At 37.7% G+C, this 60000-nt stretch overlaps 1 protein-coding gene across 1 annotated transcript; it reads left to right on the forward strand.

Moving 5' to 3' along the window:
• The first annotated feature begins 9951 nt into the window (after nucleotides 1-9951).
• Nucleotides 9952-33033, forward strand: LOC113109120 (histone acetyltransferase type B catalytic subunit-like). The gene is made up of 11 exons (XM_026272685.1): nucleotides 9952-10047; nucleotides 10513-10584; nucleotides 11284-11359; nucleotides 11450-11570; nucleotides 18208-18387; nucleotides 19100-19221; nucleotides 20805-20909; nucleotides 21866-21972; nucleotides 26802-26953; nucleotides 28766-28882; nucleotides 32511-33033. Exons 1-11 carry the CDS (start codon nucleotides 10041-10043, stop codon nucleotides 32676-32678), a joined length of 1227 nt encoding a protein of 408 aa, XP_026128470.1. The 5' UTR covers nucleotides 9952-10040; the 3' UTR covers nucleotides 32679-33033.
• The last annotated feature ends 26967 nt before the right edge of the window (nucleotides 33034-60000 follow it).

Consider the following 60000-nt stretch of genomic DNA (forward strand, 5'->3'; position numbering starts at 1 on the left):
TCAGAATCAGAATGAGATTTATTGCCAGATATGTTTACACATACGAGGAATTTGTTTTCGTGACAGAAGCTCCACAGTACAACAGAATGACAGCGACAGCATAAAACACATAATAAAAGAATAAAAAATACAAAAAATACATAAATAAGTAGATAGTGAATGACAATATACAAATTGACAATTGTAGGATGGTATATTACAAAATGCAGTTATGTATGTACATGTATATTATGTGCAAAATTTAAGTGTATAGTAAGTATGTGTGTTAGATAAATAAAGTGTACGTGTATATAAATATAAAGTGTAGTGTGTTCCACAGTTATTATCAGCTGTTCAAAAAAAAAAATCATTTTAATACAAGTCCTACACTCTAATGTTCAGCTAATGTAAATGTGTTTCATGTAAATAAGTTAACACATGTTCATTTATTTGCAACTAACATGCAATTACTGAGGGTCACTGAGGAATCAACTGTGCACAATGCAGAATCCCGTGCATGTGTGTTTAAAACATTTTGTCAGGCTGACTCACACAGTTCTTCCGTTTTATGGGGATCACAGATGTGGAGATCCTGACTGGCAGTTGCTGGAAGCTGTGCTGGTGTGTTCTGTGAGAGTTTGCATGTGTTTAATGAAAACCACATCAGGTGTAGCCTGATCCTGCGCTTTGAGCCCTGGAGAGGAGGCAGGTGCTTCCGGAGCGCCGGGCCGTGATTCAATCAGCCGCAGGAGATGGGGGCCGCTGCCGGAGTCAGTGCTGCTGTCAGGACTGATCAGATATTACCAGAGCAGAGCCTCTGATCTCCACAACTCCACACGCAAGCAGAAACTGCAGCCGGAGCCGCTGAGAGGACAGAAACAGATCCAGAGAGTGTGTTTATAACTCAGCTGCTGCTCTGCTGGTTTTATTAGATGCATGAGAGTCCAAAGATGTTGAGGGCCACTCTGTTAAAAGGACATTCCCCATGACGTAAACAGAGGTTCCCTTGTGAAAAAGAAGTGGGTTTAATTGTACTGAATATGCACTTGTACTTCAAAACTTGAATGCACTTAAAAAATAAAAACTGTAATATAACGTTAATGAAATAAACTCGAGTGCAGTTAAATTTTCAGAGAGACATTTTCATGGCACACTTAAGTACACTTTAAAAGGTGCACTTTGTAATAATCTCAAATTAAAAATACATTTCAGATCATTATTGTGCAGTAATCTTTTATTGGGCTTTAGAAAAGTACTTCTTTTGATTCATATTCTGATATAGTTTTCGTTTATTCTGATGTGTTAACCAACGTAATAAAGAACACAGATTTGAGTATAATTTTTAGTATAATTTAAAGTATAATTTTAACTGTGGGGTGCAATCAATATTTCATTTAAAGCCAATGTAATTTAAATGTACTGCAAATTTATTTACAACTTTGTGATTACATATATGTAATTGCAAATATGTTTGTCCATATATTTTAGTGCACCATAAATGCTCATCAGTACGTTCAGCCCTTATATTGCAAAGACAAATTACATGGGAAGTCAATGTGGATCAAAAAGCACAATAATTGCATTTAATATAGATGATTAAATTATAATACATTTTATGTAAACGCAATTAACATGCAGTTAGATCTCCGGAAACATTCAATTCAGTTTACAATTAAAAATATATATTATTTGCGTCTTTTTTCACAAAGGTTATGTAGCTACTTTTTCATTTAGCAGCACCAAAATTGCTACACCTTCTTGTCAAATGCACAAACAGCTAGCTCTTGGACTGAAGTCATCTTCTGCAGCCACTTCCTTTAGTTTCCAGTCAATATTTACGTGGTTAAACGGTCTTCGTTCTTGTGTACGTTGGCGTACCGTTTGCTTGTTAAAGGCTCCAAATTCCAAAACAAGCAACAGAACATCAATATTTCACTCCATTTACACAGACTCGTGCCAATACCGTCATTTTTGACAAATGTTCGGTCTGCCATTGCCATTAAAGTGCTCATCCCTAAATCACTCCAAAGGCAGGAATGGAAAAGAGCAAAAATCTGAGAGTATTTTTCACTCAGCAGCCCGTCTGGAGGCACTAATAGCAGTGGGAAATGAAACGCTCCACACGAATAAACATTTGTGTGCTCTGTAAACTCTTCTGAGGGAACTGCGAGGAAAATCACTCCTTTGTATCATTGTTCTCCGAGCGATCAGACGGCTGCTTTATTTTCTCTGAGCTAAAGCTGCTTTTCAGTCCTTTTTATTCTGCCTGAGAAAAGACCAAAGACATTGATTCCGACTTCTCGACAAAATCAGTACATTCTCGCTCTGAACCGGATCGATAATTTTGAACTCTTTTATAGATTCGACTGATGACAAAAAGTGTACACTAGAGTTTTCTCTGGGTTCAGTCTTCACCTGTCATTCAGATGAAAACTGCCTCTTTATTCACAATGCTTTCGAAATTAAAATGACTTTAGAAGAAAAGGTCTTTTGTGTTTTAGACTTTGTCACAAAACTTTTCTTCATGCTGTGAGGTAGACATTTGTGAGCCATGCTTAATTCTCTTTTCCTGAGCATTCCATAAAGTGATGTATTTCCAGATGAAACAGAATATTAATAACCGGATTTGCTGATTTGATTGTGTAAGTTTGCACTGGATTTTGGAGGTCTACTCCCTCAGAAACACCAGCTGCACTCACTTTTAAACTGAGATGTGAAGGGTGAAGGTCAAGTTTACTCTCAAGAACATTTTCACAAATCCCAATTGTGATGGTTCTTACCATGACCTTTATTACATTAACATAAATCTGCATTATAACCATAACGTGGCCATTGGTTCATATTACCCTGGGCTCTTTGCAGTCTTGATGACATCAGATGAAATTTGATTTGTTTCAGAAGTAGACTTAGTTTTAAGAATCCGATGGAAGATTATGCAGACAAGCATTAATTTTTTTATTAAATACAAAATTTTTTTAACAATGTTTATGAAAAACATCAAGAATGTGTACTTTAAAGGAGATTTAGGGCTGTTTTACACAATATGCAGTAGTCAAACTGGATTTCAAGATAGGTTAATTGTTCCCGATCTATTAAATTTGAAGAAAGTGGATGAATCAGATACAGTGCACATGCTGTCCATAAAACACAATTTTAGTTTGCAGTTCTGTCATGCTCTAGTGTGGTTTGAATCTAATGCTACCGTATAATCTCAGTTATAGAAGCCAAATAAAACACAAAATTTGGTTTATTAATTCACTTGAGTTTTGTATTCAATGGGGGCCAAACAAATACAGATGTGTTACCTATTAAATTTGTTCATATAATATAATATTATTATTTAGATCACATTTAGACATCTCATATTTAAATATGATTTATCCACTTATTTTACACCTGGCAGCACAAATGCATCCCTGTCTGATTGCGTTCATCTTGCTGTACTTGCTTCAAATGCAAATGTAGGACGATTCATTTTCTGGTGTCTCATTGTAATCAGGTACATCAGATGATTTGAATATTGGGAAATATTGAATTAAGTTGTCACATGAGCTGTATTATGAATGTTTTTTTTTTTTTTTGCAGTTTATATCGTCAGTATATTTGTTGCAAATGATTTGTAAAACTGTATTTTAAGAACTTGTTTGTTTTGTTTTCAATTCTCACAAACATCTGGGTGGGACGGGTGTCATTACACACTCTTTTTTCTGTTTTATGTTGTGATTGTTATTCATGTATTACAATTTCAAAATGCATGGGAATTAATCTTCTTTAATTCAATTAATTCAAGCTTCTTTGTGATGAACAATAAAGTGACATTCACTTGCAGAACGCAAGTTTCTAGAGGCACATAAGTCTGAAGTAATAAATTTAGGTAAATGGGTGCAGAGCCAGTGGTGGTTTTGTAGACAAACATCAATGCCTTGAATTTTATGCGAACAGCTATTGGAAGCCAGTGCAAATAGATAAACAGGGGTGTGACGTGTATTATTTTAGGTTCATTAAACAAATATTTTGCTGACGCGTTTTGGATTAATTGTAAAGGTATAGAACTGGCTGTTCAAGAGAGCATTGCAATAATCCAGCCTGGACAGAACAAGAGCTTGAACAAGGAGTTGTGCAACATGTTCCAAAAGAAAGGGCTTGATCTTCTTGATGTTGAATAAATCAAATCTGCAGGACCGGACAGTTTTAGCAATGTGGTCTGAGAAAGTCATCTCCAAGGTTTCTGGCTGTTTTTGAAGCAGTTACAGTTGATGTGCCTAACTTAATGGTGAAATTGTGTTGAAACGATGAGTTTGATGGAACCACAAGCAGTTAAAGGAGTTAAAGGTGATGGTCCTTCATCCAGCAAGAAATGTCTGTTAGACAAGCTGAGATGCGAATAGCTACCGTCGGATCATCAGGATGGAATGAGAGGTAGAGTTGAGTGTCATCAGCATAGCAGTGGTATGAAAAGCTATATTTCTGAATGACAGAACCTAGTGATGCCATGTAGACAGAGAAGAGAAGGGGTCCAAGAACTGAGCCCTGAGGCACCCCAGTAGTTAGATGTTGACTTGGACACCTCACTTCTCAAACCACTGGAGTGTAGTTCCTGAGATGCCCTTTGCTACTAGGGTTCACAGGAGGATCTGGTGGTTTACCATGTCAAAAGCAGTGGAAAGATCAAGCAAGATAAGTATTGAAGATTGGGAAGCCGCCCTTGCTAGTCTTAAAATCTCTCCTTAAGTAGACTTACATGGGCTTTTACCTACTGTACTAAATAGTACATTATCTACAAGTATTATTTTTTTATATGCCTTTAAGATTTGAATCATACTAAGTGCACATTCAAAACAATTAAGTACACTTCTTTTTCACATGGGGAACATGTAAGATAAAAGCTGCGAGTCATCTTGCAGGATAAACTGAAACTGATGTCTTTAAATGAAAAGGTATCTGTATGCACCACTCTGTGTTTGTGGGACAGTAGTGGATCATGTTGGTTAGTGTGATTGTATAAACCTGTGGTTCCTCTGCTAGGACGTGAGGAGAACTGACTTCATACATCCACATCACCAAAACACCAGCTGATTCAAGACACTGCACCTCTAAAGGATAATGACTTCAAAGAAGCTCATATAAAAGATTTCTGAGTCGACTCTAGGCAAAAGAGGAGCCACTGTCCAGTTTTTATGAAGTGAAGTGGATTGAGCAGGGGTCGTATCCTCCAGGCCCTTAGTTCACTCCATTCACACGGGGCGTCAGGTTCAACGCCTCTTGTTTACTTTTAATGGAGTGATTAAAGCATTGCTGAAATTAATTGTGGGTCCATCATGTCCCGTTGGATCCGTTGCTCAAGGGAGAAGTGGAAAACGTTTCAGGCTTCAGTCAATCAGATCACCTTATGCAAATACCCTGGTGCAGACGCTACCCAATGGCGTTCATGCAACACCAAAGAAACTAATGTGACTGGCTGTTGTCACTATGACAGTCGGGTCAGTACAAAGCTTCAGAAATGCCCTGCATCAAGTCTCAACGCGACTCCCCATATGTACCATTAGGGCTTCAACAACTGAGAGCAAGGTAGTTTTGATTGAATGTCCACTTCTGAAACCAGACTGGTTGCTGTCCAGGAGGTACATGGTAGAGACTTGGTTGAACACAACTCGTTCAAGTGTTTTTGCAAAGAAAAGAAAGGAAACTGGTCTGTAGTTCTCTAAATGAGATATTTAAATACTGAAAGAACTGCATCTATTTTCTGGGCAATAACAGTGAAAGATAGTGGAAACGTTCAATGAACAGAGAACAACAGGGAAGGTTGTGTGTAGCTCTCACATTGTAATCATATTTATATTTTCAGTGTGAGAAAGACTTGAATCATCATTTAGCTGGAAGTGATCCAAGCAGTGACATGTGTCCATCACCACCAGTACACAAACATATCTCCAGTCACACCTAATGCTTCCAGAGGAAACATTAATTCCAAACAATTTATTTAACAGCTTCGTTATACACTTCACATAATTAAGCACAAGTTCAGCTTGATAAGCCTAAAGTACTTAATCGCTAAACCAAGCACGTAGTCAGCTCTGTGGTGAAATTCAGCTCTTGCTAGCAGTGGTTCCTTCGCACATTAAAGCAGTCTTAATTTCAAAGAGCTACTTAATTATTTCATGTGACAAGGGGGGTATTAAAATCATAACTCCATCAATTATAGATCTGATCATTTACGGGTGAGGTTAACTATGCAGTGATGTGTGTTGAGAGAGAAGCTTTTAAAATGGAACTGGGTTAAATTGAACAGAGAGCAACGAACAGTGACGAGTGCGCTAACAATGCAATTCAACAATACTTACGTGATAGTTATTTTCTATGATATTACAATACAGAGCAAACTATAACCCTATAAAGCACATAATAATAATAATAACACACACATGTACTAAGCTTGGAAATATGTCACACACTGATACTGTAGCATACATATGTGTAATTAATGCTGTCATTAGCCTAAGAGACACCAGAAGACACAAGTTAAATGTCAGAGGTTAGGCAGACCAACACATCAGAGTAAACAAACCGCTAAGAGAGCAAGTGGTTTCCAATCACATCCAAATATTAATTCAGATTTGTATTCAATTTATTTGTTTAGTTACACAGCAAAATATTTTTATATTTCAAACATTAGATTCTAAATCTTTATATACAAGTGCATCTCAATAAATTACAATGCCATGGACAAGTGCATATAGTTCAGTAATTCAACTCAAATTGTGAAACTCCTGTATTAAATAAATTCAATGCACACAGACTAAGTAGGAAGATAGATGCAAACTAAATTCAGTTCTGGTGTTGAGCAACTCTAAAAAGAGGACAATAGCAAACAGAATGTTTTTCAGTTAAAATACTAGTCATCCAGCTTACGAATTGATGACCGTCAGATAAGTATTTGCACCATACTAATGTAAACCCATTGATGCCAACATCATTTTCTAGTCTATTCAGAAGAATATTGAATCACCCATTACCAGATAATTTGTAACTTTAAGTCTTTGGTTCTTTTAATTGTGATGATTTTGGATCACATTTAACAAAAACCCACCAATTCACTCTCAACAGATTAGAAAATGGTGACATGCCAATCAGCTAATAAACTCAAAACACCTGCAAAGGTTTCGTGAGCCATCAAAATGTTCTCTCAGTTTGGTTCACTAGACAACACAATCATGAGGAAGACTGCTGATCTGACAGTTGTCCAGAAGACAATCATTGACACCCTTCACAAGGAGGGTAAGACACTAACATTCATTGCCAGTGAAGCTGGCTGTTCACAGAGTGCTGTATCCAAGCATGTTAACAGAAAGCTGGGGTCAAGGCATCAAGAGCCACCACACACAGACTTGTGAAGGAATTTTGCTACAGTTATCGTATTCCTTTTGTTAAGCCAATCCTGAACCACACACTATGGTCAGAGGCATCTTACCTGGGCTAAGGAGAAGAAGAACTGGACTGTTGCCTAGTGGTACAAAGTCCTCTTTTCAGGTGAGAGCAAGTTTTGTATTTAATTTGGAAAGCAAGGTCCTAGAGTCTGGAGGAAGGGTGGAGAAGCTCATAGCCCAAGTTGATTGAAGTCCAGTGTTAAGGTTCCACACTCTGTAATGATTTGGGGAGCAATGTCATCTGCTGGTGTTGCTCCATTGTGTTTTTTGGAAACCAAAGTCACTGCACCTGTTTACCATGAAATCTTGGAGCACTTCATGCTTCCTTCTGCTGACCAGATTTTTTACGATGCTGATTTCATTTTCCAGCAGGATTTGGCACCTGCCCACACTGCCAAAAGCACCAAAAGTTGGTTAAATGACCATGGTGTTGGTGTGCTTGACTGGCCAGCAAACTCACCAGACCTGAACCCCAGAGAGAATCTATGGGCTATTTTGTCAAGAGGAAGATGAGAAACAAGAGACCAAACAATGCAGATGAGCTGAAGACCACTGTCAAAGAAACCTGGGCTTCCAGACCACCTCCAGTGCCACCAACTGATCACCTCAATGCCACGCCGAACTGAGACAGTAATTAAAGCAAAAGCATCACCTACCAAGTATTGAGAACATGTACAGTAAATCAACATACTTTCTAGAAGGACAACAGTTAACTAATTTTTTTTTCGTCTTATGAAGTATTATAATATGTTGAGAGTGAATTGGTGGGTTTTTGTTAAATTTGAGCCAAAATATTTTAGATTTTCACAATTTGAGTTGAATTACTGAAATACATTAACTTTTCCACAACATTCGAATTTATTGAGATGCATCTGTATGTATGTATGTATATATATATATTCGACTCAATAATTTTGTATTATACGTAAATTCAAGAAAGTGCAGAACTCAAATGCAACAGATGACACAATATTTGCCAACACTTTAACTTGTACTTCTAAATATTTAAACCTGATACATTCTTTTTGTTAGCATTTTCAAGAAAAAAAAAAAAAAAAAAAAACGCGCTGATAAAGGTATTACATTATTTTTCTAGTTTATAACATTGATTCACAAATAAACCAACAATACAAAAAGAGGGAATGAAAACTGATGGAGCAAAATATAAATGGAAGGCTTGTTGCATATGAGCACAAAAATGCTTGAAATTGCTGTAAATTCATATATTTTAAGTTGAGAAAGATGTAATGGAGGTTCAGAGATGACCAGTGCTTCCTCCTCCTCAGATCAGGAGCAGAAGTGAGTTTTCCCGGGAAACCACCTCACCGATCACAAATCAGTCGACATGTTTAACTCTTCTCTGGTTCTTAGAGGTCATGAACGTGCCTTCAGTAAACCATAATCCAGTACTGTTAGAGAATCAGTCAGGATCATACAGAGCTCAGAATCACCATGGCAGGGATAATGACACTGAATATCCCAGGGTCAGTCTGCACAGCCGCTCCATCCTCCACTCCAGAAAGGTCATGTGTTTTATTGAGCTCCCACACTGTCTTCCCTGTTTGGGGGAAATTTTCCCTGTGTATCCAATCTATGAGTCAACTGACATAATGGCCCACTTCATAAAGACCCAATTCAGTGTTTGACAACATAGTACATCTTACCTGATCTCTCTCTCTCTCTCTCTCTCTCTCTCTCTCTCTCTCTCTCTTTCTCTCGTAGAGCTATTTTATGATCATATAAGACCAATTTGGTCAGATTATAGGGACTACCCCGGTTATTTGGTGGCTACTTGCTACTTTTCTGGAAACTTTTCTTCAGTGATTATATCTGACATAAAATCTTATATAGCAACTACAATTTATTCCCAAAGACAGCTTATTTTGGTAAACATACTCAGGATTTTATTCACCATACTGAAATTACTGTTTTAGGACTGTTTAGATTGATTAAATTAAATTAAATTAAATTAAATTAAATTAAATTAAATTAAATTAAATTAAATTAAATTAAATTAATCTAATTTAAACGTTTGAACCCTTCTCTGTTTCTTATTATGTAAACACATAATGTTATTTTATTTAAATGGCAAAGTATTCAGGCTTTTGAAAAAGGTAGAATTTATGTAATGCCTATAGTTTATGTTTATATTTAAAATATTTAATATAATACATATTATTTAAATATAGCCTACTAAATAAATATTTTTAATCATAATAAACATTGTATTAGCCTATACTATATATTAGCCTATTAAAGCGACAATTTGAATGGGTTAATTGGCATGAACACTTTCTAAATGATCCTAAAACAGGCTTAATTAATTAGATTTATTTGTTAATTTACATGCAACTTTAAGGCGCTAGTTTCGCCATTTTTGATCACGTGGTTCTTAATTATGTAATTTTTTTTTTTTTTTTTTTTACTTTTTTTGTACAAAAAATCATCCTCCACCTTGATATCTTTAATAATGATTAGGTAACGCAATACCCAGTACTCGCTGTCAAATCTGGTGCTGCTTCGATGAGAAAAACAACGCCGTGAGATTTCCTCCAATGGCGTTAACGAACGGAAGCACGTGGGTAAACAGGAAGTACTCTCGGCATTTGGCGGGTTGAGCAGAGAAGACGCGCAAAAATGGCGGGTGAGTGTGAAACCCCTCTAAAATAGCGGCTCAATGTTTATTGCTGCTGCTGTTGAGAAGTGTGTGTGTGTTTGTGTAATGTTAGAGCTCGAGCGGTGCATGGTGCTGATGTCTGCGAGCAGATAGATCAGAGAAGAGAGACTGTAGAGTTTTAGCCGCGGCTAAATGCTAATCATCACACCGACGAGCAGCACGTTTGTTTACATTCTGTGAGCTGTCAGTGTGACGAGCATTAGATATGTTCATGTCTGTGTATCTGAAATAATTAAGAGTAATTTAGATATTTGCCAAATAACCGTAAAGATACATATGTGCTAAAAGATGTATTTATGGCTAGATAGTGATAAACTCGCATTCACTTTGGTCCAAAACAGATGCTGCTATTTAGCATTTTAGTACATTTTTGTCAGTGCTTGTGAGTTGTGACAGATATGATAGATGTGTTTCTCTGTGTCTTTCTTCCAGCTGTAAATGACATGGAGAAGAAGCTTGCGGAGTATAAATGTGACACCAATGAAGCTGTGTGTCTGAAATTAGGTAAATCATCACTTAAAAAGAAAAGTGCCTAACATTGTAAATAAAGCAGTAGACTGAGTCTTTTGTTGTATGATCATTAGTTTATATTCAGAATTCTTTTATCCTGCTGAACAATAGAAATCAGCATGAAGTGAAGTGTTTTTATTTATTTTATGATTTCTAGTGCTGTGAAACGATTAATAGCATCCATAATAAAAGTTTTAGTTTACATAATATATATGTGTGTGTGTTGTGTTTCTTTATTATGTATATATAAATACACATGCATGTAAGTTATACATTTAAGAAAAAATATGTCATGTTCATATTTTAAATATGATTATATATGAATATAAATATACATGGAAATATTTTCAAAATAAATACCTTATGTGTGTGTATTTATTTATGAATAATACATATACACAGTACACACACATGTAAACTAAATATTTTATTTTGGATGCAATTAATCATTTGACAGCACTAATTATTATATATTATATTGGTCGCAGTTGTAAACGATTCGTCAACAGATGTTATTCCAAATCTGAAAAATGTTTGTCTTTGTCATCTTACATCCGATATGAGCTTGTTTTTCTACTGATGTCAATCTGATGCTTGTGAATGGATAATAATTAGGTTCCATGTAAAATGTAGTGCCCACCTTCTGCTCAGTCTCTAATAGACTACTTAATATGATGATTTTGTCTGACGTAGTGCGGTTCCCGGAGGATATAGATGATGAAAGCACAACATTTCACCCCGAGTACACTCATCAGCTGTATGGAGATGAGTATGTATCAAATGATATATGTTACAGTTGTAACTGTGTTTTCACTATTTTGACCCATTTCTTCGATCCTTGTTCTTTGTGTTTGCACAGTGAAGTGGCGTTTGGCTACAAAGGTCTTCAGATCCAGCTGTACTACAGCGCAGGGAACCTGAGCACCCTGTTTAAAGTCAAGTACACGGCCAGGGTCACAGACACCTTTGACTGTGTGGAGGTACAACTCCTTCATTTGTTGACTGTGGACATGCACAGCTTTCATATGCACACCGTCCAGTGAAAATATTCAAATCAATTCAAGTTTATTTGTATAGCGCTTTTTACGATACAAATAATTGCAAAGCAACTTTACAAAAAATGTATTTTCTACAATATTTAGTAGAAGCTTTTAAGTGGTGCTCAGATGAACACTATTAACAGCAATTATCATATGATGCAATCACACTTGTAGCAGTATTTGTTAGTTCTGTTGTTGATTGAGGGTTAGCATCATCTGAGGTCCTCTGAGGGTCAGCATCATCTCTTCTCAGGTGTTCTGGATCCAGACTGGAGCTTGTGTTAATGTAAATCCCGTGGTAAAACAGAGAAACAAATAGAGACATCATTAGCATAGCTGCTGATCCAACAAAGTAAAACTGATTAGTTTAACCAAAGCTGAAGAATAATAATGTGCATTTGATCAGATGCAACTACACTCACAATTTAAGAGCTGCATTATTCGAATGCTTGATGAAAGAGATGTGTGTTTAATCTAGTTTAAACAGAGAGAGTGTGTCTGAACCCCGAACATTATCAGGAAGGCTATTCCAGAGTTTGGGAGCCAAATGTGAAAAAGCTCTACCTCCTTTAGTGGACTTTGCTCTCCTAGGAACTACCGAAAGTCCAGCGTTTTGAGACCTTAGGGAGCGTGATGGGTTGTAGCGTGGTATAAGGCTAGTTAGGTACGCAGGAGCTAAACCATTTAGGGCCTTATAGGTAAGTAATGATAATTTGTAACTGATACGGAACTTAATAGGTAGCCAGTGCAGAGTCTGTAAAATTGGCTTTAGCTTGTTTACTGAAGAAGCAGGACAACCACCTAGAAGTGCATTACAATAGTCCAGTCTATTGTACAGTCCAATATACATTTGCATCACGTCATGAACAAGATCTACACAGGTGAAGAGCAGCATGTAGTGTCATAACAGAGAGGAATGCTGTCAGAGAGTCGGCTGACTAAAGTATCAGCCAGTTATACATCGCACTCCTTACATGCACACCATGTGGCTTTCTAACATACGCAGGACTCAACAGTAAGCACAGGGAGGAGCCAGTCAACGCAGACTTGATACAAACTCTAATTCTGATAATTTACACATGTCAAGTCGATAATGTTATCCTGCTGGCTAACATAGATTTCATGTACAGATTTATATAGGTATTTTTTTTAAATAGTGAGAATGATTTGTGGTAGTCTTTAATTAATTACAGCTGATTATTATGATATAATTGTAGGCCAGTCAATAATGCTTTGCATTGTTTTTGTTATTTAGAAGTTATTACAAATTAAAAATTATTTTACAGTACAAAAACAGTCCGTAGTGCTGCTTGATATTGCAAAAAAAAGTTTATTTCAGTAATCATAAAAACTCTGGTTTGTTGCACGAATGGTTTTGCAGTTTAGTATATTTAATATTTCAAGTTGCGACAGTTAGTAGAAACAGATATTTTTTTCTATATTGTGATGTACATCAGGGTTGTTGAAGTTATTTGCATCTAAAAAAAATAAAATAATTAAAATAAATATTACCAGAAATAAAATAGTAAAACATTTTTTTTTATTTTTTGCTTGTAGTTGCTTAGGCAGAATTCTTCATTTTGATTTATTTACACCAAAGTAACTACATATGAAATACAAATAAACGAAAACAATATACAAATGCTAAAAAAGGTAAATGAATGAATTAGGGGCTTTTGATTAAAAAAAATGACATGCATTAATGAATAGTTTACAGACCATTAAAATACATTTAGAAAATGGAAAATGATGCTGAAAAGGAAAGCTATAATTGTGATTATTGTTGTTATTATAATTAGACCCGGCATGTAACTATATTCTGTTGGCCCATTATAATTTTTTGCCGTTGGACGCAAGCTTAGGCTTGTCCTCTGTGGTCTTTCAGAAAACACCTCACACCTGTCAAGTCTGGAGTGCTTGTGCTGCCGTAATCCAGCAAAAGGCTCTCTTTAGGTTTTTTTTTAACAGTATTGGCATGGGGGTCATCTTTTATTAGCATTAGCATTAGCTTTAGCAGTGCAGTGAGTTGTTTGCATGTTAATGACACGATAGGTCTGCCAGGTCAAGCTAAACTCATTTACAGAGAGGGAGTCATTTGATGAATTCGTTTAAACATGAGAAATGCTGTCCAAATGTTGCACAAAACCTGTTGTGGATTCATTTTCTAGTGCTTCTTAATTAGATTTAAAATGTTGTCACAAATCCATCATGCCTTCAAACCCATATGACTTTTTCTTGTGTCCGATAACGAAGGAGAAATGTTCTGGCTGCCGCTTTGTTGTAGGAACAGACCAAAATTTATGTTTTGACACATTGGTGTCATTTTATGGCAAAAAAACATTTGTTTTTATTTGATGTCATTGCTTATTTCATCTTAATTCAACCACAAGGGGGGGGAAATGTATTTGATTTATGTTCTTCACACAAATCTATCATATGACTTAGCAGTGATTCCCAGTCCTTTTCACTCCAGGTCCACAGAAATATTTGAAAGCCTGACACTCCTAGTTTCTGGAAATAAAATTTCAGGGTATGAAATCATTCAAAATCTGGATATTCAACACTTTTTAACCAAAAAAATGTTCCAGTCATTTGTAAAAAAAAAAAAAAAAAAAAAAAATTCTTAAAGGTCCCATGACATGGATTATTTCCTTTTCTTTAAATGCTTTTTAATGTGTCCTTAGGTGTATTTATATTGTTAGTATGATTTTTACATTTAAAATTTAGAAATAAAAAGCATTTTTATATCCTGACATTAGCCCTCTGGCTTGAATGCTCTGTTTGAAGGGGCGTGTCTGCTGTGAGACTACGAGTAAACCACAACTGTTGTGATTGGCTGACATCTTTGCATTCGAATGCATATTACATGTGAAACCCCTCTCAAATATATATATATATATATATATATATATATATATATATAACTATTACAGCTGTCGAGATTAACGAATTGTGGAAGTGTTGATTATATAATTATTTTTTCGATCTTTTCCCCATCACATGAAAGGCTGCAGTGATGAGCATTGAGTAAACGGAGTCTGTTTATCGCGTGAATGCAGCGATCTCATCATTATTGCAACACATTTTCTCATAAAATGCTTTCACCACAACTAACAGCAAACACATGAATACAGTAAGAGCTCCGTTGTGCAGCATAGCAGCGTCATTCATTGTAACGGCAGTTTGGGCAAGTGTGCAGATATACTCGCGATGTGTAACAGCTCCGGAAAAAAGCGAGCGTTCTTTGATCGCTCTCTGTAGTTAAATCACAATTTAAATAACAGATTTGTTTCATGCTACTGTGAAGTTGATCGTTTAGTCACTGGCTTGAATCACTGATCACAGATCAGGCATTAATGAACACTGTTACTCACTGTTTGTGGCGGTGCTGTCGAATCCATATCATAAAAGTCTGTTTGAAACGCCTGTGCTGACATTGCGACTGAATTATATGTAAATATTTGGGCGGGCAAAGCAGAGAAAGGGAGGGTAACAATTCTCGTTACAACGTCACAACGAGGAGATTCAAGATCAGCCCGTTTGAGCTTCCATTTTCTCAAAGGCAGAGAAAGATAGAAAAATCTCAATTTACACCGATTCAAATTTCTAGAAACTTGGGGACCATATACAGGCTAAGGGAACTCATATTAATGTTAAAAAACCTCAGAAAGTGAAATTTTCATGTCATAGGACCTTTACATTAGACTATATTTCAAAATTAGGCTGTCTAATATATCCAGGTTATTCTACGCAGTGGGAACAGTGTAAAAAAATGAAGTTGTTGAGGGATGGATTTAAATAAGAAATATATTGATTCTTAGTTGTTTTAGCTAATTTTTAATGCTTGTTTTTTTTGTCTTATTTTAAGTCATGTAAGTAATCTTTAGCACCATATAAGAGGCTCCAATTTTGAGAACCGCTGGTTTAGAGGCATGGGATATACATTTACATTGATGCATTTGGTAGATGCTTTTATCCAAAGCAACTTCATAGGCACACATCTGACATTTGATCAGTTCTTGCTCTCCTTGCGAATCGAACACATCTACACTTTGAGCTGTTCTGCTACTGCACACACACACACACACACACACACACACAGTTTATAGGCCTAACTCACACCATCCCAGACTCTCAATCCGTAATAAAACCCTTCACAGAGAGCAAATGTGTTTATTCAACACACTGATCTATATCGCAGCTCATCCTTTCCACAGGATTAGAACAAGCTTTCTTCTCTGTGTGAATGATTTAGGTTGTAGAATAAAATCAGACCTGATCTTATTAGTGTTAGACCTAATTATATATTGTGTTACACCACGTGACTGTGTTCAGTGGCATTTCTGAAAGTCTTCCACGTTTAAGCGTGGCGTGTAATTATAGCCGCTAAACATACTTAAGGTGTTTATTGTGTGTGGATAGTTGATTTTATTATGTCTTTTATTTACAGCGCTTCACCGCTGCTCATATTGGGTTCTTTTTTCATCTTTCTACATGAAGATGTCTTCGATTAAAAGGTTTTTTTCAGTGTAATTGGATTCAATGCTGCTGTTGAACCCCGTCGTATAAAGAAGACGCATTCTCGAAACCCTGAAGAGTCTGGGATCCTTAAGCGCCGTTAGTTAATACGGTAACGCCACAATGGCGTGCTTTCATCCGTGCAGTTTGCCTGACAATCTCTGTTTTTGCCATTTTCTGTGTGCACGGTTCTTGTCGTCTTGTCTCTGCGCTCCCATAATGCAGTGGGACAATAGTGAGTGTTACTGAGCTGCAGGTGCACCGATCCCCTTCTGATATTAGCTGATGTCTGAATGAGCAGGAATTAGCGGCGTGTTGCATTAGCCTTTTGTCGTGTGTTTTGTGGCTGTTGTGAATGAAGAGTCCCGCGACACAAGCGCAGCCCATCACGCGGCCAAAGGGCCCTGCTTAGCAACTTAATACAAAGTGTTCTCATGTCAGCCCTGCTGGAAATGGATACAATGCAAACATGGGTGCGCATTCTGCTGGGTAAAAAATCCCTGAGAGGCTGGAGAAGGGGGCGGCACTATTGTCCGCCCCGGAGCCTGTGAATGGACAGGGCAAACTCGTTTGATTGAGTTCACTCACCAGCCTCCGAACACAGGAGCCTATTATACATGTCCGGGCTTTTATTTTTTTTAAGTCGAGATCAATTCATTGAATTTTATTGCCCGGTGAGAAGCTGGGACACATTACGGTGGGGGGAACTTCATCTGATATTCATGGTTTAAGATAAGTAGTAAATGTATTCAATTAAGTGGTCTTTCAGAGGACGTGCAGGAGAAGGGGGGCTGGAAACTCCTCAGCTGACATTGCTAATTGCCTAATGGGTCTCCTTTTTGTGCCACAAAAATATGTATTTTTTTCCTTTAATTCCTTTTTGCGCCGTGCCAATCACAGCTGAAGTATAGCTTAATGACAGAACAATAGGGAATTACTCTGTTAGGGCTCTTTTGTGATTATATGTAAGGCCGAGCGCCGGGGGAATAGACGCATAACTCATAAATGTGCCACTTCAGTTTATATGATTAAATTCAGCTGCTTCCACTGTACACTAGACACAGCTGAGTTAACCGCTCGCGCTCTGTGGGAGGAAGCTTGAAACCTGCTTTAGATTAAGATGGATGCATGTTAGCTCTATAGAGATGCACACGCTCTGTCTCGTGTGCTGCTGGGCTTTGCCTTTAAACGGGTAGTTCTCTAACCCTCATGTGACGTGCTAAAAAGTGAGGAGTTTAGCAGAATGTTCAAGTCGCTCTTTTATGTGCAACAAAATCTGACGGTGACCAGTGGCTGTTTAGCCCCTAAAAAAAGGACAAAAGACACTATTAAAGTAACCCGGATTGCCATATTCGATGTAAATCATACATCAAAATAGATGTACTTTATTCAACAAGGATGCATTAAAATTGGCAGTAAAAAATCATTTTTAAACAAGATTATTATTTCAAATAAATGCTCAAAAAAAAAGAAAATTCTTCAGTTTTCACAAAAATATGACGCAACACTACTGTTTTCATTGTAAATTATCAGACATATTTATGATAGGTAAAAACTGAATGCACTGTAAGTCGCTTTGGAAAAGCGTCTGCTAAATGCATAAACTTAATTTTAAACTTAATATTTCTTTAGCAGCAAATCAGCTTATTAGAGTAATTTCTGAACGATCATGTGTCACTGAAGAGTAATGATGCTAAACAAAATTCAGAAATAAATTACATTTTGCAATATATTTAAATAGAAAACGGTCATTTTTAACTAATAATATCACAATATTGCGATTTTCATTTTTGATCAAATAAATGCAGCCTTGGAGGACAAAATAAATCAGTTAATGTTAACAGTTGTTTTGCACATGTGCACTCTTTTTTTCTTTAAACGGAGTAAATTCAGTCTGACTTCTTGTGATTCTTAGAAGTTTAAATATTGACTTTGCTTGATTTCTCTTGTTTGACGTGTAATATACACTCTGGTCTCTTACATAAATGCCGTTCTCTCATTGCAAATGTTGGTAGTTAGTCATTTAAAGGCAGCTGGCTCTTTCTCTGTTTGCGCTCAGCCAGATGATGTGGAGGGGAAGGTCCGAGAGATCATTCCTGCTGGGTTCTGCTGTAACACAGATGACTTCATCTCTCTCCTGGAGAAAGAGGCCAACTTCAAACCCTTCGGCAGCCTGCTGCACACCTACAAAGTGCACAGTGTGGAGGCGGGAGAGGATCTCACCTACCAGATACACAAGGTACAGAGTTCCCCGCAGCACGTCGAGTCTGCGCTTCGACAGCTGGCGATTCAAACTGGAAGATGACCGAGTGCTCAAGCATTTCTACCTGCTTTGGCAGTGTGGATCATACATATTGTGAAAAATAGTGTTTTTTTTTCTTTCTCACATAGACATTGTTACCTGCGTTTCAGAAGTGAAGAAAGTTGAATGAAAGATTATTAGGGGCCAAGCCCCGAAGGTGCGTAGGCACCTATTGAAATCGTTATTATTCCTCTTCTTCTTCCGGCAGCCCATTGAACCGATTGTGGGAAAGTTGTATAATTTGGCACACTGATAGTGGACAGTCCCAACACTAACTATAGCAAATTTGAAGTCTCTAACTCTCTAGCGCCACCACTTGTCCAAAGTTTCAATATTTTTATGCTAATAACTTTTGAATCCTAAGCCAGAAAATTGTAATTATTTTTTCCTGTCAATCCCTAGCTCATTCCAAGTCGAATGAACTGCTGCTTGCAGCTATATTTGTATTTATACCTGTATACCCTGTCGCTTATGGTTTATTTATTTTATTAATAAATCTTCTTGCTGCATCCTATTAGACTGACTTTCACAATGAACCATGTTATGCCAAAGTGTTGTTAGGAAATGTTGGCCCTGCACATTTTAATTAGATTCTAGCATCTTTCCTTGTGAACACACCGTGGATTTCACCGTCTGTTCATCGTTTCAGGTGGATGTCTCGTGTCCAGGGTTCAGAGAGTACCACGAGCGCTTGCAGACGTTTCTCATGTGGTTCATTGAGACGGCCAGTTTCATCGATGTGGATGACGATCGCTGGGATTTCTTCCTCGTGTGAGTGTCTAATCCAGATCAGATTCAGTCTGCATCAGCATTGAAGGATTCTTGTATTTGTCACATTTCTTCAGTTTGGATTCAGATTCAGAACATGTTTAGAAAGGCCCACAGAAATGTCTGTCTGTAACTCATAAGCATAAGGGTATAGTCCCTCTAGATCCGGATCATTTAGACATCTGTACATTTTTGAGTGGTTTATATGAATAAGAAAAAAGAAACAAACATCACCTTTCTGTTTTGAAACCTGCTGAAATGTCTCGCCCCATAGACATCCATTGTATGTGCAATATTTGTTTATTTTTACAATCAACTAATCTGAATGACTGGCTGTGCTAATCGACAGCATGTCACAGATACACAAGAGGACTGTCCACTTACAGAGATAGTTTGTCTCAAAAAGAAAATCTTGTCATCATCATCTAATCCATATCCATGTTTAAGTCATACTGGTAAAAAAATAAGTAACGCCTGAATGCACTGTAAGTCGCTTTGGATTAAAGGGTCTGCTAAATGCCTAAATGTAAATGCAAGTCACTGGTAACTGGAATGATTTGGTTACCAACATTATTCAAAATATCTTTTGTGTTCTGCTGCAGAAAGGCATACAGTTAATGATGCCAAACTTTTCATTTTTGGGTGAACTGTTTCTTGTATTGGACCCCAGATAATACCTTTAATTAGATTTGTTAAATATAAAAATGCAGTATGCTATTGTTTGGCTCAGTATCCAATGTTTTTAAGCCTATGGCATGTTAATAACATACGTTTTACATATTGTTAGTCCACGCAGGCCATGGTAAGACTAATAAAGTCTTTTAAAGGACCCTTTTGTTAACCCCTTCACTTGAATGTAAAATCTGTGTCCAGAAACAAAACCAGTTGACAACCACCGACAGACAAATGTAGTGTCTCAGATATTTGTGAGCGTTTGAACAAATGTAACTCACGACTCGTGTTGATAACTTCAGCAGGTAAAATAGAAATCCAGTGCTCTCACAAAGCCAGCGAGCTCGATTAATAGTGAACAGTAACTTTCTGAACAGTCTCTCTCTCACACACGCGCACACACACGTGTAAAGTGTCCGGACGGGACGTCTCTCCTGCCTTTGTGCGGCCAATTATCAGGCTGCTTTAATTATATTTTCTCCTGCATTGAGGCAAATTGTTGATCTGGCAAGAGTTTCCTTTGTGCTGTTTGTCTGGTTTCTTTGCTCTTGTGTTTCTTTCTTTCTTGAGTCAGGCCAAGAGGCTGAATTGAATGTTGTTGTCTTTTGAAACGCTGAATAATGAAGTCTCCAGCGGTAGTGAAGGGGACTCTGCCTCTGTTTTCTTTGCTTTGGCACCTATTAAAACAGACAATGGGCAAATGGACTGGAGTGATGTGAAGAGGCTAGATGCCTGCCTCTCTGCTCTAAGTTGCAGTGCACCAATTAAGTGCATAATGCATTCAGTGTCTCCAGCAGGTGCAGCGACGGCCCACTGGCCCTCTGCAGTGACGACGGGTCGGGTGCATGGGAGCGTGCCTACGATTGACCTGCCCGCCTTTGTCATCTCTCTCTATCTCTCTGTCTTTCTTACAGATTCGAGAAGTACAATAAGGATGGAGAGACCCTCTACGCGACGGTTGGCTACATGACAGTGTATAATTACTACGTATACCCAGACAAAACCAGACCACGTGTCAGGTAATTACTACGGAAGCACGTGCCCACTATCTGCTTTATTCTGCGGAAAAAAAAGGAAAAGAAAATTACACATCTCTCTCTCTCCCTTGTCCCTAAAACTCCCAAATTACCGTCTCGCGTCTCTTGTGCGCCAGCCTCTCTCTGGGTATTATAAGACCCACGAATTCAGCGTCACCCGCCCGAACGCTGCTTTTGAAAACGAGTCTAATGTATTGATTGGCAGGACGCGCTAACGTTTCATTACGCTGGTCTCTGCTGAATGAACACGTGATATCATTGCTTACTGTATTTGAGAATTATTTTAGTTTTTTAAACGATTTTAGGATTGCTTTATTATCCGTACAGTTATCATTGCATTGTATGTTTTGTCCCGACAATAAAAGCCACACAGCTTTGATCGTACAACTAAGCATTATCAAATTACTACGACATTATCGGGAGATATCAAGTGGCAATTTTTATATGCATTAATATCATTTATATGCAGGTCATGTAAGTAGTGTTGTATTGTTAAAAATATTTCATTGATTTACATGACAAGCAGAATTTCAACTTTTTGGCCATGTAAATATTAGAAACTGCACCAAAATGCATATATCTGCTAAGTTTTAGGCCTAAGTTTTTTCCTCCTTAAGTAAGAGCTCCATATTCTCCTTTCAATTTTATGGGATTAACAATTTTGTTACAGTGTTGTGCCTCACTTGATGTTGAATGTAAAATGTTGGACTTTAAGCAAAACCTCAGGCCTGTAGTGTGAGTTTGAGTAGATGGTGTCAGTCAGTAGTGTAGCACGAGTCTGAAGGGTGCTGGAGGTGTAACTGGCCTCTGTGTTTGCAGAACCATTGCTCACGGCTCAAGAGCTCTAACCTTAAATTGGGATTGCGCTTAAGCATCTTCTCCTCTGTCCAGCATCACTAAAGCTTTTGTACTGTGTGTGTGTGTGTGTGTGTGTGTAGCCAGACGCTGATCTTGCCACCATTTCAGGGAGAAGGGCACGGGGCTCAGCTCTTAGAGACAGTCCACCGATACTACTGCACTTCTGCTAAAGTACAGGACATCACAGGTATGAGATTAAACCGTTACGAGTCCTATTTTAACTAGTTTTTTTTTTTGTTTATATTGAGGATTTTATTAGTAAGTTTTATAAGTAGTAGTATTTGTCAGGATCGCGATTACAGTTTCTCATAATTAAAGGTTAAAGATTTGAACCTTACCATTAATGCTGAGTATTATTAGTTGGCTTGTAACTTGTCCCTCACGGTGCTACCCTTGTAGGATGATAAACGTGCAATCAGAAAACATAAATGGAAAAAACGTATTTTGTTTTAAACAGTCATTAACAATAGATTATAGATTTATAATATCAGCTATCAAATTTACTTTCTGATCCTGACATAATTTAAAATCCATTATATATTACATTTATGCATTTAGCAGATGTGATATATGATATAGATATTTGATCTACATTATGTAATAAGTGGGATAATGTAAAGTCAGCTTTGACTTTGCATCAGGGTTCTCATCACACTTTCGGATTTATTTTGCAATAATATGCAAAATAACATTTACATTTTTTTGCATGAATTAATGCAGCGAAAAATGACAACATGAAAGTTCTTCTACAGCCAATTATAATTTGGCTTGTTGCTTTCTTGATTTTGATCTGAAATATCATTGCCTTGCACAATTAGAGAGTGTGTTCTGAAATCCAACCTGTTTGATCACACATCCACTCTAATGATATTCTTTGTGTGAAAGGGAGAGAGAGCAAAGTGTTGTGAATTTCCTGTGGTAAGGCAGTTGTTGCTGTTGAGTTGCTCTGCCTTCAGTTTTTGGGGAGGTGAAGGGATGTGATGTTAATTGCTTGCAGTTTGCTGCTGAAATGTGCTGGCCACATGCTGCCACTCACTCACCCCCTCAACAAAGACACAATTATTCAGAGAGAGAGAGAGAGACCACACTCTACCAGATCTACCCAGCACTCACTGTTTTACTATCTCTGTTTGTTTCTCTCTCTCTTTCTCTCCATGTATAGAGAAATAAATATAAAATTAAATTGCTTTTTATCCCCCAAAGTGTGTAATTCAAGAAGTATTCAAGAACAGTCAAAATGTATTAATTGTGATAATGAAATAAATCAAACTTAACAATTCTATCAAATCTTTTTGGCTACTGAAGGTTACATTATTAGACACTTTTAAAACACATTTTTCTTACACTCTTGTGTTTGCGAAGCAGTATGAACAAATTTAGTTACTTTTTAAGTGCATTAAAATCATGAAATTAGCTTATTGCCACCATTTATTTTTATATCGCCACTGATATCCGCACAGCAGCAATATATTTTAAATATTAACTATATCACCCAGGCCCAAACTAGGTATTTTCTTTTCTGTCTCTCTCTCTTTCTACAGTCATTGATTAACTACTAGTCAGTACTTTAGTATTTGTTTCCCCTGATTTCCAGAGTAAACTGTAGTTTTCTATATTTCTGTTTTATCATGTGATAGAAAGTCGTATAATATGACTCGTATAATCTGCGGCCTATTATGCATCAAACAAATATTGATGTTGAGACAAAACACAATGCCAGCAAGTTATTATTTTAAACATTCACTCACTAAAAAAATTAATAATTTCTGATCAATGACTTAATAACCACAAACCTGGATTTTATGTTTCTAAATGAAGCATGGCTAGAAGACAGCTGCAGTGCAACAGTCCTCAGTGATACAACTCCTCCTAACTTCACTTACATGAGTGTCTGCAGGACTGTTAGGAGAGGTGGAGGTGTAGCTGCTCTATTTAAAGATGTTTATTGATGCAAGCAAGTGTCATTTGGTCAGTACTTCTCTTTCGAATATCTAGGGATTGTGTTGAAAGGTGCTCCATGAATTCTGTTTATCATTATTTACAGGCCTCCAAAATACTCTCCAGCCTTTGTTGAAGAGGTCACAGAAATGCAATCTATGATTTGCTCAAGAGTTTGACTGTTCTGGTATTGCAGGGGATTTTAATATTCATATATATATAATAAATAAATCAAAACTACAAAATAAATTATAATGGTTATAAACACTTTTGAGCTGATTCAGCATGTGCATGGACCCACACACAAAGGTGGACACACTCTAGACTTAATCATCAGTAGGGGTCTGAACATTTCATCCATTGTTATTAAGGACGTAGCTGATCACTTCTAGAGATGTAACGATTCACTCTACTCACGATTTGATTCGATTCACAATTTTGATTTAACAATTCGATTCGAATCACAATAATGTTTTTTAAACAAAATGATTTTAAGACAAATTATGAATTAAATGTGTCCTTTTATTATTGCTTGAACAAAATGCTGTACATTTCTTTGTGAAATTGAAATATTACTATAATAATATATTAATGAATCGTGATTTGTTTGCATCTCAGCTGATTTGAATTGTCACATATTTGAATCCATTTTCAACCAGCCCACGGTTAATCATTAGATACCTAGTATTTTCTTTAATATATTGATCTCTGCTAGCACTGAATCTAGATCAGTCTCTGTCAGAAAGAGATGCATTAACGAAAACACCAGTGTGCTATTTATGGAGGCTATATCTCTAACACCAAGCATTTCTGCAGATTCTGCTGTTCTTCTCTTTGATTCGTTTAACTCAAAAGTTAAAAATGTTGATAACCTAGCTCCTGTGAAAGTCAGCAAGAAGACTGGCAGACAGAAATCAGCTTGGAGAAAATCAGCAGCAATATAGAGTATGAAAAAAAAAATGCAGAAAACCTGAGAGAATGTGGTAGAAGACGAAACTTGAAATTCACTATAGCATCTATAAAGACAGTCTTCATGCTTTCAAAGTGGAACTTGCAACAGCTAGACAAACCTTCTTCTCAAACCTTATAAAAAGTAACTTAAACTACCCTTGCACTCTTTTTGCTACTGAAGAGAGACTAACAAACCCCCCAAGTCAGATTGCCAGTGAAATGCTCTCCGACAGTAAATACAATTAGTTTGCTTCCTTCTTTTCAGAGAAAATCAATCATAACTGAGGGTGATTAGTACATCCTCAAGTTATGCAGAGTTCAGACAGATTCAACTGCAGTGTCAAAAAGAAGATACTATATCTCTGTTTGAAGAAATTGATAGCAACATTTTGGAGGAAATAGTACCAGCACCTTAAATTGCCAACCTGCTATCTTGACAAACTTCCCACATATTCTTTTCAAAAGGGTGCTTAAATGTTTAGAAGCAGATCTCTTAGAAGTGGTTTCCGAGCGCATCACAGCACAGAGACAGAGCTCATTAAGATAATAAACGATGTTTGCTTAAATTCTGATTCTAGCAAATTTTCAGTGCTGGTATTACTAAATCTCAGTGTTGTGTCTGACACTGTCGATCATAACAAACTTCTAGAGAGACTGGAAAACTGGGTCAGGCTTTCTGGGATGGTAATCAAATGGTTCAGGTCACACCTAGAAAAGAGAGGTTATTATTTGAGTATAGTAGAGCATAAGTCTAAGTGGACGTCCATGACATGCGGAGTCCCACAAGGCTCAATTCTTGCACCGTTCTTGTTTAGCCTGTATATGCTCCCATAAAGTCAAATAATGAGAAGAACAGCAAATACAGACCGGTGTGTAAAACTCGCATGCATATTTGAAAGATTAATAACGCAAACTTTAAATATTTGACATACTTTTGAAACTCCGGTTTTTAGTTGATCCTGATAAGTGCTCCTTGTCACAGTTGTAAACTCTATGGCTTTCTTTCGTCAGGGGGACTGGCGTCAACGGCATCTTTGTTTCTGGACAGAACATTATAGAACGCGACACACACATCTCTGAGAAATCCTGTAGAGTTCATTCAATCTGATGACGACTTCTACACTCCTGAAGTGTGTCCACTTTTGTGTCCCATATGCATCAGACATTTAGCCAATGGTCTGTGGGCGTGACGTATGAGGCTGAGACTACTAGGGGTTTAACAACTAAAAATCAAGTCAGGAATCTTGGTGTGATTCTGGAGACAGACTTTAGTTTCAGTGGTCATGTCAAAGCAGTAACTAAATCTGCATACTATCATCTCAAAAACATTGCAAGAATTAGATGTTTTGTTTCCAGTCAAGACTTGGAGAAACTTGTTCATGCCTTTATCACCAGCAGGGTGGACTATTGTAATGGTCTCCTCACCGGCTTTCACAAGAAGACCATTAGACAGGTGCAGCTGATCCAGAACACTGCTGACTAGAACCAGAAAATCTGAGCATATCACACCAGTCCTCAGGTCCTTACACTGGCTTCCAGTTACATTTAGGATTGATTTTAAAGTACTTTTACTAGTTTATAAATCACTCAATGGCCTAAGACCTAAATACATAGCAGATATGTTCACTGAATATAAACCTAACAGAGCACTCAGATCATTAGGATCGAGTCAGTTAGAAATACCAAGGGTTCACTCAAAACAAGTTGGAATCAGCTTCCAGAAGAGATCAGATGTGCTAAAACAATAGTCAAATTTAAATCTAGACCGTGTGTCAAACTGTGCAATGTCCGAACTGATTGCACTATATTTTATATAACTGTTTTAAACTCATCTTAAACCTCTTCAATACATTTTTTTTTATCATTTTCAAAGTTTATTTTTTTATCATTTTTATTTTCTTTTTATTATTTAAAGCACTTTGAATTACCATTGTGTATAAAATGTGCTATATAAATAAATGTACCTTGCCTTGCCTAAACATACATTTAGCTTAATTTTCACCAGTGATGCGTTCAGCATATGTAATCAGTGTTTTCATGAAGGTTTGTACCTTCATATTGTAATTTACCAATTGAAAACTTTCAAGACTCTCATGAGTTGACTTTTTGTAATTGTCTGCTCTGCAGCGGAAGACCCGTCTGAAAACTATGTGAAGCTGAGAGATTTTGTGCTGGTGAAGCTGTGCTTGACTCTGCCGTCCTTCTCCAGTGAGAAACTCTCACAGGGCTTCAGTGAAGAGATGGTGTCTGAGGCCAGAGAGAAACTCAAGATCAACAAGGTAACATCTCTTGCAGGTTTACTTGCTTCATTATTTGTGTCTTTTTTGTTGTTAATTAATTTTATTGATTAGGAGAACAGATAGGAATGAAATTGCTCTAGGAGTTAAGTCACAAGCTGGATTCAAACCTGCATTGCCCGCGTGATCACTACAGCTCAGTGTGTTATACTCTGAATAAACATTCATTTTCCTGAAAACCATCCCAGTAGGCTAGCTTCACAAGAGTGTGACGATCAAGATATTTAAATAGCACCTGTTTTAATACCGTATTAAATATTTTGATTAATTTAAATGAATTAAAATCAGTGTGAGTGATTATCACGAAAAATGTTCTCAAAAGTTCCTGCATGGCATTTTATTTGCTTCAAAATGTTTCTGTTTATTAATTGGGAAACTGAAAGCAAGGTTATATTATAGTTTGTTTGTTTTTTTCAGCTATTTTACCCAGCCATATTTTTGCCTTGTTTCTTTAAAGCTTAACTGTTGCTGTGTACTGTAGATAAAAAGCCAAGTAATTAAACAGTCAATTCTTCAAAGAGTGTGTGCATCTAAATATAGAGGTAATGATCTTGTTTTAAACTTGTAATACCCCTAAAGGTAGGAGCGAACATCCGTTTCCGCTGGCCATTAGCAGGTAGTGAGTGGGAGTGGGCCTAACAGTGACCCCTGTGGGACTCCTCTCTCTCGCCACTCCATCCGCTCTTTAACGGCTCCAATTATAACCCAGCATCCCCTTTTATGCCCCACAGTCCCCTCTGTTCATGTTGTTTGTGAGTGATTATCCCAGGGTGGTGCCTATGGCATGGCCAGGCAAAATGCTTGGCTCTCCATACTACCCTAGTGGGAACTGCGTGAGGTATGGTGGACCTCTCGGAGTCATGGTTACTGAAGGAGTCATGGTTACACATTCAGGATAGCACTGGGAATACCAGAGCAAGATGCTTTTAACCCAGAAAAATGGACCAGGTTAAAGAGTCAGTCTGTAATTGCTGCTTTTTTCGGCTACAAAATGCATTATTCGCCATTGAGAGCTAGCATATGGATATTTGACTTTACACCTTATTGTAATGTTATATGTAACATACAAATTCATGTTTGATTACAAACAAATAATTTCTAAAAGTCTTCCAACAAAACGTAGGGAAGTTACCTACATAACACAGTGAAGATTATTTCATGTGATTATTTATGCATGATGTTCTTTTGATTCACGTTTTGAGTTTTGCATTTGTGAATGTCACAGCTTATGCTTTATGGATAGCATCTGTGGCACAGTTTTACGCTTTTCTTATTTAGCTGTGCTAGTTTAGATCTTGTATTACTCAGTGCTCTCTTTATTTTCATATGAAATCATAAAAAAAATCAAATTTCATGTCCATGTTTTATTTATTTGTTTGGGAGAACAGCGTAATTGAATGAATTTTGCACAGTCGGCTGGTCATTATCATAAAGTAAACCCCCTCAGGGTGATAGAAGGCCCCTCAGCTTTGTGTCCTTATCGCCCTATCTGTGTTTATTTTGCAAAAATGTGGGGCTTCCTGAACTCTACTCACTGGAATTACATTGGTAGCAGATAACCAGACTTTTAGCTGAACATAGTCCCACTTCTAAATACAATACATTGACAAAGTTCACAATTTGAATAAAACATTTTACTAAAGAATCCATGCAAGTGCAATAAAATCCGAACCTCAGATTCTCTGCTCAAGATGCCACAGATGCTGTCCCTAAACTTCAGCTTGAAAAAGCTAGAATATTTATTAAAGGAACAAAGCTTTACAATATGTCTCTTGTATGCTGTCTAACTTTCAGAAACATGCACGCCGTGTTTATGAAATCCTCCGTCTCAGAAACACAGACATGAGCGATGAAGAGAAAGCCAGAGAATTTCGTCTGGAGGTGAAAAAAAGACTCTATGGACCCTACAGAGTAAGTGTGTGTTTCATCTGCTCACGTTCGCTGTAGGGCCGTCACTGTTTGTCTGCATTGACGGACTGCAATCTGACTCAATACACATTAGGCATAACTGCAACAACTCCCATGCAATGATTAGTCAGTCATAGAGCCTGGGCTTCGTGTGCTGAACATGGATTTCAAGAAACAACAAAACAAGTGAAGTCTTGCCAAAACAAACCCCGGTCACGACTGCCAAGATCGGCCTGCTTGTATAACGTTCTCCAAACCGCACAGCTCAAACTACAACATGTGAAATGAAGCATTTCTGGACTTCAAAGAGAGCTGCAGATTTCTAGCTGTGTTTATATATGTGCTGTATAAAAATGAACAGAAACACAACTCTTTCAGTGCTGCTGTTCTGATATTCCGCAGGCTTTGTCTGGTATAATTTATTCATTGACTGGCTTGAATAGTTTGCGCCGTTTCCTGTGTGATCCACTCACGCGGTGTTAAGAGCGAGAGGGACCCGAGGCCTTGCTCTGGGTTTGTTTGAGGGTATAATGGCTCACACCGGGCGGCAGCCGCAGTCTTCACATCCACACCACGAGCTCCATTCACAACAAGTGTCATTATTACAGATTTGCATCTGATTTAAGCGGAGCCATTTAGCAGGGAGAGCGCAGCACCCAGTCACCTGCGCACGGACGGACTCGCTCTAATCCGCTCTCTCTGCATGAAGACATGCTGCAGTTGTGTGTCTCAGGACTGGAGCTGTGCAGTATTTGACCTCCATAGTCATCTTTCTGCAGGCTTGTGTATGTGGTATAGTTATAATTTGGCATGCAGTATTTAAATGTCTTAAGTAGTAATCCTTAAGCTCACACAACCTCTGCACTGGGCACAGGGAAACAAAATCTGTGCATTATCTTACTAGCCAAAACAGTTAAAGAAATACACTACTGATTAAAACTTTGGCCTCTTTTACTCAGCATCAGTGCATTAAATGATCTGAAGTGACAGTGAAGACTTTAGGAGTTAAAAAATATATATTTCAAATAAATGCTTTTTTTATATATATTTTTAATAATATACTATTCATCAGTAAAAAAAAGAAAGAAAAAAACAGCACAACTGTTTTTAACTGAAAAAAAAATAAGTTTCAGTGGTGCTGTAGTAAAAAAAGAAAAGAAAAGAGAATTATCATTCATCAATATCATTATTTTTTCATTATAAAGTTTGAATTTCTTCCAATTTTTTTTTTTTTTAATATTTTTCAGAATTTTTCTATAGAGAAAGCATATTGTGGCTAGTAGCTGTCCTCAAAAAAAAAAAAAAAAAAAAGCAATTTATGATTGTTTTTACTTTGGAACACAAAATGAGAAAGAAAAAAAATAGATTATAATTCTCACACCAAACTGTCATGTGTATCATGTCTTCATAAGTCTTGGAATATAGTATACGACATACTTCTAGAATTATTTTATGACATTTTATTATTATTATTATTTGAATATGTTGTAGTTAAAGTATGTTTTCATTGAATGGAAAAGAGCAGCATGAACATGCTGCCGAATTTCTCTTTTTGAGTTCCACCGTAGAATGAATGTCAGATGGGTTTCGGAACTTTCCAGTTCTCTTCTGCTGCCAAAGATTTTGTGCAATGCTCATTATCTTTTCATCTTATTTCTTTTATATTCTAACTCGATTAACCGCATGTGTCGTAACTCTCCTGGGATGTTGTGGTGATATTAGTTGATATGTTGCAGATAATGTGGATTGATATGATATGAAGCTCCAGCAGCAGTAAAGTACTGGATCAGAACCACTCTCGTGATGACACTGTCCAGGACAGAGAGCTCTGACAGCAGAATAACCACATACACACAACAGACCAAAGAAAGAGTCAAAAACATGAGGCTGGAAAGGAAAAGAGCAGGATCTGCAGACCACATGCCTCTAGAGCTCTCTTTACTCTGAATGTGTTGCAGACTTTCCAGTCTTCACCACATCTTGTCTGTGTGTGTGTGTGTGTGTGTGTGTGTGTGTGTGTAGGTAGGGATGTAGGAGGCCGACATTTCAATACACACTTGCTTGAAAGTCTCAGAATATCAGTAAATTGTTTTTTAATTAATATTATTGATATAAATCAGAATCAGAAAGAGCTTTATTGCCAAGTATGTTTGCGCATACAAGGAATTTGTTTTAGTGACATAAACTTCCAGTACACAGAGACACCAACACACAGACAAAAAAAAAAAAAAGGTAGTCAAATAAATAAGTGTATAAACAATTGTGCTATAAATGATAATGGAATAGGATTGAAAAAGATGCAGGGATGTACTAGGATGGAGGGGTAACAAATAAATATAAGGATGTTGCACTTTGTTTGCATAAGCATAAGTGATTAAGCATAAAATAGATTCACATTGCAGTTTTGGTTGTTTGCCGTAACGTAGACATTAATGTCTTTAAAATAGGCATTTAGACCAAGCACATTTGAACTTCGACTGCATACACACAGCGTGAAGGCAGACGTAGACATTGTGGTTTTATTTTTACTAAAGTACGAGATTCATGAAAATCCTCTTAAAAAGTAAAGACGTTTAAAATCAATTCTGAGAAATGTATACGAATGTGCTAATCCTGAAAAAGAAATGTTCATTTATTTATTTTGCTCTTTTTTTTTTTTTTAAGGAAATGTCTCTTTTGTTATTGTACGGTGGTTCTTCTATAGTGGTTTATAAAAACGAACAACCCTGAGGAAAAAGATGGAACATTCTTGAAAAATGTTTTGGGAAACATTTGAATGAAGAAGAATTTTATATTGGAAGAATTTCTCGTGAATCCAGCCCTGATACTTTTGACATCCCTAGATTTGCACACAGTGTCTCACTAAAGGAATTACACAATAGAGCTGTTCAGTTGTCATATCATCTAATTTACTATGGATTCTCACTGGAGTTTCTCATAAGTTTTCAATGGTGGTTTTCAATTGAGTTAAACCAGGTCTGCGGCAACATTTTGACATTTGTGTATCATAAATTACACAGAAATACCTCAAATGTAAATTTGAAAGCTTTATATATATATATATATATATATATATATATATATATATATAGGGATGACAGTGGTCGGCTGATTGGTCATGCAACGTGCTTCTGTTAGCAAACTGTGTTTTAGAAAAAGTATATTAAAAGGGAAATCAGCTGATTGACAACTTGCTTATACTTGTCACTGCTTATGAAGCGGAGACAGAAGTATTAACAGAGATTTAGAAACATTACGTTATATTGAATATTTTATTTATTTATTGTATGTGTTTGAATGCTAAATCTGTATGTGTTCTCTCTCTCTCTCTGTGTGTGTCTGTGTGTGTGTGTGCTTTTGAATTCCTGGTTTGAAGTTGTGGTTCGGTGCCAAAGGCTCTCAACAACCTTACAGACTCAATTTTAGTTCACGGCTCTTTTATTTCTCCTCTCTCTCTCTCGCTGTGTTTTTATGCATGAAGTTTCGCTGTGATGTAATCACATGTGCCCTGGGGTTTCTGTTCAATGGCAGGTTTTGGATGGGATCGGGTGAGCTGCTTTGCATCTTATTTTTCTCCTGCGCCGCACTGACACCTGTGTGTTTTCTCCCAACACTTTTGTCTTGTGTGTAGAAAAACCAGCGTGAGCTGACTAAGATGCGGAAATGTTTGAGGCCAGAGGAGTTGGCGTCCCACATCAGCCAGATGGACACGAGTCTGCAACACGAGGAGCTGGAGAAAAGCTTCCAGGACGTGCTGGCGGAGTATCGCAGAGTCCTGGAGCGACTGGCGCAGGCTTGAACACACGAGACTTCTTCTGGAAAGATCTGGAAAAGACTGGCCAAGACACACACACACTGTTCTGTTGCATTGTATCCAGTGTTAATAAGGGTTTAAACCTGACACATCTGCATTTGTTACTTGAGTGATTTACAGACTTATTCACATAATTAGAGATGAGTGCATTGGTCTACTGCGAAGATGAACTCTGAAGATTTGTTGATATTGTTATTGGTTTTTTCCATCAAACATTTTCCTTAAAATGTAAAAATGTAGATTTTGAAGCACTTCCTATGAAAAACAAATAAAATGTTTTGTATATTTCTCCAATGTATCTCTTTGGTGATGGGTCTAAAATAAAAACATCTTCGTTTTACTTCTCAGACTGTAACCCTACACTGTTTGATGTTACAGTGTTTAAAACTTGCATAATAATGTGTTTGAAATGCACACCTGTTTAAAAGTTTGGGTTATATTGTTTGGTAACATTTTATTTAAAGTTGTCCTTTTTACACATTTAATGTAATTACTAATGTAATAATTTATTGTGCATAATTGTATACAAGTAACCCTAAGCAAAATCCTAACCATATAGTAAGTAGTTAATTATTATGACAAAGTACTTAAATGTATAAGTACTGTGTAACAAGAACACCTTTAAATAAAGTGTAACTGTTTTTTTAAAGAAAATAATGCTTTTATTCAGAAAAGATGCATTAAATTGATCAAAATTGACAGTAAGAAGTATTTTTGTCAAGATTTTTTTATTTAAAATAAATGCTCTTCTTTTGAACTTTCTATTCCAAAACATCAATTTCTAAATTATTTATTGTTTTTACACTTTGGTTCCAAGTAGTTGAAGGCTACTTCATTTGTGGAGAAAAGAGCATCCCTGAAACTGCCAAGTGCACTAATGTCCAGAAGACAGTCACTGTCTACGTGCTGAGATCTGAAGATTAGCTGGCGATGCACTGGATGAAATGCGCAGAAGAGTTTTAGCTGACATTACTGCACAATGATACAGAATTTAAACCTCTGATCATTCACTAATTTCAAGTCAAATCAATTTGCAAGCAGAAATGTGCTGTGAAAATTTCTCCCTCCCTTTTGCAGCTAATGCATCTTCTGATTGCATTTAGCATTGAGTGCTTCACTAATGACCGTAAAGCTGAAGCCCTTCCTGTCGCCACACCGACCACTCACACTGATTCCATGGATGAATTACCATCTCTTCCCTTTTACTCTACGCGGTGAAAAAAAAAAAAAGGTCTGGAGGTTAATTTTCATTTGTCATCCACTTCAAATGTGAGAAGTTCAGCACAGAACTCTTGACCATGTCAGATATTAATTGTATCCTCTCATGTTCCTCAGTATCCTGAGTTCATATCAAGGCCTCTTGTCTAAATCCAAATAGAGAGGAATAATTAATGTGAGTAGAGTGTTTAAGAGGATTTACATTGTAGGGTGGAAAGATTTTGACAGTAGATATTGTGGTGGAACTCATAAAGATGCTCCACCTTTGAGATTTTGAGAAAGATTTGACCCAGAAAACCCAAGTGTTCTGAAGACGGTTGCTTTTCAGCTGGTGACCAGATTATAAATAAATTAATATGATCATCTGATCATGGGTTTATCTCTATATTAGTTTTATTGGATCTTAGTGCTGCGTTTTAACACAATTGACAACAACATTCTTTTGCATAGACTTGAACACTTTGTTGGCATCAGTGGAAGTGCATTAGCATGGTTTAAATCGTACTTATATGACCGCCATCAGTTCGTAGCAGTGAATGAAAATTATATCGATCACAAGTGCAGTATGGAGTACCTCAAGGCTCAGTACTAGGGCCGCTACTCTTCACGCTTTATATGTTACCCTTGGGAGATATCATCAGGAAACATGGTGTTAGCTTTCACTGTTATGCTGATGATACTCAGCTCTATATTTCTTCGCGGCCCGGTGAAACACACCAATTTGAAAAACTAATGGAATGCATAGTCGATATAAAAAACTGGATGACGAGTAATTTCTTACTGCTAAATTCAGAAAATGCTATTTGATAGTGCTATTTGATAGCAATCATTCCTTAGAAAGCCACGTTTCTAGTATTTGTAAAACTTTTGCATCTAAAAAATATATCTAAATTACGGCCTATGCTCTCAATGTCAAATGCAGAAATGTTAGTCCATGCATTTATGACCTCAAGGTTAATTTATTGTAATGCTTTATTGGGTGGTTGTTCTGCACGCTTAGTAAACAAACTACAGCTAGTCCCAAATGCATCAGCAAGAGTTCTTACTAGAACCAGGAAGTATGATCATATTAGCCCGGTCCAACACCCTATGTGAAGTGAAGTGACATTCAGCCAAGTATGGTGACCCATACTCAGAATTTGTGCTCTGCATTTAACCCATCCGAAATGCACACACACAGAGCAGTGAACACACACACACACACACACACACACACACACACACACACACACACACACACACACACACACACACACCCCACCCCACCCCGGAGCAGTAGAGAGGTGGAGAGAGAACTGTACATGCACTACCCCCACCCACAATTCCGTCCGGCCCGAGGCTAGAACCTACAACCCTTCGATTGGGAGTCCAACCCTCTAACCATTAGGCCACGACTTCCCTATGTACTTGCTACATCATTAGAAGAATTCCGGGGTCACCGTAGCCAGCAGATCCAGTCTGTATCCAGATCAGAGGGTCACTGCAGTCACCCGGATCCAGTACGTATCCAGACCAGATGGAGGATCAGCACCTAGAAAGGTCCTCTACTGCCCTGAAAGACAGCGGAGACCAGGACAACTAGAGCCCAGATACAGATCCCCTGTAAAGACCTTGTCTCAGAGGACCACCAGGACAAGACCACAGGAAACAGATGATTCTTCTGCACAATCTGACTTTGCTGCAGCCTGGAATTGAACTACTGGTTTCGTCTGGTCAGAGGAGAACTGACCCCCTAACTGAGCCTGGTTTCTCCCGAGGTTATTTTTCTCCATTCTGTCACCGATGGAGTTTCGGTTCCTTGCCGCTGTCGCTTCTGGCTTGCTTAGTTGGGGTCACTTCATCTACAATGATATCTTGACTCTTGATATCTTGACTTGATTGCAAATAAATGCACAGACACTATTTAACTGAAAAGCGATGTTCAGTTGCTTTGACGCAATGTTTTTTGCTATATATATAAAGGTGACTTGACTTGATATACACTCTTAAAAATAAAGGTTCTTTACTGGCATCTATAGGCTAGTTCAATGAATCTTTAACATACATGGAACCTTTCCATTCTTTGTATACCTTATGCTTCAGAGAAACAAAAGTGTCGCCATCTGTAGAATTCTGTAGAATTTTGCATTTTTCTGTTGCATCACTGTTGAAGAAGTGGGTTTAATTCTTGTAAAGTTAATGAAAGTTATAATGTGCATTGTAATTTTTAAAGCAGATGTCATAACAAACGAGAAGATTTTAAAATGAGCAGTTCATTCATAAATTAGAGTGACTGAAATACAAACGGAAGACAGAAGACAAGTAAATAAAATGGTTGGAACTACATAAGATCTGTAGAGATAAGACAGAAGTTCAAAGACTGAATTCTAAAGATGGCTGCTTGCTTGTTTCTCTAGGGCCTAATGTATAGTGGAAAATATGACGGCCCAGTAGTTTGCAACCCAACAAAATCTCCACAACACAGTGGAAACAAGTCATAACCATCCTGTACCCACTAAATTACTGAAAGAGTTGTTACCTGTAGCCGAAGAAACACTTCTTAACATTATTATATCATCATTATCTTAGATTCAAGCTGGCGGTTATTATCCCTCTTATTAAGAAACCACAACTAGATCCTAGTGAACTGGCAAATTAACAGTCCCATTTCAAATCTTCCGTTTATGTATAAACTTTACAAAAAGTTGTGTCTTAGAAACATTGCCAAGCTATAACTAACAAATGTTGCTATAAGTTTGACTGCAACATATACACAAAATTGTTAATAGTGTTCATCATGTTTCATTACATATTTAATTGATTTTCTATGCATTTCTGACAAACCACTGTTAAGCAAATTACAACACAATGGAAACAAGTCACACAAGCTGCAACACAACGGAAACAAGCCACAACACAATGGAAACAAGCCATTCAATTCAATTCAAGTTTATTTGTATAGCGCTTTTTTTACCATACAAATCATTGCAAAGCAATGATTCTCTGGTATTCCGGATCCAGACTGGAGCTTGTTTAAATGTAAATGTGTGTAAATGTAAATCCCGTGGCAAAACAGAGAAACAAATAGAGACATCATTAGCGTAGCTGCTGTTCCAACAAAGTAAAATTTATTAGTTTAACCAAAGCTGAAGAATAAGAATGTGCATTTGATCAGATGCAACTACAGTCACAAATAAAGAGATGCATTGTTCGAATGCTTGATGAAAGAGATGTGTGTTTAATCTAGATTTAAACAGAGAGAGTGTGTCTGAACCCCGAACATTATCAGGAAGGCTATTCCAGAGTTTGGGAGCCAAGTGAGAAAGCTCTACCTCCTTTAGTCAATCAATCAATCACCTTTATTTATATAGTGCTTTAAACAAAATACATTGCGCCAAAGCACTGAACAACATTCATTTGGAAAACAGTGTCTCAATAATGCAAAATGATAGTTAAAGGCAGTTCATCATTGAATTCAGTTATGTCATCTCTGTTCAGTTGAAATAGTGTCTGTTTTAATTTGCAATCAAGTCAACGATATCGCTGTAGATGAAGTGACCCCAACTAAGCAAGCCAGAGGCGACAGCGGCAAGGAACCGAAACTCCATCGGTGACAGAATGGAGAAAAAAACCTTGGGAGAAACCAGGCTCAGTTGGGGGGCCAGTTCTCCTCTGACCAGACGAAACCAGTAGTTCAATTCCAGGCTGCAGCAAAGTCAGATTGTGCAGAAGAATCATCTGTTTCCTGTGGTCTTGTCCTGGTGCTCCTCTGAGACAAGGTCTTTACAGGGGATCTGTATCTGGGGCTCTAGTTGTCCTGGTCTCCGCTGTCTTTCAGGGCAGTAGAGGTCCTTTCTAGGTGCTGATCCACCATCTGGTCTGGATACGTACTGGATCCGGGTGACTGCAGTGACCCTCTGATCTGGACACAGACTGGATCTGGTGGCCACGGTGACCTCGGAACAAGAGAGAAACAGACAAATATTAGCGTAGATGCCATTCTTCTAATGATGTAGAAAGTACGGTGTTATGTGAAGTGTTCCGGTTCCAGTTTACCTAATTAATGCAGCCTAAAAATCCTTTAACGGATTTGGATATTAAAAGCATATTAGTATGTTATGTGTATGCCATGTTAAAGAGATGGGTCTTTAATCTAGATTTAAACTGCAAGAGTGTGTCTGCCTCCCGAACAATGTTAGGTAGGTTATTCCAGAGTTTAGGCGCCAAATAGGAAAAGGATCTGCCGCCCGCAGTTGATTTTGATATTCTAGGTATTATCAAATTGCCTGAGTTTTGAGAACGTAGCGGACGTAGAGGAGTATAATGTAAAAGGAGCTCATTCAAATACTGAGGTGCTAAACCATTCAGGGCTTTATAAGTAATAAGCAATATTTTAAAATCTATACGATGTTTGATAGGGAGCCAGTGCAGTGTGGACAGGACCGGGCTAATATGGTCATACTTCCTGGTTCTAGTAAGAACTCTTGCTGCTGCATTTTGGACTAGCTGCAGTTTGTTTACCAAGCGTGCAGAACAACCACCCAATAAAGCATTACAATAGTCTAACCTTGAAGTCATAAATGCATGGATTAACATTTCTGCATTTGACATTGAGAGCATAGGCCGTAATTTAGATATATTTTTGAGATGGAAAAATGCAGTTTTACAAATGCTAGAAACGTGGCTTTCTAAGGAAAGATTGCGATCAAGTAGCACACCTAGGTTCCTAACTGATGACGAAGAATTGACAGAGCAACCATCAAGTCTTAGACAGTGTTCTAGGTTATTACAAGTAGAGTTTTTAGGCCCTATGATTAACACCTCTGTTTTTTCTGAATTTAGCAGTAAGAAATTACTCGTCATCCAATTTTTTATATCGACTATGCATTCCATTCGTTTTTCAAATTGGTGTGTTTCACCGGGCTGCGAGGAAATATAGAGCTGCGTATCATCAGCATAACAGTGAAAGCTAACACCATGTTTCCTGATGATATCTCCCAAGGGTAACATATAAAGCGTGAAGAGTAGCGGCCCTAGAACTGAGCCTTGAGGTACTCAAGGTACTTTAGTGGACTTTGCTATCCTAGGAACTACCAAAAGTCCAGCGTTTTGTGACCTTAGGGTGCGTGATGGGTTGTAACATGGTATAAGACTAGTAAGGTACACAGGAGCTAAACCATTTAGGGCCTTATAGGTAAGTAATGATAATTTGTAACTGATACGGAACTTAATAGGTAGCCAGTGCAGAGACTGTAAAATTGGGGTAATATGATCATATTTTCTTGACCTGGTAAGGACTCTAGCTGCTGCATTTTGGACTACCTGTAGCTTGTTTATTGACGAAGCAGGACAACCACTTAGAAGTGACATGATGTGACATTCAGCCAAATATGGTGACCATACTCAGAACTTGTGCTCTGCATTTAACCCATTCAAAGTGCACACACACAGCAGTGAACACACACACACATTGTGAGCACACACCCGGAATAGTGGGCAGCCATTTATACTGCGGCACCCGGGAAGCAGTTGGGGGTTCAGTGCCTTGCTTAAGGGCACCTAAGTCATGGTATTGCCAGCCCGAGACTCAAATCCACAACCCTAGGGTTAGGAGTCAAACTCTCTAACCACTAGGCCACGACTTCCCCCACATTATAATATTCCAGTCTAGAGGTCATGAATGCATGAACTAGCATATTTTGTAGCTTGGCAATGTTTCTAAGATGGAAGAATCCAGTTTTTGTAACATGGAAAATATGTTTTTCAAAAGACAAGTTGCTGTCTTATATAACACCCAGATTTTTGACTGTAGAGGAAGTAACAGTACATCGGTCTAGTTGCAAACTGTAGTCTACTAGATTCTGTGTACTGTTTTTTGGTCCAATAATTAATATCTCTGTCTTATCCGAATTTAATAGGAGAAAATTAGTGGTCATCCAATCTTTTACATTTTTAACACACTCTGTTAGCTTAGATAATTTAGAAGTTTCATCTGGTCTTGTTGAGATATATAACTGATTATCATCAGAATAACACTGGAAACTAATCCCGTATATTCTAATAATATTACCAAGGAGCAACACGTATATAGAAAATAGAAGGCGACCTAGGACGGATCCTTGTGGCACTCCACATCTTACTGGTAATAAATGAGATGACTCCTCATTTAAATAAACAAAATGGTAGCACTCGGACAGGTAGGATCTAAACCATCTTAGAGCCTGCCCTTGAATGCCTGTATAGTTTTGTAATCGATCTATGAGTATGTCATGATCTATGGTGTCGAACGCAGCACTAAGATCAAGTAAGACTAGAAATGAGATGCAGCCTTGGTCTGACGCAAGAAGCAAGTCATTTGTAATTTTAACAAGTGCAGTTTCTGTGCTATGGTGGGGCCTGAAACCTGACTCAAATTAATTGTACATATCTTTTTCTTTTTTTTGCAGGAAGGAGCACAATTGAGCAGACACAACTTTTTCAAAAATGTTAGACATAAATGGAAGATTTGAAATAGGCATATAATTTGCCAGTTCACTAGGATCTAGTTGTGGTTTCTTAATAAGAGGCTTGATAACCACCAGCTTAAATGGTTTTGGGACGTGACTTAAAGATAAACGGCGTTTAGGGTTAAAAGACCTAAAAATAACGGTGAGTTAATAATGTTGATAAGTGTTTCTTCGTCTACAAGTAACAACTCTTTCAGTAATTTAGTGGGTACAGGATCTAATAAACATGTTGCTGGTTTAGATACAGTGATAAGTTTATTTAGCTCTTCCTGTCTTCCAGTTGTAAAGCATTACAGTTTATCTTTGGGGGCGATGGATGAAACTAAAGTATTAGAAGCTGTAGAATCTACATTCGCTATTGTATTTCTGATGTTATCTATTTTATCAGTGAAGACAATCATAAAGTCATTACTATAAAACGTTGGTGGAATATCTGAATCAGGTGGCGTCTGGTTATTTGTTCATTTAGCCACTGTACTAAATAAAAACCTTGGATTGTTTTGGTTATTTTCTATGAGTTTGTGTATATGCTCTGCCCTAGCAGTTTTTAGAGCCTGTCTATGGCTGGACATACTGTTTTTCCATGCAATTCTAAAAACTTCTAAGTTAGTTTTTCTCCATTTGCGTTCAAGACTACGAGTTTCTTTCTTGCGAGAGTGAGTATTACTGTTATACCATGGCACAGTACGTTTTTCTCTAACCTTTTTCAATTTGATGGGGCAACAGCTTCTAATGTATTAGAGAAAATAGTGCCCATGTTTGCCAGTCATTTCATCTAGTTCATGTGTATTTTTAGGTACAGATAGCAGTTGAGATAGATCAGGCAGGTTATTTGCGAATCTTTCTTTGGTGGCTGGAACAATAGTTCTGCCCAGATGGTATCGCTGCGACATATAGTTAATATCAGTGATACGCAGCATGCACGATACAAGGAAATGGTCTGTAATATCATCACTTTGAGGTACAATATCTATAGCAGTAAGATCGATTCCATGCAATATACTGTAATTAAATCTAGTGTATGATTAAAACAATGAGTGGGCCTGTGAAATTTTGCTTGACTCCAAAAGAGTTTATTAGGTCAGTAAACGCAAGTCCTAATGTATCATTTGTATTATCAACGTGAATATTAAAATCTCCCACGATTAGCGCTTTATCAACTGTAACCAACAGGTCTGAGAGGAAATCATATTGTTGCAACACCTCCACCACGACCAGTCTGACGGGGCTCATGCTTATAACCGTAGTTCAGTGGAGTCGACTCATTTAGACCAATATAACCATTTGGTTTTAGCCAGATTTCAGTCCAGCAGTGTACATCAAAACTATTATCTGTGATCATTTCATTTACAATTACAGCTTTTGTGTGTGAGTGTTCTTCTAATATGTATGAACCCAAACTTTAAAATTATAATCCTCCACGTCCAGTGCGTTCTCAAAACTCAGGCAATTTGATAATACCTAGAATATCAAAATCAACTGCGGGTGGCAGATCCTTTTCCTATTTGGCGCCTAAACTCTGGAATAACCTACCTAACATTGTTCGGGAGGCAAACACACTCTTGCAGTTTAAATCTAGATTAAAGACCCATCTCTTTAACCTGGCTTACACATAACATACTAATATGCTTTTAATATCCAAATCTGTTAAAGGATTTTTAGGCTGCATTAATTAGGTAAACCTGAACCCGGAACACTCCACATAACACCTGATGTACTTGCTACATCATTAGAAGAATGGCATCTATGCTAATATTTGTCTGTTTCTCTCTTATTCTGAGGACACCGTAGCCACCAGATCCAGTCTGTATCCAGATCAGAGGGTCACTGCTGTCGCCCGGATCCAGTACGTATCCAGACCAGATGGTGGATCAGCACCTAGAAAGGACCTCTACTGCCCTGAAAGACAGCGGAGACCAGGACAACTAGAGCCCCAGATACAGATCCCCTGTAAATAAATAAAGGTGATTGATAAAGACCTTGTCTCAGACGACCACCAGGACAAGACCACAGGAAACAGATGATTCTTCTGCACAATCTGACTTTGCTGCAGCCTGGAATTGAACTACTGGTTTCGTCTGGCCAGAGGAGAACTGACCCCCAACTGAGCCTGGTTTCTCCCAAGGTTTTTTTCTCCATTCTGTCACCGATGGAGTTTCGGTTCCTTGCCGCTGTCGCCTCTGGCTTGCTTAGTTGGGGTCACTTCATTTAAAGCAATATCATTGACTTAATTGCAAATAAATTCACAGACACTGTTTAAACTGAACAGAGATGACATCACTGAATTAAATGATGAACTGCCTTTAACTGTCATTTTGCATTATTGACACACTGTTTTCCAAATGAATGTTGTTCAGTTGCTTTGATGCAATGTATTTTGTTTAAAGCGCTATATAAATAAAGGTGACTTGACTTGACTCAAACGCAGTACAAACGGCAGCAACAAACAGGTCATAACACAACAGAAAAAAGCTGCGAAACACAATGGAAACAATCCACAACACAATATAAACCAGCCTTAATACAACGGAAACAAGTCACACATACTGCAACACAATGGAAACATGACACAACACAACGGAAACAAGCTACAACACAATGTAAATACATCACAACACAACGGAAACAAGCTGCAATACAATGGAAACAAGCCACAACATAACGGAAATAAGCATCAATACAACACAACAGAAACAAGCTGCAACACAATGGAAACAAGTCACACAATGAACATGAACATGAACTTGAAAGAGGTCTATCCTGACCTAAGCAAGTTTTTCAATATTTTATTATATCATGAATTCTAAACGTTGTATTTAACCCACAGCCATTTATTTTAGACATAAACTTGTAACATGTTAAGTGTGTGTTAAAAATTATGACACTAAAGTTCTTACTTTAGTACACGGTCCATAACGATCACAGGTGAAATGTCTTGAAAGTGAAAATCGTGACATTTGCCAAGTATGGTAACCCATACTTGGAATTGTTGCTCTGAATTTAACCCATCCAAGTGCACACACACAGCAGTGAGAAGTGAACACACCGTGAACACACACCCGGAGCAGTGGGCAACTATATATCCAGCTCCCGGAGAGCAACTGGGGGTTCAGTGCCTTGCTCAAGGGCACTTCAGTCATGGGTACTGAGGGTGGAAGAGAGCACTGTTCATTCACTCCCTCCTACCTACAACTCCTGCCAGCACCAAGACTCAAACCGGGCGACCTTTGGGTAACCAGTCCAAGTCTTTAACCATTAGGCCACAGCTGCCCGCCAAAATGTCTTAAAGCAACCGATGGTTTATGTGTGTGTGTTTTGGGGAAAATGACTGTGTTCTTGGCGGCATCACTCAGAAATGCTGTGTAAACCGTAATATGTGCTTGTATTGCAGGGTTTCCCTTGACTGCAGTCACTCAAACCACTGAGCCCCTGAGAGCTGAACACAGGCATCAGAGCTAACACACACTGGAGACAAAGCCTTTTGTGTTTTATTCTAGAGGATCCATCATCACCAGCATCAGAATGGCTGTCAGTCAGTGCTCTGAGTTCAGTGCTGGGTGAAGAAAAGGTTAGATTACAGGAATCTCACTGTCTGCACCTCTTTTTTGAGATTTACAGGGTTTATCTCATTGTTTTCCTAAACCGAGACAGCTGTGAATGCATCCATAAATTGGATTGTAAATGGTTAAAGTAAGTATCCATGCTGTAAAAATGAAGGTTCTTTATTGGCATCTATGTGTTTTATTGAAGAACCTTTATCACTTTCATAGAATCTTTCCATTCCCCAAAAGGTCATTCATAATGAATTACAGTTCAGCTTCCATTACCATATTTGATTTGCTCTATGTCTGTTGAGCAATGTTTATAAATAAATAAAAGCTGTTTAGCATACAAAACAATTGTCTCTTCATAATATTTTATGTTACTTTTGATTGTATGTTTTATGAACTTTATTTTTTATAGCATTTACTTTTAATGGAGTAACAAAATTCTCTCTGATTTAGTTTAAAAAATATATATATATATATATATATATATATATATATATATATATATATATATATTTTTTTTTTTTTTTTTTTTTTTTTTTTTTTTTTTTTCGGAGATAATCAAAAGTCTTATGTGTTTGGGACTACATAATTAATGTTGTCCCAATTGTAATTGATGACAGTTTTAATTTTGGTGTGAACTAACCCTTATAACCCTGTTTTAATTTACCACGGGAAATCATTTTAAATAGTTGTGAAAATCAACAATTTCAATTACAATGGAAGCATAAGAGGACTGCACTATGGATAAATATTAAAATATGCAGTTTCAAAATGTTGAAACATTATGTGTGCTAGCATGAGATGTGGTTATGGTTTACCAGCATTGTCAAGTAAAAGAACAGTAAGAAAGCAAACCTAGTTACTTTAGTTTTCTGTTGACACAGAGAGGATGTGACTGACAGTGATGTTTATATGGAGTGACATCCACCTCTAGGAATTACAGTGGTGATGCATAACCAGAGGTTATTCTATCTAGACAGGTATTCCTGATTACAAATGATGATTTAAACAGCTTAAATAAAGTGTTTTACTGAAGAACAAGTGTTTTAACAAAAACACAAGCTTCAGATTTCTGCTTGTAAAGCCAGTGGAACACTTGGCTGCTAGGCTTCTATTATAAGAGCAGTATTGTAAACACGCTTCCTGTCCGTTGATACAAACCGTGTGAATATAGATCCAGCGTTTTCCTAAAGAAAGGGGTTTTGTGCAGTCGAGTTCTGGATACTGTATATGTTGAGTTGGATATTCCAGCAACAGCAGTGTCCCTCTGTAATTATGATGGACTGGAGGTTTCAATCTGGGTTTTTGGATCTCCGGTTACGCTTGTTGGCACGTCGACTCCGTGCCTCTCGTTTCCTGGTGGCGCCTCCACATCCCTGGCCTTGGAACTCATCCCAGCCGTCCGCAGCAGCCTTTCTAACCTGATACCTCTCCTTCGGAATCCCAGCGTCTCAGTCCCAGAATTCCCAGAGGGCGGGAGAGACAGACATGCCGTCCTTATCATGTTCCCAGACCATTGTCTCTCTGTGCGTCGTCTCATGCCTGAGGGACAGCAGTTCTCCTCCGACTCACTTTTCCAGCCCTCTCTTATTCTGCCTTAATTGAGACCTTCTTTAGATACCCTTTGACATGCTGACAAGCCAAACCCAAACACTTTTAAAGAAACCTGGTTTGACATCTTTTAATTGTGTGTGCCAACAGATTTTGGTGGGGGGATCAGGTGGGCAGGTTGGGCTGTAAACCTGAGCACTCTGATGTTTGTATGTGTGTGTGCGTGCGTGTGTGAGTGTGTGTGTGTGTTACAGAGCAAGGTTCTCTAGGGGCTTGTGGCGAAGCGTCACGCTATGCAAACACACACAAACACACACGCACCTCTCTCTACCTCAGACAGGTGTTTCTCCTGCTTGAGATTCACTTCAGATTTAAAGATCTACCTCTTTCTATCAACGCTGGAATTTCAAAGCCAGATCATTCTTGAGATCATATGGATCGATTTTAGAAAAGGGTCTTTATTGCAGAATTCCATTGGGATTCCATCATATTAAGCTGTATTTAGATTATTTATTAGTGGTGCTATAAAACAAGCATCCTTATTACTGTTGCTCATGTGTGAACAAACCCCTAATCCTACTAAACGTCCTATATATCAGCCTTTGTGTGACTTTTATAAGTGATCTACTTCCTAAGTATTTTAGCCTTCTGGACTTTCCGGACTTGTGAGAAATCCCATAGACTTAATTGTGTTGAATGAGAGTCACATCTAGGGGATATAGTAAAAATTACAGCCTTGACATCACTGAATTTCTGTCAGAGATGTGCAACAAAAATGTTCTTGATTTTTCTATTAAAGCAGCATTTATTTATTTATAAATAGATCAATCCGATACAATTGTTTTATGGCAAACATGGTGAAGATAAGCCGATTGGCTGCTGATCTCATTAAATGATAAGATGTTTTCTCACGAAAGCAGTTTATTGGGCATATTGAAGCCTCTCCTCCACTGAAATGTATTTTTAAAAACAGCATCTGGTCTCTTTTCCTGCGTACCACATACACTATTTTTGCTAACCTTGGAGTTGAGATGTCTTGAGGCCAGAATACACAATATGCAACTTTCGACTAGATTGTTGCCTCAATTTGTAGCCTGGCTTATTCTGCAGATATTGAGAAGAATTGACAGATTTACCCAGAAAGTCTTGAGGTGTATGATGAGATTCAGACTATGATTTGATCCAGTCAGATGGCATCAGACAGAGTTGATATTTCAGCCGGATTCAGAACACATTGTTTTCATTTCTCATATGTCTTCTAGCAACGAGGCACGTGCTTCTGTGAGGTTGTTGTTTTCTCAATGACTTCAGTTGTTTAGTGTATGATGTGTAGTGTTTTAAAATCTTTTTACCTGAATATAAAAAAAAAAGAAAATAAAAATGATTAAAAGTCATCATTTAGCAATAGAAACAGGCAGATGGAACAATACACCAGTGAAAGAGAGAATCTGCAATTATTGCAAGTTAACATCAGATATTTTTGTGATAGAAGATGAGAGGCATTTCTTGTGTGATTGCTCTTTGTGGATTTGCGTAAGCTTTATAGAGCTGATCTTGTTCTTGTTGGTGATGTCTGTATTGGTGTGTCAAATCTTCGTGATTCTGAGTATGCATGGAGACTGGCATTGAATACAGTATATACAACAGAATGAAGAAAAGAGTATCCGCCGTTTCATTGTGGTCTCTATGAGGCCGTATATTCCTGAAAATAAACTTAAAAACTGAAACTCTACAACATGCATGTTCAAAATTGACTGACTGATTGTAAAAGACTTGTTTTAAGCTGCTAGTATAATTTCCAGAATAATTCTACATGGGCGATCACGTGTGTTTTGAATACGCTATGTTATGAAAATGGCTTAGCTGAGGAAAAGTCATAGTGAGCTGGAATACTAAATGGTGGGTTTGATTTATTCGATTTCTACAATTTGATATGCATTTAAAAGCAGTAAGAAAGCACTTGTTGAGTGCGCATCTGGTTATAATGATTGACGTTGATTGAACAGTTCCAGTCCTGTGCTTGTTGTTTTCTGTCACTGTGATGTATGTCTTTAGAGCTGAGACTGTAAACAGTTAGTCCTGAATGGTGGCTCGGTGACGCTCAGGTCTGCAGCCCTGAAGCCTCTTCCTGCCAGAGCCACGAAGCAAAACATTTCAACTTTTTTGTCGCCCTCGTCTGATGAGCTCATTTGTTACATCGCGCTCATTTCTCTCGCTCGCTTGTTTAACGTTTTGTTTTTTTAATTGACTTGAACAAACGCTAATGGGCAGATGTCATTAGGCCGAACGAGCCGTGCTGAGTGACCTCCGCTCATGGCGACTGAAGGCTTTTGTTTCTCCTTCACAGAAAGTGAACATGTCACACTTTCTTAGCTCAGACAGTTCGAGAGATTTCTATTTGAGCTCCTCGGGAGGGGGCTGTCTCGCCACACAGAGCACAATTCAAACAGCAGCACAATGCCAATGTGCTGAAACAAAACCGGTTTCCCTTTAACGCCAATTAAGTCGCGAGGCTGGCTTCGCCATAAATTCATAGCTGAGATTCACTCGCCATGCAGCAAACCTACATTTGCATAATTTTTAAACAAGTGACTTTCTTTCTGAAAAGGAAAAGAAACATTTGAAGGAAACTGGAGCTGCTTGGAGAGATTGTTTGTAACTGGTGCAAAGGAATAAATCAGGTCTCGCTGTGGTCCAGAGAGGAGACATTAATCTCTCAATCTGACGAGCGGCGGATGCAGATGATGTCTGGTGTATAGTGCAATTAAGATCAGGAGTGTGACCAAACACACACACACACACACACACACACAGAGAGAAGCGGTATGGTCAGATGAAGATGGAAACAGAGAGATGGAGAGATATGGTATCAGGGCAGGCAGACAGGAAGTCTATGATGTTGTGAGGTGATGGATCTGTTCTGAGTCTGACTCGTCCACTAATTCAGTTTAAACCTGCAACATACGTCTGTGTTTACTGACGAGCCCTTATTTAATTCATCATCAAAGTTATTATTTTCATATTCGTATTGTTTTGTTGAGGAACTCATCTGTGACTCATCTCTTTATCGACTCATTAACTGGTTATTTTATCACAGTATGTGTTACGTAATGGAACATGGCATTAAAAAGACTATTTTAGGCTTGAATTTGTAATGGGGAAAAGGTAGCCCTAGTGAAAAAATATATACTTAAAAATACTGAAATATGCTTAAATGCATTTTGCATGCGAAGCATACTACAAATAGATTTCATATTTATGTACTTCATAAAATGCCCCGCAATTGTACTTTTAGCACACTAAACTGGTATAGCCTACTTAAAGTCTGCTAATATGGAACAACTAATTTTTTGCGTTATGCACTTTAATTGTGCAGAAGTAGTGCTGAAGTCCAACTAAAGACATATATTTGATTGTGCTAAAGTGAAACTATTGCAAAAGGTGATCCAAGAACAATACTATTCAAAGATCATACAATTCTTATCAAAAGTGACATCAGAACAAATTTTAGACTTAATATTAAGAAATCTGCATATGAAAACAAATAAATAAGTGAATAAATAAAGAGTGAATGTCTTCCCATGAGTGCAGCTAATCCAGGATCAGGCTTGAATGTTTCTAGTGGTGCTGACTGAAGACAGATTACAGATCTGTCTCATCTGGTCCAGGGGCCCGTGGGTCATGACCCTGATCACAGATTGGTTTCTGAGCAGAGAACGTGTTTGTGTTTTTGCTGCAGAGGCCATGTATACATTTGTTTAACAGTTAGTTTGAATTTGTAAAACAATACATACACAACACTTTAGTATAGGGTCCAATTCACACTGATAACTAGTTGCTTATTAGCATGTCTATTATTAACATATTGGCTGTTTATTAGTGCTTATAAAATACATATTATGCATGACATCGATAATCCTACTCAGTTCCCTAAACTTAACAAATACCTTATAAACTATAAGTAAGCATCAAATAAGGAGTTAATTGAGGCAAATGTTATAGTTAATGGTTATTTAATAGTGTGAATTGGACCCTAAAATAAAGTGTGACCGACATTTTATATGATCTAATTCTGTATTATATTGCATTAAATTAGATTAAACATATTTATTTTGTATTACACTGTATATACAAAACAATCGAGATATACAATAATTAGGACATTCATCATTCATGCAGTTCTACAAATCCTCCACCATGTGCATGTTTACTGATTATTAATGTGTATATTTTCTACCAATTTGAGCACACATTTAAAAATATATACTGTATATATTATAATAAATGAAATAAAATAGTAATAAATCTAAAACCTGTTGAAATGTTAGCAATTTGTCAGATAAATATAAGTGAATACATTTGAATTTCTTTACAAAAGTAAAATGTTATGTAAATAATGAACATACTAATCATTTTTAGTAATGGTTTCGTTGGAGTTGATAGTGAAGCAATCAACACGTTTCTATAATATATGCACAATATTATTTCAAAAGCATCCCAGGATGCACCTCGTAAAGATTGATAAGTGAATGATTGAATGAACTGGTTTTGATTTGTTAAACAATTTTTGGTCACTACATAAATGTCTTTTTTTTCTTTTTTTGATGACTATTATTTCATATTGTGGATAACAGAAATAATAAAGAACAAGTAGTTTAGACTGTGAGTTACACTACTACATTTCACATGTATTTTCGGTCGGATTTTCATTAGCTTGAGTTTCCAGCAGAATGTATATTTTATACTTTCACCCTGCAGGATATTTGTGAAAACTAATAATCATATCGTGCATAGAAATCTCTGGGGTTTCCTTTTTTAGTTTTGGTCATTTAAAAAAATATAAATCATAAATTGTTTTGTAATATAAGCATTAATTATTGGGTATTTTTCAGTTATTCACTGAGAAGTTTTAGGGTTTTTAGGCAGCGGGATCTTACTAAGGGAATAGGAATGTTGCCAATGCCGCGAGGAGACAAGCTGAAGTTTCCCAGAAGCAGAGAGCTAATTAGCCTTGAGTATTCCCATGATGCCGAGTGTGTGAGAAACCAGAGGAGTGTGTGTCCGTGAGAGGAAAACGCTAGCACCTCAACCTTTAGGACCTGCCTTACAGGCCCGCCGCTGTTTACATAATGCAAACAGCTCTTCAGTATTTGCTTTACAAGCCATCAGGGAGTTATTTCAGAGAGCGAGAAACTGTCATGCTATAATAGGGTTATTCCAGAAAGATGGTTTGTGAAAAGAAAAGTGAGATGAATGCCATGGGAACCTGTTGTCGGTGCGAGTGTGTGTGTCTGTTCTGTGGGAGTTTCATGTCGGAGGGCTTGTTTTTTCATTGACATTTGTCAAACTTTTCTTACAGTAACATTTAAATTCCTCTCTGTCCACTTCGGTCTTTTCCCGCCATCCTCCCTTTCTAAACCCGCAGCCGTATGCTGTTTTTCTGAGGGGCTGTACTGTAATTACAGGTCTGTACGCTCTCTCTCTCTCCCACACACCTCTGCCACTCTCCCTGCTGGGCTTTTGTGTTCTCCACAAACCCTACAGTACATGCACAGCACTTTATTTACGAGCCGTGGACGACTGCATCCATCCTGAGCTGTTTGGCTGTACAGAGTCCTCTGTTTTCTGCTCCAGCTGTTTAGAGCGACGTCCTGCATCTGTACTCTACTCAACACAAGCTTCAAATGACATAGGCTACTACCACAGTATACATTTTGTATGCATGAAAAACCTGAACGTCCTTCCATTCCCAGTGTGACGCCTGAGCTGGAAGCAGCATCGACACTGATTTCAACAATGTGGTTTGCTGTAGTATAGTTCATCTTATATATGCAAATATCTTGATGCATATTACCCAGATTACGTACTAGGACACAATTCAAAAAGTACAATGAAAGGCACTCTATTTGATTTTTGATTTTCCAAAAATGAATGAAAGAGGCATTTTATATTATAAATATATTTAATCTATATTGAACATGAAACCTTTAATGATGTACAGTATAATACACACTGAAGTTTCAGAATAATGAAGCGTCTTCAGTGTAACATAATGTTAATAATATATATATATACATAATATTTCCAAAATGACATCATCATCAGCACCAATTCTAGTTGTGTTGGGAGGGTTATTGCTTGGGAAGCATGCTACCTCGGAAAGGTCTCCTAGCAACAATCCCATCAGTTCTACACTGCAAAAATGTAATATTTGGTATAAAGACATAGTTTAGAAAAACAATATTTAAATTTTTTTTTTTATCAAAGTATCCCATAAAATCCAATTAAACGCAGCAAGAATCATTGTCTCATAATTACCTCTCTTTATTTGATTTTCTACATTCGCAAAAAAACAGCTGAGTTTGTTATGCACCTTGCCTCAAACCGGCTGTAATGAGTGCCTCTCATTAGAAGGTGTCGTTGTAGAGGCCCCTTTGGGCTGTTTGTTCTGTTTATTTATAACAGGAAGGACAACACAGAACAGGAAGTGATGTGAACCCTGTGATCCGGTGGCTTGTATTCGTGCTTTGACTGGTAACATCCCCCCCCCCCCCTCTCTCTCTCTCTCCGGGCTCTGGCTCCTGTCCAGACCTCAGTGCTCTGATGGCGGGTCAAGGCAGGGCTGACCTGCTCTCTGTACACTGAATGTTGTTGTTATTGGTGCGCTGTGCCCTCCGGGCGGCCTGTCGTCCCGAGCAGGAGAGGAAACGCAGAGGGCCGCTGGATCTCAGAGCTGGAGAGCAGCTGTGCTGGTCTGGTGGTCTCTCCTTTCTGCTCCGCTCTCGAGGGAGAGACCTGCTCCAACCCAATCAGGAGGGAAACGCTCTAATCCTTAAAACATCTCGCTCTGCTTTGAGCTCAAAGAATCTCAACACATGCTGCTATTCTGACCAGTGACTAAAAATAATCATCATTTTTAAAGGAACAGTTCACCACCAAAAAAAAATTGCCTTACTAACAGATTTGGAGAAATGTAGCGTTACATCACTTGCTCAGTAATGGATGCTCTGCAGTGAATGGGTGCCGTCAGAATGAGAGTCAAAACAGCTGATAAAAACATCACATTAATCTACAAGTGACCCACACCACTCCACTCCATCAGTTATTGTCTTGTGAAGCGAAAATCAGCATGTTTGTAAGAAACAAATTCATCATTAAGATGTTTTTAATCCATTGCTTTAAAATATGACTCTTCATTTCATAATATAGCTTTTTCCAGTGATAAATACGTTTTCTCGTCTGAATCAGGAACAAAATACACACAGATTAAACACTGTTTACAAATAAAAACAGTCCAAAATAGTTTAAACCAATATTAGGATGGATTTTGATGTGAGACTTTTTTACTGAAGGAAGCATTATTATGGATTGGGGCCTAGTATGTTGCACAGAAGCATTGGTTTAAATGCCTTAATGATGGATTTGTTTCTTACAAATACACAGATTTTAACTTCACAAGATGTTAATTGATGGACTGGGTTGGATTACTTGTGGATGCTGTTGTATCGTGATGTTTTTATCAACTGTTAGGACTCTCAATCTGACGGCACCCATTCACTGCAGAGGATCCACTGGTGAGCAAGTGATGCAATGCTACAATTCTTCAAATCTGATGAAGAAACAAACTCATCTACATCTTGCATGGCATGAGGATGAGCACATTTTCAGAAAATGTAAATTTTTAGGTGAACTATTCCTATAAACATGTTGCTGTGAAAATGTTCTGATTTTAAAACTTTAAGTGGTGCACCGAAAGCCCACTCAGACAGGTGTTGGGAGGATATTATACCACAGGAGAAGCCTGTTTGCTGTTTAGGTGCCCTCATATGGATTCATCTGGAGACACCTGCGACTCGTGTGTGTTTGTCAACTCAAGCACAGTCACAGGAGCTCTTTAGCTGAACTCATCTGAGCTCCTGCTGTGACCACATCTTCAGAAAACCACTTGAAACTGAGTCCTTTGACTGATGTACATTCCCACATCTTTTGCATGTTCTTCAGCCGTAAAAGGGGTCATGAACTACCTTTTCATTATTTTGTACTGTTCCCTGAGGTAAGTTTCTGTCCTGTTTTTGAGCCCCTCATCAGATCGCTGTGTTTGAATTGGCGAAGAGGATTGTAGACTCGGAAGTAAATGCCCACTGCTACAATGGCTAACACTTGTGTACATTCCTCATAGATGGTCGCTACTGTGATTTAGGTCATAAATAACTCAATACATATCAAACAATCTGTAAGAAGAGAAAGCAATAGTGACCACGTAATGAAAACAGTTACTCACAATTGTGCGACATTACTGTCGGATCAAATATAGTTGCACAGCATTCTTTTAGTTTCAATCTTTCTGAAATGCCTGCCTCGAATTGTGCCTTGTTTGTAAACAAATCCATGGTAAAATGATTCGAACAAAGGACCGAGTTTTTATTGATGGGGTCTGGATCTTCTTTAAAAATAGTTAATTCACTCTTTCCTAACTTTGGCAATGCAAATACTGTTTTTCCACAACTTGTACAGTGTTTGTTGTCTTCAGAGCCGTCTTTATCAGTTGTTTTCTGTGTCTCGTTATTTACACCATGTGCACGAATTGGTGGGCGGGGCTTAACAGGCAGTGATCTATAATCGGTGGGTGGGGCTAAACAGGCAGTGATCTATAATCGGTGGGTGGGGCTAAACAAGCAGTGATGTAAGAATTGGTGGGTGGGGTTAAAGAGGCAGTGATCTATAATCGGTGGGCGGGGCTAAACAGGCAGCGATGTACATTTGGTGGGCGGGGCTAAACAGTCAGTGATCTATAATCGGTGGGTGGGGCTAAACAGGCAGTGATGTAGAATTGGTGGGCGGGGTTAAACAGGCAGTGATGTAGAATTGGTGGGCGGGGCTAAACAGGCAGTGATCTATTATCGGTGGGTGGGGCTAAACAGTCAGTGATCTATAATCGGTGGGTGGGGCTAAACAGGCAGTGATGTAGAATTGGTGGGCGGGGTTAAACAGGCAGTGATGTAGAATTGGTGGGCGGGGCTAAACAGGCAGTGATCTATAATCGGTGGGTGGGGCTAAACAAGCAGTGATCTATAATCGGTGGGTGGGGCTAAACAGGCAGTGATGTAGAAGCGGAGGCGGTGTTCATCCACACTTTTACATCATAGAGTGGTACATTCTAAAAGCTGTTGTTTTGGCAGATTGGCTTCAATAAAGCTGTTTTTAGACTAATGAGAAAGTTTTAAATTCTGAAACTTACAGAACGTTTTTATCATACAATGACCTCTTATATGGGAATCCTGGTTTCTCAGTTCATGACCCCTTTAATATTTCTTCAACCTTCTTCAATCTAATTTTCCCCACTTCTCAAAAGACTCTTCTGTTTGAGGACTTATGACTTCCCCTGAAACCGGGCCTGTGTTCATTTGAGAGCATCTGTATCGTCCGATCTTGATCTGTTCTATTCCTGGCAGGGTGGGAGGTACGTTCTCCGCTGTGTAAATAGGCTTGCAAATTGTGCATGCCCTTTGACTGAGTCTGTAATTGCATGCGTCTTGGAGTATTTTGCTTGGCGGACGTGTGGGTCAGCCCTTGAACTAGCCCTGCTCTGGGGGGGCTGTAAACACCTCAAACATCTTCTTCATCTTGGTGTGGTCCAGTGAAGGCTTTGACGAATCTGTCAGTGACATAATACCTGTCTACTAGATGGAAAATGCCGTCCTGACAACTTGATCTTCACGTCATGTAGACATCTAGAAAGATCAGCTCAAATAATGCTTTGCACATGGCACAGAGTCAATAGAGGTTTTCCAATATTGTTTGATGGCACTGGGAGCTCAAGCCTTAGCACTTTCTAAAAGCCTCTCATCAGTGAGTTCAGCCTTGACTTCTCAGCTACTTTTACAGCCGTGGTGCCCAGCTCAGTCCACTTGTCTGGGTTATTTAGCATGATCAGACTTGTGCATGTGCAGAGTTCAGATGTCCGTCTTGCAGCTGATGAAATGTGGCTATTTTCAAAATGTTTGGATATATTGAATTTAGGATAATCTTTCTTTAGATCTCCATTGCCATGTTTTGAGTTTGAGAGGCTTGTTAAACAAACAAATGGCCTGCCATTCTCAGGAAACAGTCACATATTCCATATTTGAAAAAGTAACTGCTGATATTTTAAAAATCATATCTCCAATTTCTATTTCTTTTTTACCTGTGGTACTTTTTCAGGATTGTTTGATGAATAACGTATTTTATTTATTTATTTATTTAAAATATAAATATTTTGTAACAATATACTCTTCCATTCAAACGTTTTGGGGCAGTTTTATTTATTTATTTATTTTTAAAAGAAATTAATACTTTTATTCAGCAACGTTGTGTTAGAATTATATATATAAAAAGTGGTAGTAAAGACTTTTATTGTTAGAAACGATTTATATTTTTAGTAAATGCTGTTTATTTATTTATTTATTATTTTACTTTTTATTCATCAAAAGTGTCACAGGTTCAAAAACATAATAAAAATAAAAATGTATAAAAAAATACAAATAAAAAATGTGCAGAGTAACTGTTTCCAACATTGATAATAAATAAATCATAAACCAGAATGAAGTCTAGTATTTAAAACTGTAATAACGTGATATTTTATTACAATTTAAAATAATAGTTTTATTTTAAATATATTTTTTTAATGTAATTTAGTCATGTTATAAAACCTTTTTTGGTCAAATGAATGCATCCTTGATGAGCAGAATCTACTTTTTAAATTAAAAATGTAAAAAAAAATGATGATAATAAAATAATGGTTCAGGCTTTGACTTCTTGTAATAAAAAAATACATAAAAATTACAAATTAGCCATGTGTGTGTTCATAAATTTTTTGTACTTCATACAACTTCAATATAAAAGAAAATTATTATATCACATTTATATATATATATATATATATATATATATATATATATATATATATATATATATATATATATATATATATATATATATTTGAATAAATAAAATTGCAGTGATTTATTTTCCATGACAGGGTTAAAATCAAATTGACAAAACACTGCAAGTGAAACCTCTCTTTGATTCATGTGGTCAAAATACTTTTTTTTTAAATATAATGATTTTTGTACTGTAATAGTGATTTTTACACAATAATAATAAGCATCCATAACATCATAAACATCCAAAAATGATTTAATATGTAACTGTTCTTCCCTTCAGAGCAGAACGCTGTTTTTGGTGACTATAATCAGAGCTGTGTTGATGGAGAGGCGAGCGAGCGTGATTGTGTAAGTGTTCTGCAGATAGGTCATCCACCCCACCCTCTCTGATGGTGCAGCTCTATGAAATGGTCTGTGAAGACGATGTTTGTTCTGGAGTCATGGCAAAAACAGAAACACACACACACACACACACAAAAGAAAGAAACAAAAGAGCAACATGCGGTTTTCTCTCTGCTCTCGCTCTCCTGCAGACCACTTACTAACCTCTCGATTGACTCCACACCGAGAGGAATCACCATTTCAATCCAGTCCTTTGTGTAGGAGGAGAAAGATTTATTTTAACAATGTCCATCCTTTCTGAAGCTTATTTGGAGATGAAAGCTTGCTTAGGCCTCCACGTTAAGTGAGGTAGAAGGCTAAACACCATCATCGCTGAGCAACATCTTTCAAGTCACGGCTATATGAGTAACACAATTACTGCATCCTGTATTACAGGAAAAACCATGAGTCAAATGCTCTGAACCAGGAAAATAAACACATTTCTGATCTTGATTTTTATCAATGATCTTTGTTAGGGCTGACTGATGGACATATGCCATTTTTATAATATATATCTGTATGACATTAATAAACTGATTCAAGTCTTTGAAATAAACAAACCTTTTCAATTTGCAAAACGTGACAATTGCTTAGGGTTTTAAAAGAATAGTCCATACTGAATCTCAAAGTCGGACATATTTTACCCACCTATGCCGATACAAACCTGCATGACTTTAATTCCTCTGTGAAACACACGGATGGTGATCTCATTGAAAATATTCTGATATAGCTCTCTATATTCATTCACTTATTTTGACTTCAATGACGAGACGTGCAGAACCAGTGACACCACACATCTTTTCTTGAACTGAACACAACACTGAATGAGATCTAAAGTGTAACAGAGTTTCGGGAGTTAACTGAAGATGTCTTTGCAAATGCGTGGAAGCTTTCTTGAGACTGGTTTGGTCTTCTTCCCAGACAATGGTCTAGTGAACGAGGGAGCGTGGCTAGATAGATGTGGGTCATGGCCCTTGTCAGCAGTGTAGTAACAGCTGCACAATCAAGGATTCGGTCTTTCCTCCACCTGGACGGAAGAGGTTCATCACGTCTTTCTGGATATTGATGAGCTGCTTGCGTGTGCAGTCGTAATGGAGTGACCTGATTGGTTGAAATGGTTGGCCACACAGGTTCTGGTAATCACAGAGGTTTTAAAAGACACGCTCAGCACTGTCTGGAGGACTGCACACACACACACACACACACACACACACACACACACACACACACACACACAGGCCCATCAGATCTAGAAATACACGTGCCCTCATCAGAAGGTCTGCATACACACACTTTTTATGTTCTGCTAATCAGCGAAGATGCACGGGGAGATTTACAGTATTTGATTTAGGTTTACCCCAATGACCTCTTGACCTCAGGGCACCTTAACCTTTGGTTCAGGACAGTTTGATTTCTCTTAGGTTATTCTTTAATAGATCAGGAGACCAAAACAAAAAATTTTGAATGCAGAATTTCTTCATTGGAACTTGATATAAAAAAAAATCATTCATTCATTCATTCATTCATTCATTCATTAATCCATTATTTATTTATTTATTTATTTTCCATACAATAGAAGTCAATGGTAACCAAACTGGTTGCTTACCACAATTCTCCAATTCTTCAGAATATCTTCTTTTGTGTTGTGCAGAAGAAATAAAGTCAAACGGATTTGGACTGACATGAGGGTGAATGAATGATGACAACATTTTTATTTTTGAGTGAACAATTCCTTTATAAAAAGGTCCCAGATATGTTTCATTCAGGTTATGATTTTGTCATGGAAATGTTTTCTAAAGTTCAAAAGGACAAATAAAAATAGCATGAAAGTATTTGTTTATTTATTTAACTTTTTCTGACGAACATTTTAGTGGTGCTTAAAACAACATCTCGATTAAAGTAATTCCTACAATTATTGGTATTACAAACCTTTTATGTATAGGAAAAAGAAAAGAAAGGGGGGGGGGGTCTTAAAGGGATAATTCACCTACAACAAAATAAAGAAAATTCTGTCATTAGATATAAAAGATTTCTGAATCTCAGTAATATTTTGATAAATATGTGAGGGTTGCATGCTATTAAAAAGAGTGCTAAACATAAAAATAATATACTTTAAAATGATATACTTCAGTGTGAACTGAATGTAATGTTTCCTGACTTTCAATTAAATACATGAACTTCAGAGCCATTTTGACCCCTTTAAAGGGTTAGTTCAACCAAATATTAAAATTATTTAATTAATGACTCACCCTCATGTTGTTCCAAACCCGTGAGACCTCCGTTCATCTTCTGAACACAGTTTAAGATATTTTAGATTTAGTCCGAGAGCTCTCAGTCCCTCCATTGAAGCTGTGTGTACAGTATACTGTCCATGTCCAGAAAGGTAAGAAAAACATCATCAAAGTAGTCCATGTGACATCAGAGGGTCCGTTAGAATATTTTGAAGCATCGAAAATACATTTTGGTCCAAAAATAGCAAAAACTACGACTTTATTCAGCATTGTCTTCTCTTCCGTGTCTGTTGTGAGAGAGAGTTAAAAACAAAGCAGTTTGTGATATCTAGTTCGCGAACGAATCATTTGATGTAACCGGATCTTCATGAACCAGTTCACCAAATCGAACTGAATCGTTTGAAATGGTTCGCGTGTAAAATACGCATTAATCCACAAATTACTTAAAGGGGGGTGAAATGCTATTTCATGCATACTGAGTTTTTTACACTGTTAAAGAGTTGGATTCCCATGCTAAACATGGACAAAGTTTCAAAAATTAAGTTGTACGTTTGAAGGAGTATTTTTGTTCCAAAAATACCTCTTCCAGTTTGTCAAGAGTTTCGTAAAGTTTTTTTTCGAGTATGGCTCTGTGTGACGTTAGATGGAGCGGAATTTCCTTATATGGGTCCTGAGGCACTTCTGCCGGAAGAGCGAGCGCTCCTGTATAGCACAGCACTGAGAGCACAACAGACTTCACTGATCAGAGCGAGAGCGTCACGAAATGTCACAAAAGGAGTGTGTTTTTGGTTGCCAGGGCAAGACAACCCTGCACAGATTACCAAAGAAAAAACAGCATTAAGGGACCAGTGGATGGAGTTTATTTTTACAGAGCATCAACGGAGTTGTGCAAGTGTTTGTGTTTGTTCCCTGCATTTCGAAGATGCTTGTTTTACAAACAAGGCACAGTTTGACAGTTTCCAAACGCT

This window comes from Carassius auratus, chromosome 9 (genome assembly GCF_003368295.1).
Source record: "Carassius auratus strain Wakin chromosome 9, ASM336829v1, whole genome shotgun sequence".
Taxonomy (NCBI): Eukaryota; Metazoa; Chordata; class Actinopteri; order Cypriniformes; family Cyprinidae; genus Carassius; species Carassius auratus.

Bases quoted from the DNA above. Each gene is read 5' to 3' on its own strand.
- LOC113109120 (XM_026272685.1), top strand. The intron at 20,910-21,865 runs GTAATTACTACG...GTGTGTGTGTAG, and splicing joins AAAACCAGACCACGTGTCAG to CCAGACGCTGATCTTGCCAC. The intron at 28,883-32,510 runs GTAAGTGTGTGT...TCTTGTGTGTAG, and splicing joins GACTCTATGGACCCTACAGA to AAAAACCAGCGTGAGCTGAC.